This window comes from Pleurodeles waltl, chromosome 9 (assembly GCF_031143425.1).
Source record: "Pleurodeles waltl isolate 20211129_DDA chromosome 9, aPleWal1.hap1.20221129, whole genome shotgun sequence".
Taxonomy (NCBI): Eukaryota; Metazoa; Chordata; class Amphibia; order Caudata; family Salamandridae; genus Pleurodeles; species Pleurodeles waltl.
This window is the reverse complement of record NC_090448.1, coordinates 983,049,602-983,121,690: the sequence shown is the minus strand read 5'-3', so window position 1 is coordinate 983,121,690 and position 72,089 is coordinate 983,049,602. Positions and strand designations below refer to the sequence as shown.

At 44.2% G+C, this 72,089-nt stretch overlaps 1 protein-coding gene across 6 annotated transcripts; it reads left to right on the top strand.

Annotated features, from left to right (window-relative positions):
- The first annotated feature begins 12,523 nt into the window (after positions 1 to 12,523).
- On the top strand, positions 12,524 to 68,796 carry JDP2 (Jun dimerization protein 2). 6 transcript variants are annotated; one of them, XM_069208458.1, is made up of 5 exons: positions 12,524 to 12,783; positions 41,234 to 41,272; positions 44,954 to 45,177; positions 60,545 to 60,649; positions 65,544 to 68,796. In XM_069208458.1, the coding sequence occupies exons 3-5, from the start codon at positions 44,977 to 44,979 to the stop codon at positions 65,721 to 65,723; spliced, it is 486 nt and encodes a 161-aa protein (XP_069064559.1). In that variant the 5' UTR covers positions 12,524 to 12,783; positions 41,234 to 41,272; positions 44,954 to 44,976; the 3' UTR covers positions 65,724 to 68,796. The 6 variants fall into 6 exon arrangements, with proteins under 6 accessions (XP_069064559.1, XP_069064558.1, XP_069064562.1 ...); XM_069208457.1 differs by having other exon boundaries at positions 12,524 to 12,798; XM_069208460.1 differs by lacking the exon at positions 12,524 to 12,783 and adding an exon at positions 38,666 to 39,347.
- The last annotated feature ends 3,293 nt before the right edge of the window (positions 68,797 to 72,089 follow it).

Genomic DNA, 72,089 nt, shown 5'->3' with positions numbered 1-72,089 from the left:
TATATAATATTTTATAGGTGGAATAGTTCAGTCCTCTTCTTTAACGTCTTGTTCTTCTCTTCTGTTTAGGTTGTCTGGGAATCCCCTCCGTCGACACCCTTGATAGAAAGAAGAACTCAGGTAACTTCTTATAGAAGTGATTCTCTATTCAGGTGAGGTTAGTATGAGTGATTTGACTTGAGTTTCCTAGGGCGCGCAGTTATAAAAAAAATAGAAGTGGCAATTCAAAAACAAAACACACGGGGCAAAAACAAAAAGCATAACACTAAAAACCTATGGTTTCATTCACCCATTGATTTGCGGTCAATAAACAGTTCTTACCATAAGGTAATGTTATGAGGAAAACAATTTGTCAAATCCTGTGGTTAACCCCAATTCTGATACATAAGGTGCCAACTTTTTTAAACTGTACTGATCACCCGGTGAGGTAATTTATAAACATGCACCCTATTTGTCTTGTTCTCTTCTCTCCTTCTTGCCTTCTCCAGCTCCCTCCATGGCATTACCTCCCCGTTTACAGGCTCCAGTCATGAGCTGTATACGCACCTGACAAAGCCACTCCTCTCCAGGAGCGTGGCAAGAGAATGCGTCCATCCGGTGTTCTTTGGGATGCTGGGGTTCTCTTGTTTCCCTGCTCTTCTGCACCACGATGGCTCCAGATTGCTCTCTTCTTCCAAATTCTTCTGCAGAGAAACTGACACGCCGCTCCTCTCTCATCCTGTTGTGTGCGTCCTCCATCATTTGGGTGCGACTTTCAGTATAGGCAGGCTCCTCCTTGGGTCAGGCACTGCACGTGTCCTTGACTTCACTTGTCTCCATTCCCCTTGTCTGACTTACGGTATGATCTCTTCCTGATTCAGGGGCCTGAAAGAGGAAAAGAAGGTCTCTGTTGGTGTTGTCAGTCCTGAGAAAACAGTTGGGTAAATCGACAGGCAGCCATGAGAACTCGCTCCAGACTAAGAGTTTCTCTCAGCATTCATCGCCTGAATGAATCTGACAGGCATGCATAAATAACTCTAAGGTGTATTGCTTCTTCATCATTAAACTCATTGAACCTGCAGTGTTTTATGAGTGTAACCAGTCTCCCAACAAATTAATCTATGGTTTCACCAACTCTTTGTCATTCTTGGCTGAAAACGTACCTTTTGTAATCTACATTCGGCACTGGATTGAACTTGAGTTTCAAAGCTTCTTTGATTTGATAGTATGTAACTTCATCAGCTTGCGGCATTTTCTTTATGACTTCTTTCACATCATCACCAGCAAGATTTTTGAGGTACCTGGTAATCTTTTAGTTATCTGTTTTTTCTAGCGCAGCAAAAAAAAATCATCAAATGTCTCTATCCAAGCAGTCAATCTATCGCCAATATTTTGCTTTTTTGAATTACTGAAAGGTGGTGAAGGTTTCAAGAAAAAACCCGCATTGCAAGTGTTCACAGGATTGGCTGACACTGCGACTGGAGTTCTCTGGTTCCACAAGGCGCTCTTGCTGAATTGGTTCATGCATACCATATCTGAGGCCCCGTGACATGCTGGCTTCTGGATCATCCTTGACAATCTGCCTCCTTCTTCGTCTCCTTTGGTGCCCTTCACTTTCTGAAGACTTCTGGTATTGTGCTGAGCTGCCACCCAGCAGTTTTGGTAGTTTTCCGCTTCAGGTACTAGACAGCTTCATAAGCACAACTCTTGTGCTTCTTCTTGGGTATCCTTGCCCCCGCTGAGGTCGTTAAGCTCTTATTTTTTAGGCTCAGGTAAATGGAACTACAATATGCTTTGTTATTGATTGTTCTGTCAGCTAGCACTCTTTTCTGTATCTGTTTGTGGCTTCCTTTCGTGGTATCACTCCATGCACTGTGTAGCATTATATTACGTAGTAGCATGGTACCTTCCTATATGACCTTGTTTATAGTTTCTCGATGAAAAATGCATAGACTTCTCAGTAAAGCTTTTTTTATCTTCAAATGCCTCACATTGGCTGAAGTTGCACTGTGACTCCACATGTGCCATCTGTCGATTCGGGACTTTAACAAAGGCACACGTGGCACTCACTAGCAGTTTGCTTTGGCCACGGCAAACTCTTTGGGAGACCACTGTCGATTTTTGGGTTACTTATCCCCTATCTAGTCGCCAGTTGTAGCGTCCTCCCCAGCCAGGGTACCCACCAATGAATACGCCACACACAGAGCTAAGTATTACACGTCTTTATTCTTCAGCCGGTACGGGCAAACTCATCATTCTAACCATTCATTCACATCAACAACGTACTAACCCCTATGTCGTTATGTTGATGAGTACTTCAGAATCCAAAAAGGCTCCATCTTACATCTCACAAGACACAACACTCCCGACTTGGGAGTAATTGCCTCAAGTTCTTGGATTTCTTGACAACGTGGTGCTTGCGGGTCTTGCATCTCAACTTCTCCAGGTTCCAGGTTAAAGTGCTTCTTGAATCATTGGCTGGACTGGTACCATTGGCTTCTCTTCACTTCTCCTTATATGTCTGGACTCTGGTATGCCAACAAAGACATCAGCAAGAGGTTTGGACGGCACTGCACCCATGGCACTAGATGCAAAGATGATGCCAAATCCAGTAGCACCACCAACTAATGCGTAGTTAGTCCTTCCTCCTACAATACTAGCACATGCATCCGAGTCCTCACCTTCAAAATGTTGTACTTTAGGAGGAAAACAGCCCCCTCGCCCATCTTAAATGAGCTACCAATGATTTCCTGTGGCTGCAAAGACACCAGACAGCACTTCTTGATGGATACAAGAATGCTAAACTCATGTGAAACAGAAATATGGTTCATGATGGTTATTGGCTGACTTAGTAGGCACTCAACAACGATTCCTTTTGGCAATGGTGCACCAGTATTTCTTCCAAATGTAGTAGCTGAGCTAAATTTGGAACCGTTACCCTTGTAAGTGACTTTGAAACAGTCTTCAGGTGAAACATTAAAATGGTTTGTCTTTGATGATGATCTTGCAAGGTGAACCAAATAACCCCCTATTGAGTTGAAGTAATGAATTTGATGATGACCTATAGACAAATTGATGTGAGATTTCCATCTATCTGTATAAATGGTGTGATGGACTGCAAGGACTCCATCTTGAAATGGCAAATTTAAATCCACCTGTTTCATTGATTCAAAGCCAGTCCCAGACTGAAACCACCAACATATAGCTTCCACAAGAAACTGCTCACAGAATTGGTTGAAGACTTTCCCTATACCAGTGTGCTGTGCTTCTGGTCTTTGAATGCCTACTTTACTTTTTCATATGCTTTAAATCTGAAAAAAGCTTATGGGAAAGCATATTCTTTTGGCCTGCATAGGCTTCATATTCCCACAACCAGATATTATAGCGGCCTGCTACTTCTCCTCTTTCTATCAGCGTGGCAACACTGAATAAGTGGCAATTCCACCTGTTATTCCATGCTGTATAAATGTCTGTGTAATTCCCTCCCATCTGTATTCCTACACAAAAGACCTGTCAATCGTTGACAAAGAGGCAAGCGACTTATGCTGTATATACCCTGACATACAGCGAAAGCTCCACCTCACACATGCATTCTGCAGTGTTGAGTACCATCAGGACACAGTCCGGGACGGCACCCTAATTTAGGAACAGAAGACATCGGATGAGTGGCAGAAGCAGGGCCGGAGTGGGAACCCAAAGCAGCCCTGGCAAATTTTGTGAGACCAGCCCCCTTAGAGTACATAGTGAGATAGATTGACCACTACAATGGAGCTTAGGGGGGTTCTCCCCCAAGAAAATGCAGAAACAAATGGCAAAACAGTGCATTCTACAACACATTTTTCTTTATATATTCTATTGCATTCGTTTTTAAAGCATAGTAAATGATGACCTTACAGAACACCGGGATACAGCAATCTTTATTGGGGCTCTCACCTCTCTGCATCCCCTCTCTCACATGTATTTAATTTGTTTTATTTCACCTCTCTTACCAGTGTAGGATGTTGGAGCAATGTACGTCGCACACACACAGACAATTAGTCATACGTGTGTAAATCGGTGTATGGAAAATGTTACATAAGACAAAAGGGAACTACAAGGTGTAGGATTCACGACATCTATACTGGTAGGCATTTTTTACGACTGCATGGTCAGGAGAAGCATAAACTCAGGATTCAGAATGTAACACAGTGGTTAGGGTTGACTTTACTAATAATTTATTTTTACCCAAACTAACCCTTTTCAGCAAAATTGGGATAATCAAAGACTGGGAAAAAACATACCTTTCTAACCCGTACCATGCAGTTTGCATGCAGCTCTTTGACGGAAGTTCACTGTGCTGTATTATGATTGTAACTTATGAACTGCACAGTAACAAAATGATCTCTATGACAAAAACAGTATCCTACTGAGCTATGCATGTAAAATACTGTTCTGTGATCTGCATAGTACACGTTCTTTGCAGCAAGCATATTAACCCTCTGCGCTACATTAGATGAGTGAAAACTGCCACTAGACAAAACTCTGATCTTTCTCCAGCAGGTACATTAATCACAGAGTTATCTTGCCACTTTTATTGTTGCCTGAAAACTGTTGGATATACAAGGAACTCTGCAGTGCTTTTAAAACTGCTGCACAGTTACAAAACCGGCTCCCTAGTAACAAAAGCACCACCCCACCCTTCCAGCTTCCGGGAAAAACACCTGATGCCCAGTATGGCCAGTCCTACCTTAAGCAGAAGCATTATAGTCTCCTGTCAGACTGGGCCTAAGTCTGGGAATCCTTTCGGGCCACCTGCTGCTGTGACATGGAGAGAGGTGTTAACGTATCTACCTCTTGGATCCGCAACTGTGCCTGCCAGGAGGATTGACTGGATCACTGCACAAGCCCCAGCTGACTGTAAGGTCTTCGTCAGCGCAGCTTGACCAACTGAGCCTTTCAAATAGTCACATGTTCACCACAGGCCAGCTGTCCACGTGGTAGTAAGGTGCACCAAGGGCATCATCTGGTTGAAGGGCAGCTCCATGGCTTTCCTGGTCTGTGCCTGACATTCAGTGCACCTAGTCTGCCAGTTGGCCCTTTTCTCCAACATGGATTTAGCTTCTTCTAAAACCACAAGACCCGAGTGCTTCCGAAGTGCCCCAAGGCGATCCAAACGTAACCACTAATATTTACAGAAATCTAGTACGTAGCTATAATGAGCAGTTTAAGACCCTTTGGGGTTTATCTCAGCTCCAAAGGACACTAGTAACTTTTTTATTTTTGTGTCTATCTTCATTTTAACTCGTCCCTTTACTTACCTGTTAGATAAAACCCATTTCTTTTTCTAAAGTATTCATTTGACATTGCTTTTATTGAGTATTATTTACGTTGTCATACTAGACTTGAACTTCCAACACCATTCACTTCCTGGGGTAAGATTTGACTGTTCATGCTCACTACCCTGAGAGGGAGAAGTGCTCAAAAGGGGTAACTTGGCTACTTCCGGTAAAGCGCACCTGTACGCACTGCCTTGTAGCCAGTACTTACCACAGGTCCTTCAAAAATAGCACACATGCATGCTTTTCTTCTTATTGGCATCAACATGATTTTATGCTGCTGAGAAATAATACAGAGCCAGGAGTATTGGTATATATTTTGTAACTTTTTTCAGAACTTTATGTCAAACTGTTTGGCCTTTAATCCCATACTTGAAAAGTGTGCCTCAATAAATCATTTGAACACATCTTTAAAAAGAAATAAAATAAATCCAAGTTGTTCACCACTGGTGTCCTGAAGATTAATGCTACTAGTGGACCCAGAACAGAGCACCAAGTGAACCCCTCAGCATCTGTCCCTCAGGGGAGCGAAGTCAAGCAGTCAAAAGCATAGTTAGGAAAGTAGTGTAACTTATAAAAATGTTTTGTAGAATGTCGTTACCTGGTGCATGTGTATCAACTGTTTTGTTATCTTAGTTGTGAATTCCTTGGACTTGGAGGGGGAATAACTACCACATGAGCAACTCCTTTTTTGATGCTAACCTGCGCTTCTCTTTTCTGGGTCTATTCACTCTTTCTTCAATTTTCTTTCTCTTTTACTTGCCTTACTTGTTCCATCTTCTTCTCATCCTGGACCACTCATCTCGTCTATCCCTTTGCCTTTACTCTTCTTCCTGGCGGCCTAAGCTGAGTTTCTCCCTCTGAAACTCCCTAGCCTTGTCCCTTGGCTCATCTTTAGCTTTCTAGAGCTCTAGTTATATGGTTTAAGCAAGGATGAGATCCCTGAGATATGAGACATAGGCACTTTAGAGATGGGTAAAGGAGACTGTCCAGGGGGAACTCTAGAAAACAATCTAGGGGACACTGTGAGAGACAGTCTGCGAGGACTCTGTATGCAGGCAATCTGAGAACCTACACTCTCCTCTGGTATCTTCCACTGAACACACGCCTGAACTTCCCTCAGCCATCTCTTTTTCTATGTGAGTCTTTTTCTCCCATTGGTCCTTCATGAAATCTAGTATTATCTATCTTGGAAACTCAGAGTCTTCCACCCCCTATCCTATCAAATCTCCTACAACTCATCTAGGGACAGGTTTCTCTTGCTTGCTTCCTCCCATTTGCTGCCAGTCATGATTAGATACAGGCTATATGGGAAGAAAATTGACTTATTAACATCTACTGAAACTGGCACCTAGTGAACCCACTGCTTGCTGCCAATTATGGGAACTTTTTCAGGAGTCCCAGAGCAATCAGTTGTTATTGGATTGAGGTTATGTAATTTCAGGCCTTTCACCACTTCTATACTAAACTTAGTTTTGGACTCAAACCTGATCAAAAAGTACGTCCGTTTAGCACTTGCCCCTCAGGATATTGAAGCCAAGCAGTCTAAGGCTTATTCGGGGAGGTGGTGTGTGGTTAGAGACTCAGGACTCAAAATCAACTTAATAAGTAACAGAATAATAAGAAACAGAATGTCCACCCTGTGCTTAGTTTCGTAAAATAAAGTATTTACTTTAAAGAAATACACGAAGTAAGATTAAATATGAATGGTTCAGACCCCAAAAAATGAAAATTGGACAGTACAAATAATCTTTAGCAATTATTGCCAGAATGGTTTAAACTACTCTAATGGGGACATTTTTGTAGAGTATGTTTGTGCCACTATCTCCCGCTGTTGTCTCTGGGGTACCCATGGGAGTTCCTATGGAGGCTGGGATTCCAAGGGGGATCATGGTATGCTGGTTGTCGGGTTGCCCAGGCCCCTTACTCAAGGACACAAATCAGGCTTGCTCCCTTTGCTCAGGCTCTTTTGAAGTGCCCTGTGCCTTTCTCGTTGTCTGATAGCTAGTTGAGGATCCAGGTGGAACCGTACTGCTCACATAATATGAATGTGCCCCAGTGCCCCGGCATCTGACCAGGGATCGCACCCTGGCCCGACTTGTCGATGGGCGTCTGCCATTCACAGTGTTGACACACGCCTTAGGTGAGTGAATGCAGTGCTAACACCAGTTGCAGAGGCTGTCAGTAGGGAGTGTGGTGTTCGCCTTTTGGTTAATCTTGCAGAATGAGAATCATCCTTGGGCCCCGACACAAAGCCACCACCCAAAGAGTTAGGTGCCTACTGCTGGTCAGTACTTAGCTTCTGAAGTCAAACTCTCTCCTTTGGCGGTTCTTTCCTGAAGCTTTGGCTTGTCTCGGGTATGGAGAGCGTAGGGTGATTCAACTTCAACCCTCTGGATTTTGATGCACGTGGATTTTACAGGAGCTCTCAAACAGACTCAAGCTCTTGATTACCTTTTGTCTATAGAAGAACATGATTTGGCCACACTGTGGAGCACCTCTGGTGACTTATGGGCCTCACCCTCATAAATCGGCACAGATTATGTCTGGTGCATGGCGGACATCTTTGGCTTGTGTCCTACATGTGCTCAATTCTTCTAAGCAGGGCCTTCCTTAAGAACAGTTTGTCCCTCCTGATCAACTGGTCCGCCTCTGTCCCTCTAAGAAGAGACAACGCAACCTCCCCAGGTAGGTTAAAGCAACGTGCCCTGGTTTCTGTTTCAAACTTGGCAAGGGGGGTTGGCTTTTCGGCACAAAAGAAGACAGGTTGTGCCCCTCAGCTACCTGTTACGATGTAGGGTGAAGCCCTTCCAGAGAACAATGAGCCAGGAAAGGGCCTGTGAGAACTCCCTAGCTTCAAAGGAGCTCACTGCCTCCTTCTATTGAAACTCCTCGTCCGATCATCTACAAAGGATTCCTTCAGCATACATCTGTTGCTCTGCCTATACTCTCTCCAACCCTCCTTGTCCTATACCACTCTGCTACAGTGAGGTTAGAAATGGAACCCAATACGGCTATGTCCACATGTACCACACACCCTTCGCACATTCCCTGCATTCATGCTTACTAGTGCACACATACAACATCCCTATCCCACTAGGATGGGTGAAAACCCAGTTGCAGGGGACTGACAATTTAAAAAGCAGGAGAGGTCAGTCGGCAGCTCCCCTGGCTAGAATAGATAAAACAGCCCTTCTTACCACTAGAAGCGGTGTCACTGCCACCACTATCAGTCCTCCACAGCCCAGGGAGCTGACGGTAGTCACGCTGGACCAAAAACACATGGTGTGGGCTTTAAGACCATAGAGCCCGCCTCTGGGTCTCAATGTGAGCTACAAACAGTACCTCCATCGCACCAGGTTGGTTGTCATGTGCGCTGAGGTGGAGGTCAAAATCCTTCTACATGCTTCGTGGAACTCCAGATATGGGGGACGAGCGCCCAGAGCCATGCAGGGGACCTTTACCGCCATAACACACACTGGTAGCAGCTCTGACTCACTGTGGTGCATTATGGGGCTGGTACTGAAATATTTTCCAGCGCTGTTTTTAGCTTCCATTACAGCCCAGCTTTCTCCTACACGCTCTACTTGGGGAGACTTTTGTGGCACTTACTTCCCCATGGAAAAGGAAGTCTGCGTGAGTAATACGAAAAGAATAACTGTGCCTCATCCTAAGAGACAAGCCAGAAATAATGGAAGCAACAGGAAAGCATCCCTACACTTGCTAGTTGACATTGCATCAAAAGACAAACACCCTTGTTTTTTTTGGTTACTGTTGTAAAAGGGCACGAAACAGTCTGCGTAATTTCTGACAGTAAATATATGTTGGCAATTTATTATTCAGCCCAATCATTTATGTACATTACTTGTCTGTGAATGCAATACACTGCTGAGACTGTTTAGACAATGTGAACGTCTATGTTTAAAGCATAATCTGAACATTAATACAAATGTTGCCATTCGTATGGCAAATAACTATATATAAAGAACTGCAGATACTGATTTACATTTGAAACTCACCAAAGTGGTATGAAGGATGACATATCGTCAAAGGCAATAATTTGTGATACATTTAAAATGTTACATGGTATATGAGCTTTGAGGCCATGTTTACAATGTATCACCACTCTGAAGTGGTCTCTGGACCGTATGCAAAAAGAAGAACCGTGGTCACACAGATTGTCAACAGAACATTTTTTATTTGCATCTGACCTTTTTAAAAAAGAAATCACTTACATTTTCTATCTTTTAATATGTAATTATGCGTAAAAATGTTAAACTTTTTTAACGTGTGGTGCTCAGTAATCGCATTGTAAACAGTGTTTCCTTTCATATAAAATAAACCAGCAGATTGCATGTAAGAGTTAATAGTTTGCTGTTATGTATCCTTGTGATGGGCTTTGGCCAGCTACACAGCGCACATTATGTGACACCAGGGGACGCTGGCACGTGCAGACACTGGTACTCTTGTTTTACGTACTGAGGCCCATATTTATACTTTTTAAGCGCCGCATTTGCGTCAGCGGTGCAAACTTACGAAGTACAATTATATTTTGTAAGTTTGCGTCGCTTTTGCGTCAAAAAGCGGCGCAAATGCGGCGCTAAAAAAGTATAAATATGGGCCTCAGTTTTAGGGATGAACGCAAAGACCATTAGTTTAAGTTTTTTGCTCCAGCAATTTATTTCAGACCCTCTATGGAGGTTTATGGATTAAAGGTTTTACCAGGGGGAGGCTGCGCGGGCAAAACAATGCAACGCGTGTAATGCCCTGCACAAAACTGACATAAAATCAATTTGTGCACCTTATGCTCAAAAATGTGCTGCACAAAAACAGACCCAGTATGTGCACAAACAGTATTTCCACTTGGGTGTATCTCAACTATGATTGTACACTTGGCCCATCCCCCTTCATGTGAAGGACATGATAATCCTGTGACATCCAGGGCTTTAAGTGGGCAGGGCCTTCCGGGTCTCAGACCAGGAAGTGATCAAAAACTGACTTTGAAACGAGTCCCTTGACTTTGCAGGCGTCCACACCGATCGATTTCGGAACAATGACTGTAAAACATAAGGTCATCTATGTCAGCAATTTAGTTCTTATTTACATTTCACATGATTATTGAATCTTACATTCCCTGAGAGTTTTTGTTTTTTTGAAGATGTTGTTCTCCTCTAGTTTTCTCATGCAGCCTGTTACTATCCTATAGAGCACACGGTGTACTGATTTGCCTCTAGGTGTCTGTGAGTTCAGGTTGTGTGAGTGTTTACAACCAGCCACGATTGACAGCTCCGGGGTTCAGGCTAAAGGCAGTGCGAGCTTCTCACAGTGCCGGTTAGTGGGTCATACAGGGGCTCAGAATACATGCCCTTCCGTTCCTTGGCCTCTCTGCACAGTGCACATAGCAATGGTCAGGTGCGCTAATTGCGAGTATATGCAAAAGTGTGGGAGGGAGGTCTGCAACAGTTGAAATATGACAGAACAAAATGAAAAGGAAATGCAGTGCTCACAGGTGAGTGTGCTGTGTAAGTTTGTGTGTGGAGAAGTGGAAGTGATGAGGTCCGTGCAGAACTGAGTTAGAAGAAGGTGCTGAAACAGGAAAGAGATGAGATGTGAGATATAGAGATGAAATATTTCAGAAAGATGTAGGGAGAAAAATGACGTAAACGTCTAGCAGAGAGACTGCAGAGGAAAGTGGTGTGAAGGGAAAAATGGGGATGTCTGAGACACTCCAAAGAAAAAGTGCCTAATTTGAGCCAGTTTTTGCAGGTGGGGCCCACTAGCACTCATTTTTGGGAACCAGCATTTATTTTGACTCGTTAGATTTTGACCCAGAGAAGAGAGAGAAAAACACAACAGAAAGAAAGAAGGAGAAAGAGAAAGATGGAAAACTGTGACAAATAAAGAAAGCAAGGACAATAAAATACCTACAAAATCAAGATAAATAGGCAGGAAGAGTAGGACAGTTGATGATAAGTTCTCAACCTCGACCTTTGTCAGCACTGGTGGTGGGCTTCTGAGCAAACCGTTGGGACCTGACACTTATTAATATACATATAAAGCACCGCTATTACCCCTTCCACAGACGCTATGTTTAATTCAGTCTCTTATCTTCAGAATTATAATATTTTCAATTCTAAATGCTGTTGTTACTCATTTATCTTATTGTGTCAACAAGCTTTGGTAAAGCCAATAGGTTTGGCTTGTTTTAGGTGCATTCCCATTACTATGTGGTATGTCTGCATGCATTAACAAAAAGTTCACAAAAAGGCACTAAAATACTTGTTAGGTGATACCTTATGAGAAGCGCAGGATTGTAGTTCACACAATCACCGCCACTGTTATACTGTATGTCAGCATTTTGTATAGCACTTACTACCCCTATGTGGGGCACTGAAGCACTTGCCTACAATCTTAGCATGCTACACTGAGCAAGGTTTGTGGTAGGAAGAATGGTTTTGTTTTGATCCCATGTGAGAAGTGTATCCATGTCCTGGATGATGACCATCGAGGTGCTATGGGCTACAGCGTGTAAGACACAGATATAATGTGTGATGCATCTCTTCAGTAATTTTATGCCTGTTCATTTGATGTTGTTTGTTTTTGGCTGAGCAGAGCTGGTAATGAACAATCCTCACTGCAGATATGGTTTATGTGAAATTAAGACGTGCATGTTACAACTGATTGAATTATTGCAATCTCACCTTTGGGGCCTGCCACCACCTATGTGGCGTGCTTTCTTCAGCATTCTAGGGGTGGGGGGGGGGCTTTAAGACTTCAAAAATACATGTGGACAGATTTAATCGATTATCTACTTTTTTCCATCCTCCCATCTCGCGCCACGCTCAGCATCTCCCCAATTGTACATTGCCTGTCCCTGTCTCCTTCACCGCCTGGTCCACTCCACCTTTCCTCTCCTTCTCTTGTACTTCTGCTCTCCGTTCGGCTTCCTTTCTCACGGCCCTTTCCCTCCCTTCCCCAGCCTTTCCATCACACACACTTCAGCTCCCCTGTCCCTCACCCTGACACGGTACCCAGCCCCTGTGATATCCTGCAGCCCCTGCATTTCTTGCTTCCTCCACCCCCTCACTTTCAACAGTTCTCGTGCATTCCGTGCCTCGTGCGCCCATCTCAGCCCCCCCCCCCTCCTAATGCCTCCGCCTCTCTCCCTCTAGGCGCTGTTCAGTCTCTCCCCTCCCCTCCACTTCCAGGCTCCCCTCACCCTGGCCGCGCTTCTCTCTGCTGCAGGCCACCTCTCCCCTCGCGGTGCGTCTCTCCCCTTCTCCTCTCGCTTCCCCACCGCCCCCTGACGCTGCCCTGGCTCTCGGGCCGGTTCCGCATTCCCGGCCCCTCCCCGCCCAGGGGCCGCTATAAACCGGGGCTGATGCAACCCGCGGCGGCGGGAGCGGAGCGAGGGAGGCCGGGCCGAGCCCGGGGGAGCGGCGGACGTCCGGGGGGACTGGAGCAGAGGCAGCACGGGCGAGGAGTGGAGGTACTGGCACCCCCAGTGAGTGAGGGCAAGGGTCGGGGCGAGGGGAGGCCCGAGGGGCGGAAAGGAGCTTACATAACGCAACAGGGGCGTCCAGGGATCCCGCCGACCCCTTCCCTCCGTGCAAGTTGCAATGCCCCACCGCACTGATTCACCCTCCTGCGAGTATCAGTACTCCAGCCAGACATTCCCACAGGCGTAGACTGCGGGGCCAGGTTCCGGCCCATGGGTGGCCACCGTGTAGCTCCGCCTGCACCCCAATGGTTAAATGCTGTGGGAATCAGTAGCGCCCCTCACTCTTCAAGGGATCTGAGTTGGACCTCTGGAATCCCTAACCCCCCACAGTGGGCATGAGCACCCCCATTGGTGGCCGTTGGGGGAGATCGTTGCCTCACGGACTTCGGGTGCAGGTATATATTCGCCCCCCCCCCCCCCAGCAGCAGTATAATGCAGGCACCTGCACTCAGGCCCCGGGGGCGGGGGGCGTTGGAATAGGGAGCTCTTCAGTGGGCCTCCGCCCAGCTCAAGGCCACAACTATTTGTGAGACTCCAGGGCCCTTCGTCATAATCTGTGTGTGTGTGGTAGGGGGGTCCATCGTTTTCAGAAACGTCACTGCTCTCCGCCCCTTCATTTCAAACCAAAGCCCGGGGTATCATTCCCGCTTAACTTGTATTACTTAAAGTTCCGAATTAACAAAACAAAAAAAAAAAAACACTTACTGACTCAATATTATTTTTGATACTTTTATTACATCATCATGATTTTCTTTTCTTTTTATGAAAACATGAAATTTCAAAATAAATCACAACATACATGTATCATATATTTTTTATGCAATGAAACTACACAATATACACAATTGCCCTGAAATTACTAACCCCACTCACTCCCACTCTTCACATAGGCACACAGCACTCATATTTATTCCAAACAGACTCAGTCATCATCCACCCAGTCCCCAGGCTGTCCTAACCACCCAACACGGGGATAATTGCCAGTCACTGCCAATACCTGCCGCCTGCAGACAGCTTCCACCGTGTGCAGTCATATCCAGGCCACCGTTGTCATCAAGTGCTCTGTGCATGCATAGCATGCAACTTTACTGCCAAATTCGGAAACAGTCATTGTGTGCCATTTACACACAACTCTGTGCTAGCACTGTCACCGTGTGCCAGCTGTGGACACATTCAGAAACATTGGCTTCGCGTGCCCTCTGAAGACGTACACTAACCTACACTCTTTGTGCATAGACAGTCTTACCAGGGTGAGCACTGCTTCCATCTGTAGACGTTTTAGCAATCATGGCTGCAGTGAGACCTGAAACGTACCCTGGCTAGGAATGTGTATGCATGTAGCAAAACAACCGTGGCCACCGTGTGCCACGTGCAAACATTTGGAGGCCACCGGGGCACCAATCATCCAGGACATTTCGAGGGCTGCACAGGAGACACCTTTTGGAGAGATGTAGGCCAAGAGAGACGAGGCAAGCAAGAGGCTGGCAATTTCCCAGCTCCTCTGACAGCCCATGCACCCAGACCTTTCATGCTTTCGCTTTCTTATGAATGCATTTACCTGTGAGCCCACAAGCTCGAGCGGGAGCTACTCGCCACTTTATTTCTCTGAGTCCTGGCTTCTGGGAGGAGAGGTGTCAGGATTTGACCTTGTGCTATCCAGACAGATATTCTTCAGCGTTGCCTCCAAGCACCAAAGGCACATATATATCTAGGTTATTTTTGCCAGTGAATGCCAACTACAAAGACATCTAGGCTAACACTGCCAAAATTTGCCATCTACAGGCATTTCAAACTTAGCAATGTGCTCCATCTGCAGAGGTATCAGGCATGTCTTGCCACCAAGTGCGACCTTACAGTCATATCAGGTCAACAATACCTTTGTTTCTCTTCTGCATAAATATTCAGGCCAGCATTACCACTGAGTGCCGATCGAGGCGCATACTGGCATCTTGTGCCATCTACAGACATATGAAGGCCAGTACTGCCATACTCTGCCAGCGTGTCCAGCCCCACCACCATCTGAAATCTGCAAATCTCACCAAGTAATAACTTGGCTGTTTGCAGATATTGCAAGGCAGTTGCCACTGCCATGAGGCTTTTACAGACATAGCCAGTGCATAGCCAGTGCATAGCAGTGTCAGCAGTCCCTTCTGTACAGTATACTTACCCAAGCAAGCACTGCCAGTCTGTGCCAACTGGAGACATAAGTAGCCCAGCACCCCACAGCTCAGGAAACAGTTACAGGATGAAGGGGTGAGGCCTGGCTCTTTTGTTATACAGTCAGAGCATTGTCAAGGTTCACTTTTGACATCTGAGCATGCATCTAGCTATAGCAGGGCTACTCAAAGTACGACCCAGGGCCACAAGCAGCCCCCTTGATGATTATATGCAGCCAAGTAGCTCTAAAGAAGCAAAGATGGTGATCTGCCAATTTATCTTCAGGAACACCTTCATTTTAAAGCCAGCTTGCACTAAACGTACGAAAATGATACACTGTTTTCACTTTTGAAGAGAGTTTATTTGATTAACATGTAGAAGCGTTTCACCTTAGTACATCAACTGATATCACTGTATTGAGCCATTTATTAGAAGTGATAACTTTCAAACAATACCTAGGAACATTCACGCTTCTCCGTCCAGACTACAGTGCCATTAGTGAACCAAGATGCAAGCTATTTGTCGGATACACTTTTTGTGTGGCCTAGGTTGTCATTATAATTAGAACAACATTGTGGTTTATTAAATCAAACACAAGAGAAGGTTTTGTACAGCCCATATACTGAACTCATATTTCAAGATGCACGCATACTTGGTAACAAAGAAAAAGGTAGCAAAGTGAAATAAAACAGTTGTCTAGGATCACTCAGTTTGGTACAGTTTGGAAGCTGAGATTGATCCCAGGTTTTCTGGCTTCACACTGTGCAATTGAGCCCCTAGATGAGTATCTCCTTCCCTCTCAAGTTTTACATCAAAAGTTAATGCTTTGTCTTTAATTCTTGGAGTAAGAAGTTTGAGCATGTGGGGGTAGTCGGGAGCCACGTAAAGGCTCGGTTTGTTGTCCATACCATGTTCATGCTTCAATTCCCCCTACCCCTATCTTACACTCACCGACCCTCACCCTGCTGGCATCATTACACCCCTCGGGCGTGCCGCAGATCATACTTTTTGGCCCTTGAGACAATGTTTATGAGTACCCGTGAGATAGAGAGGGTCCAAGAGGTGGGAGGCAGGGCTGAGCTGTAAGACACAACTTTGGACCTCCATTACATTTTACAAGAATTTAACGAGTGAAGGAGGAGGATGTAGTGAATGGGAGAAGGTCTCGCTCAGGGTGCTGTGAAAGAGAAGTGTTGGAGGTGGCACTTACCAGGGATGGGGTGGCCGGAGGATGCACTATAGAAACAGCTGATGCGGTCACTGGGTCACTGTTATAACGTTTAAGAATGAGAGGTGACCGGTGCGGATTGCTGATCTTTGAAAGTGTTCAGGTGTAATACTTGCTACACATTGCACTCAGCCAAACAGAGAGCATCATTGTTCTTGACGTATGGTTCGGAAGGTTCTCCCCTGAGGAAAAGTTGAAAATATTGGGTTAAATAATACATGTTATAACACATTGGTCACATTAATTTGTGAAAAGGCACTCATGTAATACTCAAGTACTGCCATGGTGTGCCAACTAAGCCTGATACAAACCTCAAACCCCTCTGGCTTCCCTGAGGGTTGCAGCACAAACATAGCCACATTAAATGAAATGATGATGCCCTTCACATGGACAAGGAAGTACAGTTCTCCTGGCCTTACAGTGGTATTTGATGCAGCAGAATACTTAACACTCTTCAAAACCGAAGAGTAATGGCACTCTCTTAAGCTGGTTTAGATCTTACATATGTAACAGGTCCAATTTTGTTAAGATTGGGACTACCTCCTGCACCCCTTCTCCTTCCCCCATGGGGTCCCCAAGAATCCATACTTGCCCAGACATTTTCGTCCTATACTGGGGACCAGTACATGAAGAGTTAAGAGATGCAGAGCTGTATGCACAATGACACTCCGTTTTAGCCAAAAATATGATTTGAATGGGACATACAGCCACTAAAAAGATCACATGAGTCAAGGCTTCTTTCTAACCACTTCCTCAAACTAAATCCAGACAAAACAGAGTTCCTATTCTCTACAACAAACAACAACACCATTACACATAATCTTATCATTGACTGGAACCTTCTCAGTTACAAGCCAGTGACTGTATGCAAGGCTCAATTACTGGGGTTTCTGCTATAGCCTTAGAACCCGCCGTAGCGGGCTCTACCGGCTATTAAAGGCCCGCTACAGCGGGTTCTAAGGCTATTAGAACATTCTGCCACTCAGGGCAGAATGTTCTATTAAATAAAAGAAATTCCTCACGGAGCCCGAGGGGATTAAAATCCCCTCGGGCTCCGTGAGGCTTTGTTCACAGCTGTTGCTGTGAATAAAGCGAACATTGGAATGTTGGCGCTGCGGGCTTTTACCGGCCAGTAAAAGCCTGCAGCACTCCATTGTTTTCAATGGAGATGCCAACGTTCCAATGTTCTAATAAATGTGAAACTTACTGCACTGCCACTGAAGCTCTGAAACCAAAATGCTCAATGCAAACCACGTACCTTACACAGTAAAGAATTCTGGTGATTACCTGTGAATTTCAGACACTTGTCCAGTCCCTACTCTAATCTAGTCCAGGCTAACGAACTGATCTTCCAAAAGGGTGCCCAATCCAGGCATTCACCCTTAAAACAGTCCTGCCCTCAGTGGCGAGGCCAATCCTGAATATGAAAATGCCACATTTCACCAGTCCAAAAAGCACTAAACTGACCTCTAATACATAATGCATCCTTGGAACTGCATAAATCACTCACAAAACCCTCCATGCAAAACTAAATGACATGGCTGGCATGGACGTTAAACATCCAAGGGGAAAACAGAAATGAATGCAACAAAGACATTCTCAGGAAATCCTGAAATTCACTGAATTAAAAACTTTCAGCTGATCCTTCTCTGGCACAGCACAAGGAATAGGGAACAGCATTCCTCCAACACTCAGAATAACCACCTCTCATTACAGCCTTAAAAGACAAGGGTGAAATAACTCTCTTTCAAACAGCCGTCTCAATTCAGCAAGTTATAAATTGCGAGTTCAAGAACAACTTGGCTTATTGTCTACCTAAGCAATAGCATATGAGAATTCCAAAATCATTTCTTACTGCACGAAACTTAAAGGCAAGCCTGAGATGTAAGGAACTGTGTGCCAGCCAATGTGGCTTTGCTCTGTGATTGTATTCTAGATTATCAAAGCATGTTATGTTTTTAGAAATATGTAGAACGGTCTGACGTTAGTTATCATGGTGTAAAGCAGTGGTTCCCAACCTGGGGGTCCGCAAAGCCTCCTCAGGGGGTCCGTGACTGCTTAGAAAATTTGATAATATTAACAGATTAGGTGCCCAGGTTTCAGTAATGACTCATTGGAGGGGCTAGATCCCAATAATGATTCAGTGGGGGTCCCCGGGTTCCAGTACTGATAAAGAGGGGGTCCACAGACGTCAAAAGGTTGGGAACCACTGGCGTAGAGCACACCATGTAAAACCTCAAATAAATAATCAGTAAGTAACACACATATATCAGAGGCATCCAGGAGTGAGTAAAAAACATTGAACCACAGATTGTGTTGGATTTCCATAGAATGAATGTATGCATGTATGTGGTATTTGTATTGAAGCAACCTAGCCATGTGTCACCAAGTAATAGTTTCAGGGTGCTTCGAGTTCAACGGAGTCAGTGACAAAAGGTCTAGAATGTATAAACCACATACAAAGTGGGCGTGGCCAGAAGCTCTCATGTGTCATATTCAGCCTGGCGCACCCCCCACTACAGTGTCCATTTTACTGCGCCCTTGACTCTGCCACAGCACAGGTCCTGAGTATTTATGGATTTTTGCAGTCGGATACCTACCAATAACTAACTGCCAACCCTAATTCAGGGTTGAAATTTAGTTTTGTGTTCCTACATTTAGGTGTGTGGCTGATAAACGATTCTGGAACTAGTTGTAGCTCATATATTAAGATTTTACCATTTCCATTTTTGACGCAAAAAATTCAAAAGCTGCATTTTTCACCTGAGTTCTCACAATACCTTAATTGACTCTCCTTGTTGAACTACAAATCCGTCAACTTTAAAGTCAAAGCATGTCACCCACTGTAGACTTTTATAAAAAATCAAAACCCTTTATCAATGTGTTAGTGGCAAATTGTTTGTTTTTTATTGTTCCTAGTGACGAGTGGACCACTGAAGTCTTTCCAGGTAGTGAACCCCAAAAGGAAAAATATTTTGACTTAGCCATGTTTGGTAGTCATTATAATACCAAGGAGTAGCCTGGAAAAAATGCCCCTGCTCTGAACCATACCCCAAATAGTTCATAGCGCCTGTATGACGCAAGCAAACCCGGCATTAGTTTGAAGGAGCGCTCCTCCTGTGAAAATTCTCACATTGTTCAATTTCCTTCCTTCTTTACATCGTTCTTTTAGTCTTTTGTCCTTTCTGTCTTGTCCCATCTTTTCTTTCTTTCCTTCTGCCCATCGTTTCTGTACGCATCCATCCACATTCTGTTTTATTCTTCCTTCCTTCTCGCCACCTTCCTATCCATCCTTTTTCCTCTCATCTTTGTCTTTTTCCTTTTCTTTTTCCTCCATCATCCTTTTCCTTTCACATCTGTAATTTTTCTCTCCGTGCTTCCTTCTATCCACTCACCAACCTTTCCACCAATCCATCCACCCGACCTTCTTTCTTTCCATCCATCATCCATCCTTCTCTTCGCTCTTCCTTCTCATAATTCTGCATCTTTTTATCCATCCATCCCTCCATCCATCCTCGTGTCTTCTCCATAAACCTTCTGTCTCACTCACCTAAACTTCCTTCTTGTCATCTTTCTATCCATCCTCCGCTCATCCTGTGTCTTTTTCCTTCTTTCCTTATATATCCATCACCAGTTCATCCCTGCGTTTCACCTTCCTTCTTTCTTTCTGTACATTATTCCACTTTTTCTCTCCACCCATCCTCCACCTTCTTCTATCCTCTTCAATCTATCCTCCTCTTCATACATTCATCGCTGCATTCTTCTGCACACCATATCTCCATCCCTCCTTCTCTACTCCCCTCCATCCCTTCCTTCCCCCGGAGGAGGTCTATTTATGAGCACCCTGGAGACCGGAGTAGCCGGTCAAAGTTAAAGATGCCACAAACAACACATTTAAGCGTTTACGTAGTACAGAACTACCCAGTGGCGCCCACCCCTACTGAAGTGCCTAGAGTGGGAGGTTAGTGCCGCCTCTGCCATACAGTGTATTGTATGAAGTCTCATAACAGTGCATGCTGCTCCCATGTGACCACCAGGCTCTTGCCCGTGTATATGAATTTGTTTTTCACTGCAGCCCTTGCCTTTATATGGCGGGGAGAGTATGGGTGTGCATGGGGGTCATTTTAAAACCGAGCTCTGATTAACAAGACACGATTTTAATACGAAACACCACCCTTGTACTATAAGGTTAAGCTGCCACAGGTGCACCTATAAACATGCACTTCTGGCCTCTGGCAGAACCTTTTATGAATATCATAGAGAGACAGTAAACTTCAAAATCCCTATGCCTGGCTGCTTACAATTCAGTGTAGTTTTAGAGCGTTATTAGGGTGTCTTCATTTTACTACAGGTTGCAGTTTTTGTGCACCAATCAATGGAGTCTGAGTACCAGACACACACAAGGGGATGCATTGCATCTGAAGGGACTCTGATGTGTCTGTACCTTGTCCTAGATTTCTCCACAGTCTACGATTCAAGGAGGATAGCTTTGTGGACCAGAACTAATGCTGCTGCTCCCAGCCACATCAAACAACCCCGCTCCACCCAAAAGTGAAATGCGAAGCCCAAACCCAATGAAATTGGCTACTGGCTAACACAAGAAACTGGACAGTATTTCCTGTTAAAGTTCACAAGACCAGTGGTGAATCTACCTGGTCCAAAAGAAGTTCAGAGTCCCAAGAGGAAACTGAAAAAGGTATAGTACCTTACTGTTGGCATCCCAAAACCTTAGAGCCATGTATCTCGAAACTGACAGATTGTGGTGTCTGGAGGCACCCACAGGACCTACAGCGTACACCTATCGGGATGGCACAGACTGGGTGCAGGGAATCCTCATTTAGGGTTAGGTAACCACAACTTGCTACTCAAAGCTGAAGAACTAAATGTCACAACGCAGTAGTTCCCACAGCTCTGACTTGCGCTCAACCATGCCCGCAAAACGAGGGATCCAATGCGGATCCTTGAGGAAAGGGAGCAATTCATGTTTCTTTTTGATAGCCCACAGTTCAAAGAGCTTGGGAGCAACTTCTTGAAGGTCACACCCCTTACTCCACAACTGGAATATAGGTCAAGTAGGTCTCTAAGGGCCTGTAGGACATGCACGTGGGGGCAGTTCAAGAGAACAGTTCTGCCCTGCCAGGAGTCACAATCTTTCAGTGTCTTCAGCATGTCCTCGAACCTTGCGTGAAGCAGGTAATCATCTTGTCTGTCCGGTTTCATGCAGTACAGGAGGGTTGCTAATACTTGTGGCTCCTGGGCAGGCTTTGTGAAGTAAGTTCTTCACACAGGTCTCAGTCATCTGGCCATTGCTCTACCATAATCAGCCATGGCGGCTTATCACTGCTGTTGCCTATCTGTCTGAATATAGTCCCTTCATAGCAAAGTTGACTATAGTTCCCCTTCCTGAAAGTGGTATCTAATATATAAGTCCTTGGTAATTAATATTCCAAACTCTTTCCTGGCACCAAAACAGAAATGGGAGGGCGATTTTGGGCGACTGGATGATGTTGACTAGGCGATGGTCCTAATGGGACATCAGAAGTTGACAATAGCTGCACAAATCGACCTAATACAATTTAAGTACTTACATTGCATGTATCTAATCCTACTGTGGAGAATGGATAGACTGGAAAATCCTACTTGTTTCTGATGCGGAGTGGCTGTGGGCGACTTTCTGCACACTGTATGGAACTGCACAGCCCTTCATCCCTATTGGGACTCCATTGACACAACAGTTGGCACCGTGATTAGTCGTCCAGTCTGGCTTAGTCCTAAAATGACTCTCAATATTGTATTTGATGACGAGAAGTTTACAAATGCTGAAAGGACACTTGTGAGACTGGGCGTGGTGACAGGGAAAAGAGAGTAGCCTGTGAGTGGAGACAGGCTGCGGCTCCCACAAGGGGGCATGGAGGGGAGAGATGGTCCTATGCTGTTTAAGGGAAACCCTGTGTATGAGGGTTGTGGCTGCCCCAGGAAGCTTGAGAGGGTACGGGGGAACTGGCAACAATTAGGTGCTGAGATTTAATAGCTACGTACATATTAGCAGGTGATAAATTGTTTTCTGGAGGTTGGGTGAGAAACATTACATATATAAGATACTGCCCCTAATGGGCACAATGTAGGAGATGTACGAAGTGAAGATGCTGTAATTTAAAATAAGACCTACCCGTTCCACTCATACCTGGTCAGCTCCTCTCTCCAGTGCAGAGGCAGTAACTTCAGCCTTCTCTTCTGGTCCTAGGCTTTTCTGTGCCCTTGAGGGGAGCAGGGTCCGGGTGACCGGTCTCCGGCACACGGTTCTACGGCCTCATGAGATTACTTCCAAAGCACAAAACAAGTGGAGCGTTCAAGCTGAAGAGTTTCAGCGTTTATAGAACAAAAGGGACAATGGTGGGAAATCAGGACACACTTGCCACTTTGATTTCCAGTGCCACGGCCAGAGACAGCTACACAAGCATTTCTCTGGCTTCATACACTGGAGGTAGGGGAGATACACATGGTCACTGCACTCTATATTAGGGCACAGGCCTTGCAACCTAATCTGTTGCTGAAAAGAGCAGGATTTTGCTCTGCCTTGGACACAATAGTGGTTTAGATTGGGCGGTCTTGCTAGACAGTTCCTTGGGTTCAATGTGTGTTGCAGCACAGAAGCCAGACATGGTGCACTAATTGGTGCCCAAGGCCCGGACCCCAGAAGTTGTTCCAACGGTGGGGAGTCCAGAAAGCCTTGAGCTCTAATGCAGGGCACTCAGGCCGGGGCGGTCGCTACTTGGCCCGGGCATTCTCCTAGTGGGCTGGCACGCATCGGGGCCGGTTTTGTTGCCGAGGCCCAGCCATGTTTCCTGCCTGCAGTGCTTATAAATAAACAGCGCAAAACAAATGGTTTTAAGGGTGTACTTCAAAATGATTTCTTCTTGCATTTGGGTGGTTTCTGTCTCCTGCAGGGTCAACATGAGCTGCGCTGACCTTCGGGGCTTTGGAGGGGGTAAAGGGAGGAGTCTACTGTTGCTTGGCTCAGAGTCCAGTACATACATAATAAAGACTCAACATTCAAAACAGTGTGTGTCTTTATAATGTAATCGTTACAATGCTTTTCAGCATTCCACCACAGCACTGAGTTGCAGTTGGTAGAAGTGAAAGATTCTAATAATGAATATTGAAATATTCATGCCCCACCATCACCCTGACGACAACGCTATTGGTGAACAAGCAGAAAGTATTTTTTGTCCACTGTAGATGGCCTATTATGACGGAGTAAAATTATGGCCTTTTGATTTTGTCCAACACACAACCCAAACTTATGTACTTCAAAGTGCTCGTATGACGATGAAGAAAAAGGAGGCACTGCGAAAAAAGTAATTGCCTAGGATCATACAATGTAGACAAGTGGAAGCGGGATCGATGCAAGGTTTTGGTGCAATTCAACCATTACATGGTTATCTCATTCTCTTTCCTGTTTAATATCAAAGCTTAAACTTTGTGTTCAGTTCTTTCTGGCTGTAAATCAGCGCACTGTACTAAATACATCCAGGTTATGCACGTCTCATAAGAGAATTGATGGTTGTAGTGTTTGGGGAGGGTGATATGTTAATGCAGAAGCTAAAATGAAAACCAGAGCACCCACCTTTGGTCAGTGCACTGCAACCATTTGCTCCACATAGCTAAACATATTTATTCAGTGTCAACCATTCAGTGTCATCCATCACTCCTCACTATTTAACTAATCATTCACTAAGCCATACAGCTGTGTCTCCAGGTTCCATCCATCCACTCAATGATTGTTCAAAGTTCAGTATTGATCAAGCATTTGAAATGCAACGGGTCTCGCATTTCGACGAGTTAGAGCTATTAGCAGTTGTAAACTCCCAACCGGACTTTTCTTGCCTCATTAAATGGAAAAAAAACTAGTGTGATCGCGCTGCTAAACAAGCGAAAAAAGAGAAAAGTAGTCCACAAACCAGATGGAAAACAGCGAACCTCGTATGTTTTCAGTACTTGGTCGCTGCGCTCGAGGAGGGCTAACCACCGGAAAAGGCTTGACGTATGCATGCCTTCCACTAATGAAAGCGAGCAGATTTTAAAAGGCAAGCCCACAAACCAATGAAAGACACTGACGTGACATGGACGGGGCTCCGAGCCCTCTTCTAACTACTACAGCGTCTCGCAAGCGAAATGCATGCTGAAGCGCATGCTACGCAGGCTCGACCCTAAAAATGTGTTCTAAAGTGCACCATAGCTGCAATTTTTCCAAAACATTTCTTGGGGGAGAACCCCTAAACCCACGTTCAGTGGTCAGGCTTGCTCACTATATATAGTATGGAGGCTGGCTTGATAAAATTTGCTAGAGATGCTTTTGGTTCCCAGTCAAGCTCTGAGGGCACCTCCAACGTGTGCTACATGTATTGTGTACTAAAATAATACGTGACTCAAACCACATAGGATCCCGTTCTTTACATGCAGATTAAAAGAACACCTTTTTATTTTTGAGCTAAACTCATAGTTAAGGGGTGTACCTTTTATTCCAGCACAACTCGTTAACTAATTTTCTTCACTTTCCGTCTGCTCTACTGTTCTTTGTCCCTTATGCTCTCGCCTTTGAATGCCGCCCTCTATCATCATCTCACTTCTCCCTCTGCTGTCACGTGTCAATCTTTGTCCCTTTATGTCACCCGCTTTACCCCTCTTTTACTGTTTCCATCTCCTTCTCTCTCTCTCTCCCTCTCCTTTTAGAATGTTCAGTTTTTCCATTTAATCTTTTTCCTGTATTTAAGTCTGGTTTAGCCAAGATCTCTTGAATAAACCCTCCATCAATGGGTCTGTTGTTGAGTCATTCACCGGTTTCTTCCACCCACACCCAATACAGCATGCTGCATGGGGCAGTGGGTTTGTCCACTTCAGCCATTGGCTGACTTTTCTGTAAATTATGACATCCTCCTCTTGTACAATATGCACTTGCATTGAAAAGATAGTCCCCTTTGGTTCCAGAGACTAATGGCCCATTGTGTGCATTTTGATTAAACAAAACTATTGTTTGTAATACAGTTTTACAAAAGCCATTATAAATAAAAATAACATTGGAGACACCAAAAGGTTTGCAGCCAAGACCAGACCTGTTGTCTGTGATAATGCCATCTGTTAATCTGCTGCCTCACACTCTCCCAGTTATCTTTTGCCCTGTCCTTTTTTCCATCTCCCAACTAATTGTCATCTGTACCACGCTCCACCTCTTTTCTTTATTCTATACTCCGGCTTTCAGCTTCACCGTACGTCATCATTTCCTGTTCTTCTCTTTGCTCTATCCCTTTCACTCTCTTGCTTCTTCGACTACATTCTGTCCTTTTCTCACCCACCTGTTTCAGCCTGTCTTTTTCTTTTCTCCAGCTCCTCTTTGCACACCTCCTTTCTTCTCCTGTCATTCTTTAACCATGTTCGCCCTTTTTCTTTGCTGTTTCAGTTTACCCTTAATTTCCTCTGTCCAGCTCTATTTTACCTACCCCCTATTTCACCTCACATCTCTTCTACCTTCCTTTGCTTTTATTTGTTCTCTACCTTATTTTCTCGTGCTTTTTCTAGCCTTTTTTCTGATCATCTACCATCATTTAATATACAATTCTCTGTACTTTTTCTCACATTTCTCTTTACCACACTTCATCTCAGGCCCTTGCTCTTTCCTTCTCACTCCCCACTCCTACTCCCTCATGAAGCTGTACTCTGCCCATGGAATTGTAATTTCTCTCCCACCCCTCCTTCCTAGTTCTCAAACTCCTGCTCTGATGAGCTTCATTGGCAAAGCAAGATGTACAGCTGTTGATAAAAGCAAAAGACATCCTACAGCAGAAGGACACAAATCGGTGCATCTGTGTTCCCTTAAGTGTGCAAACATAGACCCACACACATTGGCAGCTTCAATAAAATGATGCTTAAAAGAAAACATCTGCTGTTCCTTGTACTTGAAATGAAAATGTTCATCAGCATACACCTACTTTTAACTCTGTTTTCAAGCCTGAAATCGACAAACATTAGCATCACTGAACCTAAAACAACTTCTCTTTTTGGGTACGGTAACCTATCACCCCTTTCCCATTTCATTAAATTCGGGGAGTTACAAGGGAAGGTGGTGGTCCCATTACAAATACAGCATGCCAGCCTTACAGTTCTGGGGGCTTTAATATTCACATGGAGGACCTGGAGTGTAAAGGGGCGGCTCTGCTGTCTGAAGCATTGGCAAATCTGAATCTATGACGAGGAGTCAGTGGTCCTAATCATAAATAGCGGCACACGCACCCTTATTTTTTTCCAAGCTTGTTTTCTCTTATTGTAGAAAATCCCTGTCTGGAGCCTCGGTCTTATCATTTCCTGGTATCCTTTTCATGGATCCTACAGGGTCCCCCAAAACCTGGTACTAGAACAGTTCTGGAATCTCAACCTTGGCATAAAATCACAGGAATTAAATAGACTAATTCTCTTAAATCTATGGTCCTCCAATTGGTGCCCTGTTTGGATGCCCATGTTAATTCATTTACCTCCTCTCTTTTGTATACTATAGAACAACTAGCCCCAATACAACGGGCTTCACCCAAACATAAATCCCCTTCTGCAACTTGGTTTTCTCTGCTCCTACAGGCTGAAAAACACCACTCCAAAAATGTAAAAAGAAAATGGAGAAATAGATACAACCTTACAGATAAGGCAATTTTTAGAGCTGCTCTCAGTGCTTCCTGTAAAATGATTAAGAAAGTCCATGCGGATGCCTTTGCCAAACAAGCCTTAGCAAAGCCAATAGGTCTCAGCACAGCAAAGATTGGCTTTGTCAATGTCTTTTAGTCATTCGTGTTGTTTGGGGAGAGGGGTCCATGTAATGGAAAATAAACCTTTGTGAATGACCCTTGAATTATTTGATGGACAGTTCTAATATGCCTAATTTGGTTATATAACCAGTCACCATTATTTAGTATGTTTTTTTTTGTCTTATTTTTACAGCTTATCATGCTTGCTCATTGCTGGTAAAATTGCTGAACACGCATGTGCAAGTCTGTGGTCAATTACCAGTTTGGCGGTCCCAAAATGGGACTGCTAAACTTGCGGGGAGGACACCACCGCCATGGCGGTGGTACCCCCACCCTATTACAAGATTTTCCACCGGTCTGACGAGGCTGACAGGCGGAAACCTTGAAATAGAGCATTTCTGCCAATCAGACCGGCGGGGACAGTGGTACAAGATAGCACTCGGCCCCCTTAATGGGGCCGAGTGCTATCTTGGCCCCCTTAAGGGGGCCGAGTGCTATCTTGTAGCACAGAGGGTGCTGACCACCGTCTACCAAAACAATATTTCAGCTAGTTAGACCTTTTTTCCCGAGGTGGGATGAAACAAACCATGACGGCTTCTCAAACTTAATGCAACAACCTTTCTAATTATTTTCAGGATAAAGTTGCAAGTATTTTTTTGAAGCTAGTTCACAATAAAAAAAAAATCTGTCAAGTGCCTTAGTACTGGAGAATGATTGAAAACGGGGGGGTGAGGAGTTTGCAAATTTTGAAGAGATCTCTCCTGCAGTCTCAGAAGAGTCCATTCTTTCAGCCAGATCAGGCTCCCCAGTTGTCCCTTGCAGTGGCATAATGAAACTTGAGGGGGACCCCCTGCAAAGTACCTAGTGGGGGCCCCCGGGCCAAGTCAGGGACCTACCACCCATGCACAGTGTACAATGCTGAGGGGGGCCCCTGAAGCTCAGGCCCCCCACACTGAAGGGGCTATGGGGGCCTTTGTTACACCACTAGACCCTTGTCGGCCCAGAATTCTCGAATGTGCAGTTCCAATTTTATTTGAACAGATAAACTATTCATTTAATTAATCCTTGAACTAAGGCATTGTTGATGTGATTTGGAAAATAATAATTAGTGCTCCCTTTACTAAAAATAAAAACAATGCCGATCCTAGATGTCTAAATAACTACAGACCCATTTCCCTTGTTTCCGCTTAGGGGAAAATGCTGGAGCCACTGGTTAATAAACAGGTATCCCGGCTTATTCAGAGAAGAGGGATTTGCACTTTACTCAGTCCAGCTTCAGGCAAGGCTTTAGCATGAATATTGCGCTTCTAGAGGTCGTAGACTTTGTGAAAACCACCTAGCTATCGGGGAAAAAAGCAGAGGTCATTATCTTTGGTCTCTCATCTGCTTTTGATGGGGTCTCTCATGAAATCTTATTAAACCATCTGGAAGAGGCTGAGATAACTTTAACGGCATGCTGCTGTTTTAACCCCGTCTTACCCTTCTTATCTGAGTGGGAGCAAGCTGTACACCTTCAACCTTAATTTTTGTATTTTTTTTTTAATGGTCCTCATTTGTGACAAATGGCAGGATGTACCAAGCTTGTGTCCGTGCCCCGGCCTAAACCCCACCATGGGATTAGCCTCTTACAACTGACCTCCACCAACAAATAGAGAGAAAAAGAGGCAAGAGCAATCCCTTGCCCTTACTTCCTCCTTGTTGAACCTTGTCTCTTAATCATAGGACTGTCACACATTCATTTGTCGGAGCAGGTTGACTTTCCCCCAGGATAGGAAGAGGGGAGCTAGCTGAATAGAAGGAGAAGAAACATTCCCACATTTTAAGGCGTTTCTCTGAACCATTAATACAATCTAGACTAGCAATTCTTTTTACAGAAAATAACCGATCTATATAGGTAGGGGGAGACTTAGATAGCCAGTTAGTACAGAGTACGCTATTAATACCAAATAGAAAATAAGATGCGCCCTGAAGCTTCCCTACTTTGCATCTAGACTCCTCCCAGCCCCCTCCTGCACACCAAATAAACCAATGGTAGGCTTACCTCTATTTCTCTTTTCATTATGACTGAGACAATCTTACCCACATCTTGCCAGAATATATGGATGTCTGGACACTGCCACAACAGATGTACATCGTCTGCATCTTCAAAAGCGCACTTCGGGCAGGAGCTCTTCCTCAGGGGTCTTAATTTCCCCAATTTTCTCAGCGTCCAGTAGGCCCTGTACACAGTGAACAGATGGTTCCGTCTGAGAGGTACAGACTTCAAAACAACCCAAAGTGTACGCATTGATACTTTCCAAAAAATGCAAGAGATTCGAGGCAGGCAGGTCCGTTATACAAACATCTTCGGGCAATGGAAGAGAGGCATCCTCTGCTTGAACCAGGGACCAGTACCATCTTGACACCTCCCTCTTTAACTCTAGTGTACCTATTATATATTTTTCCCATTCCGTACTGAGCCCTACCTTCAATTCTGCTTGTTGCCAGATTTTTATTTGTAAATATTTAAACCTGGATAATCTGTCAATGGTCCAGCTGGCTAAGGAGACCCATGAAATCAAGGAACCCTCCGTGACCAGCTGTTCCCATCGTGTGACGCCCACATCCATTAATGGAATAACCAGTGCTTCATGAAGGCATGCCGGAGTACCTGGAGAGTTCCAGATCAGGTAATCTCTCGGTAATATGGGATTCCTAACTTTCTCCTCACCTGAAAACATACCCTACATTTAGCACTTTCAACCTAACTTTTATGTAGTACTTTGGATGGCCAAATTTAAAGAGGAAGTAGGTGCCCTTCTCCTGAAAGTCTTCTGTTAATGCCAGCAGTCATGGGGGATGTGTAGTCCTTGGATAATAACAATCTAACATTTTTCAGTTGAAAGGCCCAGCAATACAATTGGAAGTCTGGAAGTGCTATTCCCCCGCCAATTTTTTCCAAGTGATTGTTGTGTGCCCAAAAAAAACTAAATATTCCCCCCTGGAGTTTTTGGAGACACTCAGCCTTAAAGTATAAGGGCAAAGCGTTAAAAATAAAAGTGAATGTGCCTATTCCCAAGCCTAACATCTCACAAAAAGAAATTGATTCTAGAAGTGTGTCCGTATTTTTTGTTTTGATAAGTGAACTCCTTAGCTTGCCCTGCCTTACTTCACTAAGGATCTATCAAACCCAAGTTCTTCATTATATGATGCAGACACTTTCATTTTAGTTGTATTAGCTGTTGGTCTGGAGGTGGATCTGTCTAGAGCAAGATTTGACATAACATTAAAATACCCTCCTATTATTATAAAGTTCCTGCTCTCGGCTAAATGATTATAGAGCTCCATAATTGGGGCTGGGTCATCCATATTTGGATCTGCTCTTTTAGGGAATAAGAGCTAAAATTAACAAGGATTTTCCTAGATCTATCTCTGTTAGGATTTCTCCTAAAGGGGTCAAGATGGACTCTCTGTATCTCCAGGACCAAATTTGTGAGGACTACTGAGGGGAGATGTTTTTTTGATTAAGGTTATAATATACTCCTTAATCTTATCTCCTTCTGCTCCTTCTGCAATATTCAAGAATCTTAGGTTAATCTGCCTACAGTTATTTTCCAGGAACTCTAATTTTCCTCACAATTCTTTTTCACTTTGCTTTAGTGCCTGAATTTGGGTACTATTGGTCTCAACATCTACCTGTAATGCTCCCATAGAGGCTTCCATAGCCCCTAACCTTTCCGTTAAACAAGCTATTTTGCATCTCGTTTATACAGTTCCCCTGGATTTTAGCTTGACTAGACTCAGATATTATGAATCTGTTTCTCATCTCCTCTATCAGTGACCATAGCAAAGTTTCAGTATTCTCCTGGCTTATAGAGTACTGTATACTATCTACCTTGTGTGTTGGTGCAGGTGCCTCTTCTGGGGCAGTAGTCCTCTGAAAGCGCCCTCGAGCCTGATCTATATGCAAGGACTCTATTTCTTCCAGTTCGCTTGACGGGAGTGACAAGGAAGAGTCCATATTTAATGGTGGGTTGACATAACCTGCGAGTTAGACAACTTAGGATGTTCTTGGGTCTTTGTACCTTAAAAAAAAAAAATATCTAAGCGAGGGGGTCATTTTTATTTTCTCAGTAGATGATCCCACTGTGGCCCATGTTTCTCCCCTGCTCTTTTGTATTGTTGAAGTAGCTTGCCTGCTTTGATTGAGATCCCCTTCCTTGTGCCGCTATAATAACAAATTTGAGTTTCTACCTTTGGTGGCATGTCTGCTCCTCACGCCAGGGCCTTTTAAAGGCTGATCTCGGGAGGTTCTGGGGCCAAGGTCGTCCAATATTTTACTTAGGGCAAACCTAGTCGTTGGCAATTTCCCTGGCCTTTCTCTTTGCCGTCTTGTCCTGGACCTGGCCCGGGCCCCGGTAACATTTTGGGGTCATACAGGTATATTCCAGCGCATCCTGTGTGTCCTTTGCTGCAAAAGTAAAGCAACCAGTGGAGCACCCGATGGGAGGATTTCTTGAGTATCTCAGGCAGTTTGTGCTGACTGTGCCCGAAATCCCCCAGAAGCCTATCCTGGCAGAAGCGTTCCTGCCATGTCAAAGCCACTGAGCTGTCTGTGACTACGGCAGCAAAAACAGCGAGGTTTCTGCCCTCGTAAAAGGAGGCTCTGCTATGTCCGATGTTAGGGAGCCCATCTACCCGACGCCAAGCCGGCCTAGCTGCTGCCGGAACACTCCTGGAGGATCCACACAGGTAAGGGCACACTAAATGCCCGACCTGTATTCTGCTTCGGAGAGGCGGAGAGCTCGTGGCCACCCTGTTTCCCCGGGCCTAGCAACTTTGTGTGAACCTCAGTGAAATCCCTTCAACTTATTACCTCAAGCTTCAAAAAGTTGAGATATGGTGTTCCTCACGGCTTGTTGTATAGTCCACTTTGTTTAATATTTACATGCTCCGTTGGGAAAGGGCATTGAACAATGGGAATTCAACTTGATTTTGTACGCTGTTGACACCAAGGTGATGTCATTTCAGAAAATAATGACTTTGGTGGTAGAGAGTTCCCAAGACTGCCTGACCATGGCCAACTGGATGAAACATAGTTGTCTGAAACTTAATTCTGATAAATCAAAAATTCTGTTTTTCGGTGAATCTACTCCCCTGAACATTAGAATCCCATGGCCCAAATATCTTGGTGCACCTTCCACTCCCAAATATAAAACAAGAAATATGGGTATTAAATTAGACAAAGAAATACCTTTTAAACCATAAACAAGGGCTATCCAAGCCAGCCACCTGCTTTGTGATGCTCAGATTACTAAAAAGATATTGAAACTACTCTCTGAACACACCCGGAAAGTGGTAGTGCATACCCTCATGACTTCCAGTTTGGATTATGCTAGTGTGCTTTATTTAAGTCTTCCCGCTGGGCTTTTGAACAAAAATCAGCTTGTACAAAATGCGTCAGCCAGGTTGATTCTGAGCTGCCCCGAGAGGCATACTACTAATGTAGAACCTCAAGCAGTTGCATTGGCTTCCAATCAACCAAATAATCCAGGCCTTGCTAATTGCTTTTAGATCACTGCACCATAAAGGGCCTCAGTTCCTTCAGAGAAGATGTAAGATGTACACCTGTAAGGTCTCTTCAATCTTCAAATCAAGGAAAGTTGCGCATCCCAAGTATCTGTAATGAAAGATGCGGTAGCAGATATTTCTCCTTTTACCAGTAAAATTGTGGAATTCACTGTCGAAAGCTCTGAGACTACTTGATCCTGAGCAGGCTTTTCAAATCTGGTTTGAAGACTCATCTTTTTAGGAATGACTACTTATAACTGCAGCCCCATTTGGCCACTGATACACATGCCGGGATGCTTCTCTGTAAAACACCTGGGCAATTTACAAATGGCTCTTCATTCACTCATTCAAGTGATTCAAAGTTTAAGTATCCTAAGTGAAAATTAAGTTTATTGTGGCCAGTAGGGACATAAAAGTACACATAAAACACACACACACACAAATATGAAAGTAGATAAAATCTAACAGGGTCATATAAAACAACAATAAAATCATGACACAGATTCTATAACTAGCCATATCTCCCAGATCATAAAAAGCAGCACGATGCAAGCAGAACTAAAGAATCAAACAAGAGCAATCCTAACTCTATTGGGAAAGAAGACACTTTCTTCTTAACAACCACATGCCCACTAAAAACCTGGCTACCACACATGCAAATGAGGGACTACAGTCAGATTTAAAAATACACAAAGCAATGGAGTGACAATGTGTGCCAAGCTGAAAAAACAGGGGTGTGCATAAGCCGGACATGCAAAAAACACATGAGGAACTGCTTTCTCCAGATGGTTGCACCCAGGACAAGTAGAGGGTAATATGGCAGACCACTTGGGGGGGGAAGTTCGTTAGTGGCAATACTCCAACTCTAAACCGGAAATATAATTAATCAATAAATGTATTTTCCTAGTAAATAGCATGGGAACACAGTTTATGAAACAACTGACAATTAGTCATTATGTCAGCCCTAAGTTTACAACATTTAATTTGTCACATTAGTGCTCCAGTGATTGCACAGTGCAGAAATAAGGGGGAGAACATACATTGACATGTGTGTGACAAAAAAAATGAAACAATAGACAAGGCAAGGAAGGTTTGTTTGTCCAGAAAAACAGTATCAAAATGTAAATGAATGAATGAAAATATTTCCAGAGTGCGCAGCTACTCCTAAGAGTGTCCTGGCCAGGGGAAACTGAAATCTAGCAGACCCTGATTGACCCCGCTTAGGGAAAAAAAGACAGGTTTTGAGTAGCTAGCAAAACTGTTGATTATTAATGATTCTGTGAAGATTGAGTGAAAGATGATCCCAAGGTTGTGCTTCCAGTAAAGAGAAGGAAGACCCTTCTTTTCTTTGTTCGTCTCATTTTAGGAATGAGGGTTTTTGAACAAAATGTTGAGTTATAAATATCGAGTGACCCTGATATTGAGTTTTTAATATTGTGTCACAGAAATATCATGATGTAGCAATATTGTTGACAAAAATAACAATTTTATTTTTTTAAGGTAATTAATATCGTTTTCAAGAATATCTTTGTTGTTAATATTGTTTACAATAATTTTGTTGTCAAAATATCATTTTTAAATTCTTTATGTTTTAAATAATATTTTAATTATATATGTTGTATATGTTTGTATAATTCTTAATGTTTTTAAATATAGTGTGTAATTTTAAGTTATTTATAATTTAAATGTAATTGTTAATAGTAATTTAGCTGGTTGTGTGGTTTGTAGGGGCATAGGGTAAGAAGTTAACTAAGTAATGTATTAATTAATTATTCATGTATTATTAATTACTTGATAATTATGTAAATTGTGTAAATATTTTTTAAAGTTATAATTTAGGTATGGGTTGTTGGTAGGGGTACAGAGTGGGAAGTTAATTACGTAATCATTCATTAATTAATATTTATTATTTTAATTAATTAGTTGATTGATAATTAGCAATGTAAAATGTGTAATTATATTTTTTAAAGTTATATTTTAATTGTAGGTTGTTGGGTTTGTGGGGGTACACGGAAGGAAGTTAAGTAATGACTGATAATGATTTATTAATTAGTAATTATTTAATTGATAATTATGTAAATTGTGTAATTAGTATATTCAAAGTTATATTTTAGGTGTGAGTTGTTGGGTATGTAGGGATATACGGTGGGAAGTTAAGTAAATATTAAATTTTAATTATTTATCTTAAAATATGTAATTTATTTATACTTAAGTAAATTATTTCATACATATATATTTTACCATATATATTAGATGTATGGTGTGTTTTTGGGGGATAGGGTGGGAAGTTATTTAAGTAATAATTAATTAACAATTCATTATTCCTTTATTATTGTTTTACTTATTACTTAATTTGTTAAATTTGGGCTGTTATGTATGTGGGAGTATAGTGTGGGAATTTAATTAACTGAAAGGAGTTTGATTTTATAATTAATAAGAAATATAACTATGTAAATTGTTTGTTTTTAAAATGTGTGTGTATATATATTTTTATATTAATGGTTTATATATTTGTATTCAATTAATACATGTATTAAAATATGGTATGTGTTTGAAGTGAAGTACTTTCCCTACTGCTGCATAGACTGGAGTGGAATAGTAATTTTACCCCTCTTGACTCCAATGTGTTCCCTACTGTTGCACTAACTGGAGTGGGAACAGTAAATTTTACCCCTCCGCAGTCCAACATATTCCATACTGTTGCACAGACTGGCGTGAGAATAGTCAATTTTACCCCTCCTGAGTCCAACACTTTCCTTACTGTTGCACCAACTGGAATGGGAATAGTAAATTGTACCCCTCTTGAGTCTAGCACTTTCCCTACTGTTGCGCCGACTAGATTGGGAATAGTAAATTATACCCCTCCTGAGTCCAACGCTTTCCCTACTGTTGAGCCAACTGGAGTGGGAATATTACATTTTCCCCCTCTTGAGTACAGCCCTTTCCTTACTGTTGCAAAGATTGGAGTGTGAATAGTAAATTTGACCTCTCCGCAGTCTAACTCTTTTTCTACTGGTGCACCGACTGGAATAGAAATAGTATATTTATTATTTCTAAAATTGAATAATTTTGTTGGTAGTGTTTAAATATATTATTATTATGTGTGTGTATTTAATTTTATATTTTTTTATAAATAGAAATGTATATTATTTTTAAGATATTTTTAAAAAATGTATTTTTTTCTATTATTTACTATTCATGTATATAAATTGGCAATCTTTTTAAAGTTCTTTAAAGTTTATTTGTTATAGTTTTAGATCTGTGCATGTGTATATATATAAATATATGTGTATATATATACACATACATAGAACAGCACAAGGATAACTTGGACTCTCCTGGATTGCAATGCAAATATGTTTATTAAGACAAGTAAGTCCTGACCCAACGCATTTCGCCCATAGCCGTGATCACAGTAGCACCCTCAGAATGCGCACTGTCTGTTGCATTCCAACAGTGCAGGGGGTCCCCCTGTGCCCCCGGCACTAGCTTTCCACCAGACTTTTCATGCCATGGTCCCCGTCATGAAAAGGCTGGCGGAAAGTTGGGTTGTAATCAACCAGAAAAGGCTGGCGGAAAGTTGGGTTGTAATCAGCGCCGCCATGGCTGATTACAAGCCTGACCACTGTCACCCCATCGGGATCTATGATCCTGGTGGGGACAGCGGTCTTCAGGTGGATCTGCCCACCAAAGTCATAATTTGGCAGTCGGACCGCCACTGCTGTGGCGGTCTGACTGCCACCGCTAGTTTGGGGTCTCATGACAGCCAAACTCATAGTGAGGCCCTAGGTTTCCACAGAAAAAGCATTTTTTGACTTGCCTATATCTCTGGCAACATTTGATGAATCTCTACAAAATTTTCTAAAACAAAGTGTGCTGGAGAATCTTTTTGTGAAACAGAAGTTTCGGGGTGATTCATCAATCCGGGGCTGAGAAAAATGGGGGGGTCAAAAAAGTGTATTTCCCATTTTAATTCCGGTTGGGATTTTAGACACAACTACAGCCCAAACTGCTGGACGGAATTACACCAAATTTGGCAGAAAAGTGGTTCTTGGTCCAGAAAGAGTGCTTTTTGTTATTTGGTGTAAATCCGTTGAGTAGTTTTTAAAATATTACAAGAAAACCAAATGTGTATATCCAGAGGCACGAAGCCTTCGTGAATACCCCCTATCTTGTGCAGAGATCTGATTGGCTACCAACACTTCAACCAGGATAAGTTGGCAGCCATTTTGAGACTCAACGCAACGTGGGGTTGGGTGATTATATAGGGATTCCCTAAAGTAACTATAACTCGTGCCCTTGCCGTGCACTGCTAATTACCTCACAAATTACTGCACTCATGACATCTTTGATAACATAATTCATAATATCAATGTAATATGGATTTGAACTGCATGAGCTTGCATGTCACTGTCTGAACTGGGCCAACACGCATAATCTCAGATACAGAAGTTTTTATATTTTTCTTCAAAAAAATCCGACCGCTGGTTGCACACTTTGGGTGAGGTTGTAATCGGCTGTATACAGGCCCTACTGTGCAGGAAATTCTCAATAATTTGAAAAATTGTGGAGGGTTTATTGAGGTAGCAGAGATTTTACTATCGGAGTGAGAAGCCTGTGGTGACTTAATCGTAGAATATTTTCTAACAGCCCCTTTGTAGCTGGCCTTATTGGCTGGCAAACAATGCCTTTTCCAGACTCTGCTATGCTTTTTATCAGCAGCTACAGAAGAAAACAACCAAGGCCTTGAAGGGCTGCATTTATGATTTGCAGCCAATTTCAAGGGTGCTAATTTGTCAGAAGCTGACTGAAGCCACCTCTGCATCCCTCACTATATCGTTGCAAAGCTCTGGGACAGATGCATGTTCTCCAAACCCAAAGGCTTCATTTTGCTCCAGGTGCAAAAAGTAGGCAATTCATTAGAGGTTTCCTTCTTAGAGTTGCCGTCGAAGCACCAAGCAAAAGGAATTAGTGAGTGGTCAGACCAGGTAACTGTGATTAGGTGCTCTATCCATAAACTGCTGTTGGAGTATTCTATTCCAAATGAGTCCAATTGCCACAATGTCAACAGTGTTTCAGCCCATCATTATTAAATGGCATCACTGGGATGGAGAAGCAATAATAGGGGCCAATTGTCACATACGGCCAGATGTACAGAAGGTTTTAGCATTCTCTAACCTGACAATTTGGAAAATCAAAAGGTTTGCGAATGCTGAAACCCTTTTGCTTATGTACTAAACAAATCTAGTGATTTTTATAGATTCGGTATCTGGAAGGTGCGTGTTGTAGGCGTCGCTGACAAATACTGAATTAGTATCATATGTATCAATGTTTTTCAACTGCAATCCAGTTGCAAAACTTGATATTATACCGACTTCCAAGTTGGCGCTTTAACCTGTTCATAAAAGAGAAAGGGTGCTTTTGGGACCCCTTTATGAATGTACAAATAAAAAGTTTGTTTAACAGGAGGCTGTGCATACTCTTAAACAAACAAATAAAGGAACATTTTCATTTAAAACGTAGTCCTGTATCCTTTAAGGAAGATGGGCTGCATTAAAAAAAAAAAAAAAAAAAATGTTTGCTTTATTAAAAAGCAATTACAGACATGGTGGTCTGCTGACCCCAGAAGGCCACCACCCTTGCAATGACAATGAGTCATAGAGGGTGGCGATTTTCACCCTATCTCATTAATATTCATGAAGTAGGTCGAATTGCGATCCACTGCGATTCAGTGTTTTGTGAAACAATTGATTACTTCATAGATCAGTTTGAAAAATACCGCACTGGTTGCAAAAATACTGATTGTAATCAGTATTTTACGACCAATGCTTTGTACATTTGGCCCAAAGATGGTACAGGTGTTCGGGTGCAATTATTTCAGTGGGAGAGTACCATGCTTTTCTGTGATGAAGTGGTACTCTGGGTTAGCGAATATTTTTGCACTTCTCTGCTTCTAAAGCCTTTCTCTCCGTGTTCCCCTCTTCTTTATTACCCCATCCCATTCCACCAGAGTCGTCTTTGTACACATTGGGTTCCTATGCTAAGTGCAAGCTGAGGAATTAATGCCCTCCAAAACCCATGGCATGATTGGACTTGTGAACAGTCTCTTTATCCCTTTTATCCCTCTTATTACCCCATGGCCTCGGACATATATACAGCTCCCTGGCAGTGTTGTACCCTCCCCTCTATCGCTTCGTGGTATTCCCTCTCCCGTTGCCCCCGGCCCTCACAGACGCCTGTACGCCCCGGTGCAGGCGGAGACCGCGCGGTGACCCTCCTCTCCGGGAGTGTTGCACGCCCCCTTCGTGGCACTTTCTCGCGTTGCTCCAGGCCCTCACAGACGCCTGTACGCCCCGGTGCAGGCCGAGGCCACGCTGTGGCTCCGCCCGCCCGGCCTGCGCAGGGTGTCCGATGGCGCAGGCCTGGCGCTCTTGTGCTTGTCTTGGCACGGCTCTCGGCGCGGCTTACGTTACTCGCTGCTGTCGACTGCGCCCGCGCCCTCAGCCAAACTCCGTCCGGCTGTCTGTCCTCCCACCCTGCGAAGCTGAGGCCCAGCACTCAGGTGGCGCATCCCACCGCCGCCACAGCGGATGAGTCTCCGGGGGAGCGCAGCCTACCATGGGGACCAAGTGGGCGGGCGTCTGGGTGTGTGAGGCAGCACGGGTCTGAGGAGGTATGCTGGAGCCCGCCAGGGCCGTGCGGGAACGAGGCCTGTGGAGACTCCCCAGGGCCTTGTGTTGGCAGAGAGCAGAGACCCGCCCTCCCGACACAGAGTCCCCCACCATCTCTCCATCCCGAAACCAGGGCTCCATCCTTTACTGTATGAGGTAAATACGAGTTTCTAATCTCTATTCGCCCTTCTCTCCTATTATCTTTCTTGTGCTGTTTCGTTCTCCCTTCCTCCACCCCTGTCTATACTTGATTCTTCCTCCCTCTCCTTAGTTCTACTTATTCTCGGTACCCCTTCTTTTCCTTATCCCTTTCTTTCATTTTCTCTGTCTCATTCGTTCATTGTGCCTTCTGGTAGGCAGTGCACCCGTGCAGTATGCATTGGTGGCTAGTTTCAAAGCTTACACCTATGGGCAGTGTGATAAGTTGGCAGTGCGAGAATGTGGTATTGGCGGACAGTTGCATGGGGACAGTGTAGGAAGTGCTCTGGTGGGAACTGTAAGAATCCCACACACGCAAGGAATGTTCGAAGCTAGAATTTGTAGCCAGTGTTAGAAGTAAGCATTACAGGGCTAGGAGCACACACTGAAATACTGTGAAAAAATGTCTCTGGTGGGTAGTTTGAGAACTGGTAGTGGTGGGATGCTGGAGATGCACCTGCTAGTGAAGAGCGAGAGAAACTGGCCCTGGTGAACTCTGTGAACTGATTGCACTGGTGGGCGATGTAAGAACGTGATCATAGTAGGAAATGTGACTACAATCTTCAGGCAGGGCAGTGAAACACAAGCACAGGTTTAGCAAGGATCGGTGCCTCGCTCAACGCTCCGTTAAATGCTGGTGTAACAAGCATTAGTAAAGCCAATAGGTCTCGTCTCGTAGTGTGGCAAAAACTAACAATAAAAAAAGCACTATGATGCAGCCAGGGCTAATGTTTTTTTAACAAGTATATTAGCTTTGGATGCGTCGTCCTAGTCCTGTTTTATTATCATTTTTTAGCCACGCTGCTATACAGCATGGCTACAAATCATTTCCAAAGTTGTCAATGCCAACGCTGTACAGTGTGAACAAAAGGCTATGGCAGGGCTGATAGTCTCAAAGGCAATTCCTATTGGCTTTGCAAATGCTTGTTATGTGTCGGCACTCTGATTCTTAGAAAATCAGTTAATCTCCCCATATATGAAAAAGAAAAGAATACGACATTTGGCAAAACATCCTATCACATCAATAAAGCAACTGTTCTCATGTCCATGTCTTGGTGAAAATACATTTGAAAGCAACTAGCATCTTTTGTCACAATAAAGACATTTAGGATCTGTTGTCACAATAAATATCAACTTCAGAAGAGAAAAGGGCTTCTTTGAAGTGTGTGTGGCATAGTAACACATAGCTATAAATGGCAAGAGGTTCAACAAGAACGACAGGGAATAATATAAAATAAGTCGTACCTCAATCACAGCACGATCAGCAATCAAGTTAAAAGAACCAGTACTTGGTCAGGGCACCTTCCAAAAGAAGTGGAAGTCAAACCAGTAGGTGTTAGCCAATTAGAAGACAGCAAATAAGAGTGACAAGCCAATTGTTAAGCAATGGGTGGGTTGCAAGGCCCTTGTACGTAATACCTCCTGCAGGTGAGTCTGCATGTAGAGCATGAGCTGTTGCAGACGAGACCTAAAAATGCCCTGCTAATAAAGTGGCTTTGTCTCTGTTCTCACAACAGTGAAAGGTTTAATTTATTATTATTTCTGATGAGCTGAGGATAGGTGGCCAAACGTCGGTCTTTCAGTTTCTCTGATTATCTCTGAATAAGAGCGTCAGCAAAAACAATTTGTTTTATTGCCCTCTAAGGTTGGGAATCATCTTTCGATTTTTAGACAGCAGGAACGCAGCAATGTTAGTACGTTAAATATACAGACATCGACCTCCCAATCTGAAGAGTTTCAGAAATATTAACAACTTTTTTAAAATAATAAAGTATCCAAATATGCGGCATCCAAGCACTTTAGTAAAATTGTTAATATTAAATCCAAATATCTTTCTTTTGTAGGACTTGGAGTGATAAAAGGCTGAGTCACAGTTTGCATCGGTGAGTTAGTAGGGCTGTACCGAGCTTTGCAGTGGTTCCCAGGCCTCTGCGCTGACTTACTAGGGTTAAAACATGTGATCCATAGGGTGCTCACCTCAACAAGCAGTGGATTAATCTAACCCCCCATTCTAATAGGTCTCAGAACATGTGCTTTTCATGTACACATGGGTTGCTGCAACAGGCACATACACCATGAAGCTATCCTACAGGGATTGCACGTGGTGACAAGGAGGTACCATGTAGTGCTCTGTTGCATTTAACCCAACAGAGCCGCCTGACAGTGATTTGATTCTGTGACTTGCTCTTTACTCACAGCTCTTTGCAACAGGCATGTTTCCCTCCTCAGTGAATTCCAGGTTCTCACAGACCCCCACAGTATGCACATTCAGTCCGATAAACTATTGCACTGTGATTAGAACACTTGGCTTGTAGTTGACACACAGGTCTCTGCAGCATTCACATCTCTGTTTTATCTTCTAGGTTTATTATAGTTTATTTTCATACAGCACATCAAAACATGGAGATTTGCAAGAGCTTTACTCATCAATTACATGTAAACTGAATAAATTTGCGATCATAAATCAGATGCTGTTGTTGCCCAGCTAAATACCAAATGCAATTGACCCGTTGAAAAGCATATGTGAAATTGGATTTAATAGAGTGGAAAAAAAGTAGATTGCAAAAATCTAGAGGTAAAAAAGTTGAAGCTAACATGTATGTCTATAAAAAATACTTAAAGCTGAAGATAAAAAAGTTTTGTTTTTTTCCAGTGCATTTGCGACTTGGACATAGATATGCCTTAATCCTTGAATTATTGTCTGTTACACTGTCCTTAGCCTTTACTCATTTACCCCTTACATAATGTTGTCCCTGCCCTTGTACCAGCCTTCTCCTGTACTACCCTATTGCACCATCACTTACATGTTCCATCACTGTAACCCTTCGCAAACCCCTTAGCCTAACCTTAACCCCACCTATTACTCAAGCCCTACACCTTAACCATCAGCTTAACACTAACCCCCACCCTAACACATTTTCTTGTACCATTCCTTGTTCTGACCTTAACCTAGCGCCTAAAGTTAACCTATTTCAAACACAGTTTTTTGTACCAATCCTAACACTTTTAACTTTTTTGTATATTCTGCTTTTTTGTAATGTAATATTTTACTTTTCTGGTTTTTCGTCTCTATAAATTTTGTTATTTTACCCTTTTCCTCCTTTTTATTTTTACTCCAAATCAAGGGGCAGCTCTGTCGGTAAACTTCCATCCTGGTCTGCTGCACTCTTGGTAGACTTGTTGTAAGATCCTATGCTAGGCACTTAAGCCTTATCCTGCACTAGTCCAGCTATTTCAGAACAGAGATTTTGACAAACCTGGCTCTGCCATTCCCATACACTATTCTGACGATACCCTTACTCGAGATGAGAAGCACGCTAGAGTTCTTTAATCAATCTGCTCACACCATACATTTTCGCTTTACCTCTAGACTGCCGGTCTATTATTGTGGACCCGTGCAGTCCCATAAACCCCAGTCTTCACAACACTGCTGTCAGCGAGTCATGAATGAAGCTCAGGGACTTTAGGACACCAGCAGCCCTATACACCATTCATACCACCTTCTCCTACTTGTCCGTCATGTCTCATATATAGGGAACATAACGGGCTCCTCCTATACACAAATCAAACCGCTATTCCTGTCACACTTTCTGACACCTCAGCACCGTAAGAATTGCATATCCTGGCATCTATGGCCCCTAGACTCTATCAAGTCATGCTTCGATCGCCTCAGTGTCATTCTCAACCAACTTTGCCCCTACACACGTACAAATAAACAAGAATGATGCAGCAATATAAACATAGAACTAGAAACCATACTCAAAACACTCTTTTCTTCTAAATCCTCATTGATCACTCACTCAGCATACCTCTCCCTATCACTCAAACTGCAATCTAACTGCAGTCTAATCTGCTTCTTCATCATCCAACTCAATCATGCCTAACCTACTTTTGAGCCTTCATTCTTGTCTTCACTCTTTCAGCCATTTGTCCATTGACAAGCTCACTATCCCCACCACTTAGTCTCCCATTTCTAAACAAAAAATGTAATCCCAGCTCCATCCCTGCATAGCACATCCTGGATCTAAAATGACCTTGCTGTTCCCACAGGCTAAAATCCCTTCAGATCAGTGGCCTAGTCATAATGACCTTCTTCTTCCCTCAAGCTGGCATCCCTGCATAGCTTGTGCAGGTATAGAACGCCTTTGCCGTACCCACACCCTAAGTCAGGTTATTATGTTTGACTATTTCTTAGCTAGAGGCCAATTCAAGCTCTTCATCCTTGGCTTCAGGGCAATTCATGACTTTCCCTCGCAGCCCTTCAGTGTCTTGAGTATCCCTTTCCTGTGGTAAATTATGTATACGCCAGTAAACGTAATCAGCACACTGCAGTAGTGTAGAAAATAATAGAATACCACCGTACAAGGTAAAATGCAACTTCTACTTGTCATTAATGATTTGTATTTATTTTTAAAGAGTTATTTGTGAAGTTAAAATAGTGTGAGAAAACATTTTGTGATTGGAGCCACATAAGGGTACACTTACCGAAGTTCAGTGAGTGACGCCACCGGCTTTTGCCAATGCCTGTGGCCATGTTAAAAACAGAAATCAATGGAAACATTGCTTTTTGTACTTTCTAGATGACCACCACACTGTGTGTCACAAGGTTCTTTACATGCATTGGCACAGTCTGATGATGCATGTTGCATCACCCAATGTGGCGGCCACCTTGAAAAAATAGAAAGCAATGTGTGATTGTTTTCCAGGCTTTTAACAGAACAGGTCACAGTTGCGGGGCATCAGGAGGGTGCGAGGGCACATCCAAGGGATCACTAACCCCACTATCTGGCACAATGATGAAGGGCATAGAGCGGGTAGGATTAATGGGCAGAGAGGAGATGGGAAAACTAAAGTGTAAAAAGACACTCCTTTGATGGAGCCATAAAAAAAACATAAAAGGGTTCCATTATGTCAACAGTGGAAGACTACTCCATAGCAACCTGTCACAAAATTGGCGAGAGTAGTGCTCCAGGGGAGGGACAACACAGTAGAGACAGAGAAGCAACAAATCACAAGCACAGGATTGCAAATTACACAAGACAGCCATCCAATAGGAAAGAAGAAAGTGACTGGCAAAGTATGGAATACAATACTGCTTGCAACAGACAGTAAAAGCTGCCCGTGATACTGCAAAAAATGAAATACTTACAAACAACAAAAACATCCTTTAGACAGTATGTCCAGCCCCCCCCACCCCCCTTGGCTTGGACAGCACAGGTTATTTTAAATATGGTATGTGTCTGCAAATTGTTTCTTGTTCCTCTGAAAAAATATCAGCCAATGCATTCCTATGGCAGATGAAAACACCTTTCTTAGCTTTTCATCCGGGTCAAGGCCTCAATTAAGACACTTCCGTTGCTAATAGTAGGATCAGATACCGTGTGATGTCAGTTCCTGTAATATCTTGATAGAGGTATAAATGGATGCATGAGGCCTCTTGGTAATCTTTGCATTTGATTACATTTAGTTACTGCTGGCTCTAAAAAGGTTATGCCAAGTTAAGATCACCTTTGAGTTTTCAGTCTTACCTGGTAACATTGTACTTTTTTCCTTTTGCTTTCCAGAGTCATAGAGCTGGACTCATGAAATGATGCCTGGACAGATTCCAGAACCTTCATTGACGGCTGGCGCCCTGCCAGGGCTGGGATTCCTCAGCAGGATCCCTGGCACCACCATGTCCGTCAAGGACCTGAAGTACCCTGGCATCTGTGGCATCGGCCGCATGATCTCCCCGCTACACTTCTTGGAGGTGAAACTAGGCAAGAGGCCGCAGCCCATCAAGAGTGAGGTAAAGTCCTAGCAGGAGCGCCTTCTAAAGCTGCTGATAGTATGATTGCTTCACCTTACCCCAACTATTTGTGCATCATTCCTGCAGATCCTTTCTCCAGAAATAAAGGCTAATAAGTGAATGGATTGATTAGAACCTTTATAAAGTACGCTTCGCAGAATCGCCTATCTCTAGGGATACTGTGGTATTATCCATGTCCTTCCTTAGGGTCTCGGAATGGAGTCCCCTTAGTCTGGATTATCATCACTCTAGGGACCCTGCTATTTCAAAAATAATTTCCCACAACCTTGGAATTACCCATCCCGCACAACACTAGCCTTTTTATTTTTAAATATTATGTACAGTTATTTAGTTTTGCAAGGGTATAAGATATGTTTGCAAGGTTCTATATCCTTTATTAGCAATATTTTGAAACCCATTGTGTGCCAAAATATCATGTCCTTTCTCTTCAGTCCACTACTATAACCTGACATCATCGAACATACAAATATTCTAGGATGCTTATTATTGGTGAATGTTAGAGATAGAGGATATGTCAAAGAGAACTGTTTTTTTTTGTACTCGGGAATGCCCTTTTAAGCTTTTGTTTTGTTTTTAATTTGTTTTCTTGGTCACTTTAATCTTTGGGGTCTTGGTAGTTATTGTAACTGGACTTTTGAACTTTTTTTTTTCTTTTCATTTTTTGCTATTTTGATGATCGAGGTCTTGAACGCAAGGGTTTACACACTTGTTTTGGTTTTTGAGCTCTTTGCCTTCTTCATCGCAAACTCCTGTTGTCCTCAGCACCAATCTCTGGTATTTTGATGCTTTTGGTAACTGTAAAGATAACAATAACAAAACACTTAATACCTCACTTCTACTGTTTCTAAGGGCTGCAAATAGCATTAATGGTACTAATTTTTCCACCCTCTGGTTTATAGCAGGCCGAGACAGCATTGCCAGGATTTCAACTTGTATACATGTGTAAGCAAAACTGCAACCAACTTTAATGAGTGCACACTATAGGGATTAGAAGCATATTATTCACAGAGTCTTCACTGCAATTATTTCTGTGTGTTAAATGCCAAAAGCACCCTATTGGTACAAGTCTGGTTCATAAAACACGGCTGTGCTCTTATGCAAGAAATGTGTAAAATTCTGGAGCGTTCTTTATTTTGAACTGCAGGATAGCCCAGTTCGAAAATGGAATTCATCTACAAATCTAGTATTACAAAGGTCAGTAAAGTTCATTGATCTCCTTATTAGAAAATAACTGTGTCGTCACTTCGTCATTTTATGGATTCCTTGCATGAACACTTTTCTCGACTTTGCCTTGTGAGTTTCTATGTGGCGAGACAGGTCACAGTTCACACTTGCCTTTGTTTCAAGCCAACTGGCTTCCTTGTGGGCGAAGTCCAGTCTACTTGCTTTGTCCCAGATGTGGTTTCTGTGTTTCTTGGTGGACCATATTTCATTTACTACCGATATTTTTTATTCTACGAAGGCCCAGCCAAGTAGCTATTTTACCTGTGTTTTCCTTCCTTACACCTCACCTGCCAGAAGCAACACCCTATTCTATATTTGTGTCATCACGAGAATCTGCTTTCTTGCCCCTGAGGCCAGCATTTCCAAAGGTTTATGCCATATTAGTGGTAGGATTTTGCTTAATCTGTGTTATATGCTAGCCACATGTAAGGTATAACATGTCCAGGTGGTTTGCTGTGTAGTCCTCCTAGCTTGTGTTAGGTGTGAAGCTGTACCTACAGTGTCAGGCTGCACTCTGCACATGCAGGTTTGGGATGGGTTTTGGGTAGGGTAAGCAATAGGTGGCGGCGTTGGCAGGTGACAAACTGTGTATACAATAATCAGGCTGGACTTGCAGATATAGGGGGTTATTACAACTTTGGAGGAGGTGTTAATCCGTCCCAAAAGTGACGCTAAAGTGACGGATATACCACCAGCGGTATTTCGAGTCCATTATATCCTATAGAACTCGTAATACGGCTGGTGGTATATCTGTCACTTTTGGGACGGATTAACACCTCCTCCAAAGATATAATAACCCCCATAGTGTTACAGATAGAGGCAGCTTGTGCCAGTGTCGGGCTGTACTTTGAGGCGTGCCTACAGGTGCTGGGCTGCATGGCAGGTGTCTGGATATACAAGTAGAAGGCAAGTAGGACATGCAGTTTCATGGTGCTGTATGCCGTTACGCAACAGCACATGTAGGTGTCAGGCTGTGCATGCAGGGGTGTGTGCTACATATGTAGATACAGCCACATGGGCAGTTGTCATGCTGAGTTTTCATGCATGGGTGTTTTGCAACAAATGCAGTTGTAGGCAACACACGTGACTGTTCAGAGGGACATGTTGCCTCCAGACTGTACATTCAGAAACTGGGCTGTGCATGCAGGTACGAGCTGTCTGTGCGGGTGTCTGACCACACAAGCAGGTGCTCTGCAACTTATGGAGCTGCATGGTACTCATGCAGCTATTCGGCAGAACACTGAGTTGTCAGACTGGACACGCAGGGATTTGTGCTACACATGCAGGTACAGCTGTCGTGCTGTATTTGCATGCACAGGTGTTTGGCAGTAGATGCAGTTGAATAGGAAAACCTGCAGTTGTTGAGAAGGGCATGCTGCTGTCAGGCTGCTTGTGCAGAAATCGGGTTGCTTGTGCAGGTACAACTGTCTTTGAAGGTGTCTGTGTGCATTTGCAGGTCTCTAAATCATGTGCAGTAGTTCAATCAATCAAAGCGCACTTCTCACCCGTGAGGGTATCAAGGTGCTTGGGGGGGGGCAGGGGGGGGGGGGGCGCTGCTACTGCCTGAACAGCCAAGTCTTGAGAAGTCATCTGAAAGTAAGGAGGTCCTTGGTCTGACACAGGTGGGTGGGAAGAGTGTTCCACGTCTTGGCGGCGAGGTGTGAGAATGATCTGCCGCCGGTTGTAGTTCTGCGGATGCCTGGGACGGTTGGTTTGGCAACAATTGCAGTTGCCTGGCAACCTATGCGATATATAAGAAGGATATTCAGCTGTCAAGCTGCACATGCAGAGGTTGGGCTGCATATGAAAGCAGCAGGCTCTCTGTGGAGGTGTGTAGTGTTTTTTGTAGATGTCAGCTTGGTGTCAGGGTCGAAGTCATTCAGGAAATGTGTGAGTTCACCTGTTTTAGCCAGCCTCGGATGATGTCTTCCCTCAAATTAAGGTAAAGTGATCATACACTAATGGTGGAACAATGGTTATAAAACTTACTCATGCTCTCTGTTTGGTAGCAAGCCAGTCATAATAAACCTATTCTCGGGATGAGTTGGAGGTATATCTAAGTAAGCAGCATAGTTGTACACAACATAGAAAAACAAGCGAACAATTACTTTAAAAAAGAAACATTTAGAAGGTTCGAAGAATAAACCCGGCTTGTTGAAAACATATACTACAGATATATGTTTAATTACCCAACAAGGATACTTTGGAGTTGAGTTCAAGACTAGGAAGACCCAACTGGGATACCTCCCTCAAAATCCATACAATCACAGTCAGTCAATAGTGAATAAGTGCAGGACGCTGGCTCTTTATATAGTGGACCAAAAGGAGGCACAGTATGTAAAGAGTCCAAGCAGGCACAAATGACATCCCAAATGCTCTCTTTTGTGGTAGTGTGGGCGAACATATCAGAGGGTAGTGCTAAGCATGTTTTGCATACAAAAAGGCAGGACATGAGACACACACACCCAATAAAGAAATCCAACACCAATTAAAAAAATAAAACACATACTTTTATATAAATTTTGATACCAAGATCATCAGAATCAGGTGAGTACTTTTCGAGCTATGAATTTTTACAGTTTTCAAAAGTTGACACTAATTTATGGAGCGGTAATATCCTAAGGGGGAAAATATATACTGCTTGCAGGTCCTTAGCAGCAACTTACAGGATCCATCTCCTTGAGTTAAGGTAAGTATGGGGCAAGGTCCAAGACAGCACCAACAGGTCTCTTCGGAAGGCACTGGGGTGTCCGGGTGCTTAGGGGTGTTTCAGCGTTGTGTGCCCTACTGTTATCCTATGGGAAAAGAAACATATATTGCATTTGGGCACTTAGCACTGACCTACAGGACTGTTCTTCTGGAGTTAAGGTATGTATGGGGCAAGGTCCAAAGCAGTACCAATAGGTCACTTCGGGAGGTACTGAGGCATCCGGAAGCAGAGATGCCTTTCAGCCTCAGATGCCCTAATGTTATCCTATGGAAAGAAACGGACACTGCACACGGGTACTTAGCAATAATTTATAGGATTGTTCTTCTGTGCTTGGGTGAGTATGGGGCAAGGTCCAAGGCCACACCACCATTCACCTCAGGGAGCTCTGTGGCATCTGGGTGCAGAAGTGTGTTACAGCGTCTGATGTCACATTAATTTAAATGGAGTTCAGTCGGGTCTGAAAGAGGCTGCAAGCAGGGACTGCGCAGTCAGTCTGGGAGAAACCACAGAGGGGATCAACACTTGAGATTCTCGGGGACGTAGGGGCACTGTTGTCTGACCTCTCCTTGGGCTATGGGGCTCAAGTGCAGTGGTCTCTTTTGGTGTTGGGTTCCGGTGCAGGGATATTCGCGGTTGAATGGGACCTGCATAATGAGGCTGCAGGCCACGGGAAGTCTACTGTTGGCAAACTCAAGGTGAGCTTTGGCTCTGGAGGGCCTGGGGACCACACTGCCACTGTTGGTCCACTTCAACTCAGGCTAGGGGCCACTGGTCCAGTGGTGCTGTCAGGTGTCAAGTTTTGGAGGCCCTCGTGAGTTTTCTTTAGTGCCTACAGGATGCAGGGAAGCAGCTCCACTACCCCATGGGAGATCCTGGTTACTTCACGAAGTGCTGTCAGTTTTCCCAAGCGTTTGGAGGTAGAACAGCTGCTGGATGAGTGGCCTTTGGTGCAATTGTCGAGGGCAGAAGGCAGGCCGACGGGGTTGGGGGCCAAGTCAGTTGCTGATCCTCAGTTCTTGTTTATTGCTTTTCGGATCCTTCTTCCTCTGTAATCTAGCGAATCCGAAGTCCTGATATCACGGGGGTCTCCTAAATACTTAATTTATGGGCATTAAGGGAAGTGAAGGGTAGTAGCCAATGGGCTGCCTACTCCTGGGGTCACTACACCCCCTGGATGACCACTTACTTTGGAAAGTGGGCATCAGCCTGTCCCAGAATTCACACAAGATGGTGGAATTCCTAAGGCTCTGTTCATTTCAGGCTGGTCACCCTAAAGGTGTGTTCCCCCCCCCCCCTGCAAATGCAACATCCCACATGCATAGCTACTTTTCCCACCTGTCCAGGTGCCAAATGGGCCCTGGGGTAGGGGAGTCAGCATCTCCCTTCTGAGGAAAGCCAGATCTGCATAACAAGGGCGGTGGGCTTCTTTGAAGCTCCCCTGCCTGGGAATGCAGATTTGCAGGACAACCTGTTAAGAGGGGTGTGTTAACACCCCTGCCAGAACAGGTTTTGTTCCTGACTCCTAGAGATCAAAGGCTGTCATTCTTCGGGGGTCAGATACTTGTCTGTTGGTCGCAGACTGGTGGAAACTAGTTAGTCAGCCCTCCAGCAGTTGGTAAGTTTTCAGGGGGCACCTCTAAGGTGCCCTCTGGGATCATGTATTATTAAATCCATCATTGGAATCAGTGAAGGTTTATTAATAGAAGATGTTTGATACCAAACATCCCTATTTTTAGTGAAGTCATCATGTAGCTGGGGAACTCGTATTGACCAGTGTCCAGCACATGAATTTAAAAGGGTTCCTCTTTTCACTTAATATGTTTAAGGATCGACAAAGACATAGTGGGGGCATATTTGCTCATGCAGATATACCCTAACCTGTAATATAATGCACCCTGCATTAGGGCTGCAAGGCCTTCTATAGGGGTGACTTAAAAGTATTACAGGCAGTGTTAGGGGACATGGCACACAAGTGTGTGCCATGTTGTTTTCTCACTTTTTGGAGCACCTTGTCACTTAGCCTGCAGTGGCAGTCTGTATGAGTTTGGCGCTGGGTCCCTTAGAGTGGCACAAGCTGTGTTGCAGCTGTTGCGGGATCCTCTTTAGAACCCCTGCCCTAGGTACCACAGGTGCCATTTACTAGGGAATTACAGAGGTGCTAAAGGGCCTGGCCACTTGCAGATCAAGTGACCAGGTGTCTTGTTTGGGGGATGGAACACTGGCACTGGAGACCTGGTTAGCAGGAACCCAGTACACTTCAGTCAACGTTGCATCAAAAACCAGGCTAAATGTGGGGGGTTTCTGCAACCACAACCCAGTTTCTTACAGTAAGCACAATATGGTATGTGGCAGTTGAAGGTCATTGCAAATGTTAAGTCTGAATGTTTTGGGAGCAACGAGGCCTTACTAAAATGTTCAGGTGAATCGGGGAGGCATGCAGGCCAGCTAGACTTACTCCAGGATAAAGATTTCTGTGTGTTCGACTTAATCTCCTTTTAGCATTAGGGCAAGTGGAAGACTGGGACAAATATCTGTTTGCATAACTTGCTCCAGATAAAATGTAAGGGATTTTATACTTAGGGAGATGTTAGTTCTGCATAGGTCTTTACCATACTGACATCTTGAAGATTTGTTTTTGTGGAGGCTTTTCGAGATTTCTTTATAGGACTTAGCATTTTTCGCAAAAGACGTTCTTGCACACATTACCACAGTACGCCGTTCCCTCATGGGATCTTGTTTGATGGTTCTTCTAGGATCCCAGGTGTCACACATTTAGAAGGAAGGGACTATAGTCTTCTTTTATAAGGAGCTAGCAGAGCCCCTGAAAGCCAAACTGTGGATTACCAGTAATAGTTGTACAACAATTTCTAGCCAACTGGCCTCCTTTCCATGACATCTTTTCCAGCATTGCGGAAATCCGCCATCATCTGAGCAGACTTTTTTTCTGTAAAGATGGAAACGGAGATGAGCAGAGTACCATTTCAGGGGTACCACGTGCTGTTGATCCGACCTCGTCTAAGCCACAGATATTACCAGGGAGTGCACCAGTCAGAACATTTATCTCTTTGTTAGGATTCACATGCGGGTCTTCCTAAAAATGTGATTATCTCTATACCTGACTGAACTATTGTACAGGACATTTCCCTAGGGACAATTTGATCAAGTTGTCTAGATTAAATCTCTGATTTAAGTGTGAAATTAGTAGGGAAAAACAGGTTTGACTGTACCATCCAAACAGTCCAGTTGGGGATGCCCCCTACTTCCAGGATCAGAGTAGTAAGCAAAGAGCTTGCGGAAACCCACAAACAAAAGTAACCATGGAATATGACACGCCTCCTCGTTCTGATTTACTCACACTCCATGAAATATGACATGCTTCCGCGTTCTGATTTACACACACTAGACAAACGCAGAAAGTGCACCACTGGCTTTAGATGAACGTAAGGAGCAAATTCAACAGGCTTTGGAGCATACAAATCTCTTTATAAACAAGTAAAAACAAATAGCTTGCTTCAAAGTACCCTTAAAGTACAGAAATCAAGCATATGCCTCAGTTGAGCACCTGCAGTGATTTGAGGATGATGTCTTGCAACCCAGTCCAAGCTATGTCAGTTGTCCCTGTATGATTAAAACCTGGAGTTGTCATCCCCTCTATAAACTATGCAGCGTCAGGATCACCGGTGCAGCACTAAGAAGGGCAGTGTGAGGACAAACATGTACTCTGCCCTGAACTACAAAATATCCCTGTTGCTATCAAGGATCGAAAGCCAGGGCATGTTTTTAGGTCACGCGCACAAGCGCTTTGACCTGTTGTACGTATTGTGGGCTTTTAACCATGCCCACCTCACACCCATCACTTTCACTCATTCGTGGGCTTGCCTTTAAAAAATCCCTTTATGTCATTGGTAATTGCTTTACATTTGTCCTGCCTTAGGATGGTTTTGTTACCGCCTTGCAGGCTGACCCTGTTACATGGATAATTGCACGATTACCGATATACTTCAGAATGGGTAAACTATTTTTTTCTTTTGTCTCTCCCCTTCGTGCTCCATGGTAGCCATTGCCCTCACAGCGCCAACAACACAAACTCCATTAGCATTATTGGAGTGCTGGTCACATTGTTCACACTGTTACCCAATCAGAGTAATTTCTCTTGGCTCTCCCTTTACACTCCATAGCTTTCCCAAAAATATGTATAATTGACAAATGCTTTATGTAAAAAACACATAAATCCACAACGCAGCTCTCCCGGCACAGTGGGAGAGCTGATACTACAATATTCACTGCACTTGGGAAAAGTAACCCCAAAATGATTTGCAAGCATTCTTTTTCAAAACATTTTTGACCTTAACTCAGCCTGTGGTGGTCCTAGGACAATGGGACCACCATCAAAACGTTCACCACAACCTGCTCTTTCTGTCTAGTTCACACATGGGACCCCACACTAGGTAAATGGGCACCCCAAAATAATAACCCCTCCATCCATTCAGTGTTTTCTAAACTTCTCATGGCTGGAACTTTTGTTTTACAGCTGTGAGTAGTTTGTGTTTAAAGGGTCTTGTTTGTAATATCATTGCAATAGGGCTGCTAGCTCAAAAAATGTGTAATGCACTATGTTCGCTAGGGGCTAAATATGTGTTTACACTGCAGTACTTTCAGTTGTTTTCTTTTCATGTGGTTATGCCCTCTAGGGGTTATCTATATGTAACTTGACCGTGTTTTTTTACAAATGCTATTTTCTTAGTGGTGTTCTCTAGGGGTGTTCTGAGCATTACAGTCAAATGCCAAATGTTTATTTCTGATAAAGGTTTTTATTGGGGTTATATGATAATTATTTAGCCAGCCAGCCATTCTGATGGTTGGTTGGTGAAAGTAGTATTCTATTGGAATTAGCATGGCAGATTTAAATTAGGATGTTAAATGGCAACATTTTTCGTTTTTGACTGCAGGTAGAGGAAGAAGGTAAATGGAAGTGCTTTAGTTATAAGAAGGGCCACTGGAATTATGTGGCAGGAAAATACCAAATTATGAGGCAGGGTGGTCCAATTTATGTGGCAAGAAAAGTCCAGTTATGATTTTAAAACACCAATAGTTCTAACTCAACAAATGTAAGACCCATTGCATTGCAAATGCATGTTTTTATTGTTCAGTGCCTCAAAATACCATAAGAGAAAAGTTTTCCTATATCCAGCATATAGATCCTTGGAGAATTGTCAGGTTGTGCTCATTGCAGTCAGATGCTCAGTAAAGTGTTGGTAGCTTTTTATAGGGTTCACAAACTTCTCCAACAGTATTTTTTTATTGACCCTCCATAGTAATGCGGACAACCACCACAACCTCATCAGGGATATTGGAGACCCCTCTCAGTCTTCCACAGTGCCAAATGAGTTTGGGTATTAAGTGCACCTCAAAGCAACAAGGACTAAACAGAGAAACAGGGCTCTTGATCAGATAATTTGGTGATGTACTCATCGTTCTAAGCCATCTTCAGGTTCTTACTGAAGTTTTCTACTCTGTCTTGGAATACATCTGGGGGAAACGTCACCCCACCCGAGTATTATGTGATTTAAATTGAAGTTAGCTGCCCTTTCCCGAGGAATCATCTTTTTTCAGTGGCCCTGGGTGTAGGTCTAGTGATATATACGTGACATGTTAGGCAGAAGATGGCCGTGTCGGGCTGACATGCTGGTGATGGCTCTGGTTGTCCGGCAGTGGGTGCTTACAGATGTGGAATGTGGTTCCTCAAGCTGCCTAGTCTGCAATGCTTTTAAAATCACCAGTTCCTGAATACCTGCATTGCCTAAATTTGAAAGGGAGAGCACCATCACGTCTCAGCAGGAGTGCAGCACGTTCAGTTGCAAACAGGAATTTTGAGATAGTCCCTGCACTTCCATAGTTCAGTTTCAAGCATCGCTTGATGAGATGCTCCTCGTGCAGCTCCTCACGCTCTGAACATGAGCCGTATAGAAGTGCCTGTGAGGGCCCAGACAGCGTTTGTGTACAAGGTGACTGAGAAGAAGGAGCTGGAGCACGGGTGGTCTCCGCAGCGTAAGAAACATGTTTGTCTGGAGAGATGCTAATAAGGAGCTATGTGAACACTTGCAGTGGGACCTGTCACTTACTCGCTATGGGACTGTGCAGCCGGCCAGACAGGCATTAACCAGATTGCTCATTCTTCCCCTGACAGCTTACTCTGACATTAAGTGAACAGTTTGACACGGGGAGCACCGAGGCTGCCATTCAGTGCACAATCTTTGTATGTACTGTGTGCATGGGTGCTAAGTTCAGTGTGCCACCTAGAGCACGTGTAATTCCTTAAGTGCACTGTGTTCCACGCAGTGCCGTTTTCCATGGATGGCACAATCTTCCATGCAGTGCACTGCCTGCCAAAGAATGTACAGTTCCCTTCCATGCAGTGCAGCGTCTAGCATATGGTGCATTGTCTGCCGTAGAGTACACAGTGTTAGGCAGTGTTTAGTCTGCCATGGAGTGCTTCTCTGCCCATCTTAACGAAGAAGCAACTGCAAGTGTTGCCGGCATATGCTTCAGTTTGCTATGACCCACATAAAAAACCAGGACTCCTATACCTTTCCCCCAGGAGTCCTTCAAACTAGCTTTGTGATTGATTTAAGGCAGTGATTCTTTACCTTTTCACCTCTGTGGAGCCCCTCTTAATCATTACTGGAATTCGTGGGACCGTCCCCCCCCCCCCCTCCTTCCCACCCCTGAATCATTTACTAGAATCCAGGGACACCGACTGAGTCGTTACTGGAAGCAGGGGACCCCAGCCTAAACACTTTTAATGATTTTAACCCTAAAACCATACACAGAAATACAGAAACAAGCATTCAGTAAAAACTACACATGAACATTTTTATTTAATTGAGAAATTCACTGGACTGCTTCTATGAATCATGTTCAGTTTTGCCTTTGCATTTATATGCACTTTATTAATCTTTTAAGATTATTCAATTTTCTTAGTAGGTGCGGCCCCTCTGAGGAGATGTTGCGGACCCCTCAGGTTCCCTTGGCCACAGGTTAAGAACCTCTGGTTAAAGAGATAGCTCGGTGGGTGTAAAACAGGCGCCTGTACCCCTTGTGACGCAGGTGGTCCCCCCACCCCGCAGGAAGCTCCCTACTTATCTTAAGGACAATGAATATCTGTGAGATAGGGGGCTGTCCGGGCCCTGCTGCATTTTCTGCAGGGGGGGGGGCCTCATCATTTTGCGTTACGCCACCACACAGTCAGGGTATAATCCCACCACCTCCATGAATAACATAACAGGCTTCTTTGTAAAACTCACACCCACACAGTCAGGGTATAATCCCACCACCTCCATGAATAACATAACAGGCTTCTTTGTAAAACTCACCCCCCCGCACCCATCGGTCGAACCCACGCACCTCGCCGCCATCCTCCAGACATGGACCGAGGTGACTCCCGAAGACACAACACGCATGATGAACACCATCCACTCCGGATCGCCGACAGACCCGTGCCCCCACCATGTCTTCAACAAGGCCGCCTCTACCATCGCACCCCACCTCCGAGACATCATCAACACCTCCTTCGACACAGCCACCTTCCCGAAGAGCTGGAAGCACGCCGAGCTCAGCGCACTGCTGAAGAAACCAACAGCGGACCCGACCGACCTCAAGAACTTCCGCCCCATCTCGCTCCTTCCCTTCCCTGCCAAAGTCATCGAGAAGGTCGTCAACAAGCAACTGGCCGCCTTCCTCGAGACGAACGGATCCCTCGACCCATCGCAGTCCGGATTCAGAGCCAACCACAGCACCGAGACCGCCCTCATCGCAGCCACCGACGACATCCGAGCCCTGCTCGACAACGGTGAAACAGCGGCACTCATCCTCCTAGACCTCTCCGCAGCATTTGACACTGTCTGCCACCGCACCCTAGTCCAACGACACCGGCATCCAAGGGAAGGCCCTGGAATGGATCATCTCATACCTCTCCGGCAGAACACAGAGAGTACGCCTCCCTCCATTCCTCTCGGAGGCCACCGAAGTCATCTGCGGCGTCCCGCAAGGATCATCGCTCAGCCCCACTCTCTTCAACATCTACATGAAACCCCTCGCTGCCATTGCACGCCAACACAACCTCAACATCATCTCCTACGCCGATGACACCCAGCTGATCCTCTCCCTCACCAGAGACCCCGACACCGCCAAAACCAGCCTACACGAAGGGATGAAAGACGTCGCCAAATGGATGGACATCAGCCGCCTGAAATTGAACACGGACAAGACAGAAGTTCTCATCCTGGGACCGTCGCCCTCCGCATGGGACGACTCTTGGTGGCCCCCGGCCCTAGGCACCGCTCCCAAGCCAACGGACCACGCACGCAACTTGGGCGTCATCCTGGACTCCTCCCTCTCGATGACCAGACAAGTCAACGCCGTCTCCTCAGCTTGCTTCCACAACCTCCGCATGCTCCGTAAGATCTTCCGATTGATCCCGACCGAGACCAGGAAGACGGTCACCCAGGCCCTCGTCACCAGCAAACTAGACTACGGAAACACCCTCTACGCCGGTACAACAGCCAAGCTTCAGAAAAGACTTCAGCGTATTCAGAACGCCTCCGCCCGACTCGTCCTGGACGTCCCCCGACGCAGCCACATCTCAAGCCACCTGAGAGACCTGCACTGGCTCCCTGTCAACAAGAGGATCACGTTCAGACTCCTCACCCACGCACACAAATCCTTCCACGACCTGGGCCCAAGGTACCTCAACGACCGCCTGACCTTCTACTCGCCCACCCGCCAGCTACGTTCCGCGAACCTCGCCCTCGCCGTCGTCCCTCGCATCAAAAGAGCCACCGCCGGAGGAAGATCCTTCTCCTACCTGGCGGCTAAGACATGGAACTCCCTGCCCGCCCACCTACGGCTGACCCAGGACCACCTCGCCTTCAGGAAACAGCTCAAGACCTGGCTGTTCGAGCAGTAGCAGACCCCCTCCCCCAAGCGCCTTGAGACCCTTCCGGGTGAGCAGTGCGTGATATAAATTCCTTGATTGATTGATTGATTGATTGACATTCTCTTCTGCGGTGGTCCATCAAAAGCTGCAGCCAATGCCATCCTCAGATCACTGGTTATCACTGCAGAGGCAATGGCTGTCTGGCTTCCAGCTCCCTCCAGTACATCTGCAAGTGTCAAACTGTGTGTCCCTGCTGCATCACTATCTCTCTTCTCTCTCCAGGACCACTGGTAACGTCATGCCTTAGTGGCCAATGGAAGCAGTGGAGTAGCAGGGTTTGTCAGCTTACCGCGTGACCTCAGGCAGTGCTGTTATCAGCACCCAGTCAAACATGATTCCACCAGAGCACGCCCGATGCCTGACTGATTGGTGGGCCCTTTGTCTAGCAGATATATTTACATTCGTTTCCATCCAAGCATGTTTCCCATAATGATTGAAAATTAACCTGATTGTACCCCTTTACAAAAAAAGTAAAATATCTGCACCAGGCTCATACATACTAGGTTATATATTCCGCTATCCTAGCTGCCCTTATAAGAAGATGGGTGGGGCTAGCCCTTAAAAAAATTATCATCAGCATATACGTGGGTTCTATAGCACAAGTCGTGGTAGGCCTAAATGAAGCCCTAAGTACACAGTGCACTGCTAACAAAGTGGTAAAGTACGGCTGCATTCTGTCTATTTGATCTCTATATGAATGGCATGTACAACGCAATACATGCAGCTTTGACCCTTGTTCGTAGAATTAATAACAATACAGACGCCCCTATTTCTGTACAATGACGTTCCTATCCGCCAAGCAAAAGCTAAAAATGCTGGAAACGTACTGGGACTGTGCCAAAAACACTTAAATAATCAACCATTTAAAGACTACGGTCTGATCTGTGGCCCAAAATAAAAAAATAGTAAGCAAATTGCTAACAATGGGAAACAAGACAGTTGAAACAACAAGCACATCTAAATACCTTGGTCTGATGTTACCTAACTGGCTTTCCTGGAGGCCCTTACAAGATCACAGGGAGCTGCAAAAGGCATCATAAGATTCACCAAAAGGCATGGCAATATGAAACCAAAGAGCCTTGAAGCAGAACTCCCTGTCAAAGTAGGCGGCATCTTAAGTTGTGACACTGAGATCAGGGGTGCCTAGATCGATCGATCTGCCATAGGCAGATGGAGGGAAGTGCGCGGAAAAAAGCTCCCAGGCCTCCTCAGTCAACAACCACAACTTAATTGGAAATAGATCTGGGATTTGCCCCCATAAAACATAGGGCAGCAGGCGACCCGCTACAGTATGTCATCAAAAGTAAGTTAAGCATCCTAACCACCCTAACGACATCACGTGGAAGGAAGCCCTTGAATCTAAGAATCCCAGTATAGTCCAATTATGCAAGGTGTTGGTAGGCAGAAGCATGGAATATTTGTTCGATCTATCGAAGATCTATCTGTCGAAGAAAATCCAACAAAATTCCTTCTCAAACAGCAACAATAGAAATCAAATAATTGCTGAGTCAAAGAAAAGCATTGCCTGACTACACGTTTTCAGGCTTGACACACTGAAGGCCAGCTACCTCAGTGCAGATATGAACTTATCTCACAATAAGCTGCTATTCCTGGTATGAAGAAATACTCAACTCCTCAACAATCTTCCAGGAAGGAGATGGCAATCGGTATCACCAGATTTCCATCGCTTTGTTTATCCGTTCGAATCACTAATTTGTTTTCTGCTTGTATGCTGAACCTACTATCAAGCCCATTGAATGGCTACTGTGAAGAACTTCAACTTTGGAATACAAAAAACAATAATGGTGTAACTTCTGATGAGGCTTCTGAGAAAGTCACCCAATGCACTGGCTGCTTCCTAGGGGAGGCAGGGCACCCAAGAGTTAAAAAAGGAAAGCAGCTCAAAGCATCTAACAAAACTTAAGTACTGCACTGTATTGGTCTTTTTACTAATACACCCTTCGAGATACGACGATCTTTGCACGGTCCCGAGAAATTACTGGTGAGTAAATAAAGAACAGTCACTGACTGCAACTCATTTAATGGTTCATGTTTGCCCTCACCTTCTTGGTACAGCACGATACACCACAAGGCCCATGCATGACTGTGCACTGTACAAGCACCAGAAACACTGTAGGGTTCTGTGGTGTTTGGTACAGTTGAGCAAGCGGTAAAAGGTACTTTTAGACTGGTGTGGTGTCAGCGCGAAGTGAAACTCCAGAAGGTCTTTGTGCGAGCTTAGGGCCATATGTACGAACACATTTTCCCATAGACACAAAATGGGTAAAACCCTTTGCTACATCTGGCCCTTAGTGTATGGACAGACCGATTCCTCTGTTTATCAGGCTCTTGTGTGTCCACCACAGCTGCATCTCCAATTCTTTACAAAGTCTTATTAAATGGTTTTCTCATTGCAGTTGGATGAAGAAGAAGAGCGGAGGAAACGACGTCGAGAGAAGAACAAAGTGGCTGCTGCTCGGTGTCGAAACAAAAAGAAAGAGAGGACGGAATATCTGCAGAAGGTGAGTGCGTGCAGGTACTGGAACACATGAGTGACAAGGAAGGGTGAATGTGTGAAGGCTCCTCACACATGGGCTGGCAAGAACGAGCCCCTAAGGACTCCTGTCAGACAAAGAAGGCTGGGTGGCCAAGGGCAGCTGTACCTACAAGGAGGCAAGGATAAGCAAGAAATTACTCATGTCCTTTTGAGCGAATGTGTGAAGGCACAAGTTCCATGGGGGACAAGATTGAGTTTTAAAGGACTTATGCTTCATGAGGTGCTACAGTTGGAGTGTGAAAGCACTCCTGCCACAGGGGAAAAACATGAGAGTATGAGGGTTGTTTCTGAAAGGGAGTCCAGGACTAGTGCGGTGGGACACCTGCCCCAGTGAAGGTAATCATGAGTGTACCAGGACTCCTGTCTCATTGAGGGGACAAGGGCGCAGGAATGAGAGTGAGAGGGTGTATCACCACAGTAGGGATGCCTGCATGAGCTCTCATGACCACTAAGGTGTGCATTGGATTGACACTGTAACCTTCATGTCTGATTCTGCAAACAAACTTAAGAGCTTTCTGGATATCTTAGCACTATGGGCACTACAGTGAGACTGGCCCTCTGGCTAACACAAGACTGGCCTAATATACAATCCCGTGAGAGCAGCATAGTCTGTTCACAGAGCCACCTTCTTCACCATGCAACTCGTGCAGTGCCTACCTTAAATATTTTTATTGAATGCCTTTAAGTGTGATCCTGGATATGCCATGTGGCCACCCATATTAACACCAAATGCCCCATCCTCTAACATTCATTTTATTCCACAGAAAATAAGTGGAGGTTGGTATGGCTCCCACTATCCCCTACTCGCCTTGGTCTGGTGGTGAAACTTTTGATTTCTCTAAAAGTTTCAAAGTAATCATCTACCAAGGCATGGTCAATTTTTACAGACAGGAAGAAGTAGGAGACAGGGAACACCAAACCTCAGGCCTGGTTGCCATCACTGAACCCGCTACTAGAACAGAGGAGTGATAAAGATATGTACCACGGAGACCACCAGTCTCTGAAGACATTTTGTTCTGATCTGTCTGGTCAGACTACATGCTTGTTTGAGATGCAGCTTGTGGTGTGGTTGGAGCTCGAAAAACCTTAATATTGCATTGGTCAGGTCTGGCGTGAACAAAAGGTGGCAACCCAGGGGTGAATATGGTGCAAAAGCTCTGATCACATGAAGGCACAAGAGCTCAGTGTATACACGCCGCTAACAAGTTATGAAGCATGGAGTAACAAGCAAGGTCGGTCTGGTAAATAGGGCAACCAGTCAGTTCCTGATGGGCTGATCTGACTGCTGTGTGGGCCGAGATTTTGGTTCGCCGTGATCCTGTTTTATAGTGCTCCAGGCCAGATGTTTACTGTTGATTTCCCTGATATTTAATCAAACATTGCCTGCAGTAAGCTCAAATCCATGCAGTCTTTCATACCTTGCAAAACACTTATGCAGTGTGTCTCTACAACACCAAAACTGCTCCAATTAGCTAACATATGTCACATTTTTAGTTTTTTGATACACTAACGGAGGCCACTTGTATTTGGTGCCCAGGCCTATTTCCAGTCTGACCTTGGTAACAAGGCAAAAGCTAGCTCTATGATAACAAATAGGTGAGGTTTTGCAAGGACCTCCTGCCACATGAGGTAGATTAAGTGTTGAAGAGCTCCTGCCATGAAGGAGTACAGGGTAGTTGCACACAGGCCTGTTACACAATGGAGTATACAGTAAGTCTGAAAGAGATCCTGCCATTGAGGGTTCCTAAGGTTAGCAGGCACACGCTCCAGCCATTTTACGGACCATGGGGTCAGAGCGCCTCAGCTTCTGACACTCTGTGGAGCACAGAAGTAGGCAAGGATACCTGCTGCATGAATGAACGTAAGTTTAATATGCAAAGGCCTCTGCAACAAGAACATAGGTTACAGGCAGAAGGGATATTGATACACAAAGGAACATTAGGTGAGTCAGCAACATCTTTTGCCATGAAGGAGGACAATCCTTCTAATTAGATGTTAGGGGCTTCCTCTGCACCAACTATGATGTTGAGTTTCAGCAAAAAAATTACCTTCCAATATCCACTTTTGTTATATTCACTAATATCCTTGTTCACACGCCTGCATCAAAATAATTAGTGAGAATTTTTAAGATGTCTTTGTCCATCTGTTGCAAGCAGTGATGCTTTTTCAGATTTTATGAAAACCTCTCTTCCAGTTCCCTGACAACATCAAAGAAACATTGACCTTTCCCTTTCTGTACTCCCATTTCCTACCTTATCCTAGTTTAGTAAGGAGCTGGGAGGAAGAGTCACTCTGCATATGCCAATGTATAATAAAACTTTCCTAATGACTGAACATAGCAGGAACACAAGAGGAATGGGGAAGAAGAAAACAAACCCCCCACATTTCCCTTATTATCCACCTCCATAAATTTAGCAGCCGCATCAGCAGGACTGCCCTAACCATCTAGATTCACTCCCCTGCCCATCACACAACCAGGCACTAGTCTTTTAAACACCATCTCTTTCTTATGGTGTCACATTTTCCATGGCCGTTTGATCTGGGTCATGAGAGGTAGTTTCTGAATATGAGTTTCCTTAACCCTGCAATAGCAAGTATCTGTAGAATGAAAGCTCATCACGTACTTTGACAGACCCAGTATCGCCTCAGATAGATCCCATGTGGAGATGCAGATCTTCTGAAGAAGATAGTTGTCTTCTTGCCCACTCAGCAGCTCCAGGTGGCACCTGCCAGCTAATCATGTAGGGCATGAACACCTGAACGCATGCCGAAGGGTCTTCTCCAGAACACTTTATCCCCTGGCATTCAGGAGCCAATTAACATTACTGCTCAAGTGTGTGTGAAGTACTTAACTTATGTACACTCACTGCATGTCTAGGTCACATCACCGTTTGCATGGGCCTGGTTTCTAACTTCTTTACGTGTGCGTGCGGTGTAACATTACTAAGGATACGACAAGCAAGGAACCAACAGCATGGAACTGTCACTTCCTTGCTGTCAGAAAATGAAAAATGAATTGTGGTGTTCCATCTAACTCTAGATAGAAGCCTTCATCTAGGACAAATGAATCAGCAAGGAGGTTAACTCCTTAAGGTGATGGGCGCCTGTCTCCTTGAGGTGCCTGGTAGATAAAAACACTGGATTACTGACTATTTGCTTAGAAATGCAGGATGTCCAAATGGTGAGCTGGCTGAGCAAGTTATGTGCTACATGCTGATTTCTGTGTAATCCGCAAGTCACAGGTTTGAATCTTTGTACGGCCGAATCAGCCCTTTATTGTTCAGAACTCTAAAAAAAGGGTGCGGTTGAACTGGATAAAAGTGAAACTAGTTTCGGGACTACATAATGACAAAACTGCAGCAGCAAGAGCTGTATTACAAACAAATGATTTATATTATGGCCTTTTGTCAGTTTGCTAAAGGTCCTGATGTCTCTAGAATAAAGACCTCAAAATCAAAGTTGATGATGTCCTTTCTGTCGCGACTCTTCTAAGTAGCTCTCAGCTCAAACAACAGGAATTCATGACATGAAATCATCGGAACCAAAGGAGGGCACAGCGTTTCAGAATTGAGTCAGGAGCCATGATGCTCGGCTCCCTTGTGATAGTGTTTTTAACTTGGAACTGATTTCACCAGAGACGTGTGGTACAAACACAAGTATGTGTATGTGTGTATGTGTATATATATATAATAATATGATTCGATTCAGCTCCTCACAGAGTGATCGAGCTCCAAGCACACCTTCAAAAGAAACAAAGCAGTAATTTTGCTAGTGCCACAAGAACATTCAGATATGGCACGCCTTTTGTCTAGTCATGCACTTATGAACCCTGCAGCATTTTCCAAGAGAATAGTGACACAACTTCTCTCTTCACAAGAGGACCTCAGAAGATGCACGCACAAGCCTATCATGCTAGTGACACACCAACAGATATGCTATGTACTATCTCGTAAAGTCCACAGATGATAAATGAGCCTTACTCTTTATAGGCCTCATCGCCAACTGCTATTACTCTAAACTTTAGGGTCAGGGAGGTGTCTTGCGCTATTTTCTGTCTTGTCAGACCCGTGACACCCTTATCAGCCCTACGGAGTCATGTAATATGACAACTTATGACCAAGTCCCTGCACCCTAACCATGCCAGCTTCTCCCCTGTAGGCGTAACCTGGAGGAGCTGTTGCTGTTGTCTCCATCTCCATCATGGGCAGAGTTGAAGAGACATCCAGTGGGCAATTTATACTTTACTCACTAAGAAAAGTATGTGGCATCTGGTTAAACCAGAGTCCTGGCCCCGGTCGTGTATCTGATCATCAGCTGTGACTTAAGGGTATCCTTTAATCTTCACTGAGCACAACCACCCTGTCCAGCCTTAGCACCACAATACCAAATTATTATTGTTTGGAGTGTTCACTTCACCTCTCTATAGTACAATCCTCATCGTCGCTGTAATGCTGGATGCAGATCCATTGAACTTCCAAATATATTAGTTATTAAACCCTACCCAAGAGAAACCCCAACAGCATCCCGGATACAACAATTGTCAGATCCAGTCCACCGTGTATATTTCCAAAGTTCTGATTTAGATTTTGACCAATCATGCTCATCATTCTTAGGCTGTTTCCATGTGACAACCAGTACCATCTGAGTGACCCACACATTCTGTGAAGTTGATCCCTGTAACTCACAGTCATAATTCCTTGCTGCAAGTCACAGTGGTGGGCTCCCGGGGGTGTATCAGCATGAGGTTAGGCCTGTGGTAACTTGACATTGTTATGAGAGATGTTCGAGGCTTCAGTGCATTTGTGAGGACAACTTTAAGTTAACTTCTCAGCTTTAGTGAAGTTTTGTTTGTCCCCCAGGAGTCGGAGAGGCTGGAGCTCATGAACTCGGAGCTGAAGGCGCAGATTGAGGGGCTGAAGCTGGAGCGGCAACAGCTCATGGTGATGTTGAACCTGCACCGGCCCACCTGCATTGTGCGGACTGACAGCATCACCACCCCTGAAGCCGAAGCAAACCCTCCTTTAGAACCCCAGAAGTGACTGGAATCAGGAAGGCTGTGGGTGGGGAGCAGGGCGTAGCTCCATGCTCTAGACCTCATGCAACACCTTGCAGTCAGGACGGTTGAGGACTCCTCCTGGACTTTGAGAACAAATGTGGGCCTGCGAGGTGGGCCCAGATTGGCATGGCGGGTGATGAAGGGAATGAACAATGTGAGCTGAACCGAAGGAAGTTAGGGGAGGGGTGAAGGACATTACTTTCTCTGTGTACAGTCTCCCAAAGGAAAGAGGTCTCATGCACACCCCCCTGACACTTGCCTCTGCTTGCCTTTAGCTTCACCCTTAAATATTCAGCTGTCTCCGGGATGTAACCTGTTGCAGCCTGCCAATCACTAATGCCATTTACAGTCACTCATCTATCACAAGACGTTCTGGGCATTTCAGACACACACAGTCACATGATCCCCACTCCACTCCTACTCACTCCTTCAGTCGCTATCCTATAGTAAATTATCCTAGCACACCTGCTCTGCACCATCACTCATCACAAGCTGATCCCTGAATTTCTGCTTCTCTGTATCACTTCCCATTCTACATGATACAACATGTCTAGCGCTTGAGTGGACTAATGCATTAATTGCAGGGATCTGTATTTGACCACATGGTCACAGGTTCAAATCCTGCTAGGTTCACTCAGCCTCTCATACTTTTATGGTTGATAAAATGAGTACCATTGAGTTGGGTAACTGTAACCACGTTTTTCAGCACCACAATACCTGTCTGGGTGAATGTGCGCTTTAGAATTAGACTTTGTGATGGTATACATTCCTTACTTCTTGCACTCTTTAGCTCCCTCTCTTGTTTCCTGCATGCCATAGCCTTCACTCGTCTGCTGACTCCAGCAGTCCACTCATGATATCGGCACTATACTCTGGAGCATACCAGACACCACTCCTTTCCCAACCCTTCATGCCACTCTAAGCCATGGACTCTTATTTCCACAACTTTACTGCAATACTGACATTTGCAATCCACTTGTGGCGCTGCACTCCAACCATGACCAGATCTAGTCTCACTATTGATTCACACACTGCATTCCTGAGTCACGATTGTCTGTTTCCAACGCCTACACTCCACCAGTCTCAAGCCACGCACTTCATTCCTCACCAGCCGGAGCCCTCTGATCCTTTCCTCCAAGCCTGACCTCCTTGGGAGCTGCTGCTTCACTCCTCCCGCTTCAGTACTCCACGCATGAACCCTCCATGGTCACTCTCCGCTCTTGAAGGTCAAGAGAATAATGCTCGGTTGGAAGTTCCCCCGCTCTGGCGAGAAGGCGTGCGGGCACAGCTTCTCCCGCTCTGGGGGGGCTTTCTGAACTGCCCTTATAATCATTTTAGTATTGTTATTTTTTATATACATATCTATATTTTTTACCAAATGTTTTATACAGCAATTTTATATATATGAAATGATTTATGTAATCACTAGACGTGATATATTGTATGTATTGCTCAAAGGTACAAATGAATATGCTGCAGTTAAAACCTGTTGTATGTAAGTGTTCAGACTTGAGGCTTATGGCGTGGTGCAGTCAGCGGGAGAGCTGCAGAAATCTGGGTTGCAACCATCTTGGAATCATCTAAACGTTTGGGGCAACACAAGTATTGATGGTTGGGAAGCGCTTGAGAAGTGGGTATGCTAATAACTGGGCATCCGGGGGAACCTATGGTGCAAAAGCGGTATTTATGTCATAGAGAAGTGGGAATCCGAGGAACTTTAGCTGGGAACTTAAGGTACGAAGAACAGTGAGGGTAGCTAAACATTTGAAGGAACCCAGCATTATTCAGTGTCGCCACTCATTTAACAGAAGGAGTTTTCTAAGATGATTGTGGTGCCAGGCGAGACGGGGCAAATGAACAGTTGAGGGGTTTAGTGGTTTGACATAAGGAGGTCTGAGTAATCTGGGGTGCATGGGCGCCATTACCAGTTGGAAGGCTTGTGTGCCATGCTTGGGTGCCTATCATTGGTGTGGACCCCTGCAGACCCGTTTGGTCTGTCCTTTGGAGGATGTGCATGTTGGTTTTTGGACAGGTGAGCACTGCCTTCTTCGACTGACCAAGCGTGCACCCATCATTTCCAATGAGGATTTCTAAGTAACGTCTTGGGATTGCCAGACTCTGGATACAGATTTTGGCAACAAGTTGAAGAAAACTTCCAAATACCTTCATCAGAACCATGATTGTGTGCACCATGCTCCCTCGAGCCTGCTGCCTTGCAGCACAAAGCAACCTATTTTGTTACAGTACACACTTCGAAAACCACAAGCCTCTTTCTTGAACCCACTGTGAAATGAATCTGCCTTTGTATTCCATTTTTTAACCACAGTTTATTTCCATAGCATCACATTACTTCCACCAGATGGTACAATATCAAATCATTATAACTTTTACAGGAAGTGATAATTTCTGGCTGCTGCCGAAACCTATAAAAGCAAGCAATGGAACAACAATTCTGATCACCAACAATAACCCTCTATAAGGGAACAGTATTTCCCGCATGTATGACGTTGTCAGAAAGATGAGTAGTCTTCTACGCATAAGTGCTTACACCGAAATATATAGACATTTTCTCCATGAGGCGTTGAGAGTCATGCATCTATCTGCAAGAGGCAGTTTAAATTCTGTTCCCGGAAGTGACGCAATTCAAACTACGATCTTAAATATAAACTGGACCTAAGAGTGAGAGCGTGTAGGAAAGAAGTTGGGCAGGGAGAATTGCAGAAGGAAGTCGCAAAGCAAGCTTATGCATTTGGCACTGTAGCTGTGTAATGAAGGATCCCCAAATATAGTCAAATAATGTGACCTGATCACCTTGTCTGTATATGATACGTTCATATTCCACTGGGCGTAAGAATACTGAGCAGGGTTGACCTGTAGAAACAAAGCAGTCCAGAAAAAATACTCTCTTTGCCTCAGTGCTTAATTTGTAAATAAAAATGTGCCAGTGCCCAAAGCCCTCTTCTTAAACACGTGGCTGCTGCAATTAAATGTGTGAACACGGAATACTGAGGAAGCGTAATCCTGAAGCCATCTCAGGCCTCTTTAATCTATTTACAGCCACTTCCTGCCCCCCCCTCCCAGCTCACTCTTGCAGCTTTCTCCCTTTGTGATGCTTTTTCATTTTTTTCTTCCACTGTCTTTCCCATACGTGTCTTTTGCTCGCAGGAAATGCTTGAGGCAGAAAAATAAGTGCCAGCCCTCAAAAAATAAGTGCCGGGGCCCCGCACCGGAAACAACAAGCACAAATTAGGCACTGCTTTGCCTTGTCGCACAATCTTTCCATTTTCTATCCATTCGTTCTTTCCTTTCTCTCATCACCTTCTCTGATCACTTTCTCTCACCCTCGCATCATGAGCGATGTCCAGTGTCTAGTTATACATATTTTAGCTACTGACAGTTTGAAAAGTCATCAGCTGCCACCAGAGTGAGGTTGTGACGTCTGTGTCCCATGTATTGTGTAGGATGGCTAGTTTGTCAGAGGGTTAAAAAGCACAGTCCCTGGTGTTGGCTGGAATAGGCTACACTTCTGGCCAGCACCGTGTTAAAATACGCCATGATTAGAGTAGGTCACATCTCAGGGTCTGCCATCTCCAGCGTAGATTGTCAAGGACTAGCTTTGCAATGTGCAGCTACATGAAACCTAAAGGGAGATGGGCTTTTCTGTCCATTGCATTCTAAAATGTATATATTGTGCAGGAACTTATAGCATTTATCAGGTATGTACTGACAATATATGAAAGCCTTAGCAGAGTAAGTCCCCAGGCAATTGATAAAAATGTCTTTCACAGAGGGGGTGAATCAAGACTATCCATTGGTTACTGCAGGCCATCAGACAGGTAAAACTTAACTTAAATGGAACATCACTAGCTTGAATATAGGGAAACTTGAAATATATGGTCAGGATTTGTGTGAGAAGAGAGAGATACAGCTAAAAATGAAATGGACAATTCAGTTCACAGATCAACATTTCCACATCACTTGATCTCCTAACTGCGCAAATGGATACCTTCACGTGGTCTACATATGTCTGCTTCATGAGTAAGGCAGCCACCATTCAACCAGTGCTCAAAATTAAAAACAATGTACTCTGGGAGCCCAGAGGTGGAGCTACAGGGCCAGTTAGAGCCAAAAAAGAGTTGGAGTTAATGGGGCAGTTTCATCGGAGGCCAGAGTAATGATGACAAGCAACACCACGATAAGGAACAGAGGCACTGGAAGTCAGCCTATGGAATATCATTACAGATGCATCATTTTTTAAAAACAATCTGCCTTCACAGAAATGTACACAGAAAGATAAAGCTGCTGTGGCTTCCTTCATTGGTCATAAAGAGAATACATTTTAAGACAGTCTGCGCGCCTAAAGTACTGGCTGCAGAGATCTATATGTACCAATAAGATTCAGGATATGAACAAATAATTAAGCTGGGTACTGCACATGCTAGACGGGATTCTGTGGGGGTCAGCTAGGGTCTGGTTCTGACTAAAGAACAGCTGCTGGAACCAGAACCACGTTTTCCCACTCTGTTCCAAAACTAGTAGTGATTTAGGCCCAAGCACCGATAAAGGCATCAGAGGCAGATGGAACAGGGCTGAAATAAACACCAGGGGCCGGAGAAAAGCAGGAGAATCTGCCTGGAGTGCCAGGCTTGCAAGGCTTATCTGAACTGTGGCACAAGCAAATGAGAGCTGGGTCTGAAAAAAGCAACCCCGCAATAACTCTTTTTTTTGTTTTGATCTACAGACAGTTTAATGTGTATGTTATTGGAGACCTATACAACCTACATATATACATAGACTGGGCTTTGGGTTGGCCCCTTATTAGTAACTAGATGTGTTTCTTGTATATCTTAGCTCCTTATTTCATGGCTTTCATCCCTTATTTTTGTTCTATCCTTTAATCATAGCTTCTTGACTACCACTTTGATTGGCTGATTTGCAACCTTACACTCCTTTCGTGTGGGGTCTATATTTTCACTCTCTGTTAAGGATTTCACCTCTCCCCCATGCTCTACCCATCTTTTCCTCATATGTCAGCATCTGCAGCCACCTCACTCAAAGACTACAAACCATTTATAACACCGCCACCAGATTCATCCTAGACATCCCTCACCTCAGGTAACAAAAAGGACCAAGCCCTCGACCCCTTGGTTCTCTTCTGCATTAAGGGAAGAGAAGTGCTGCTGTAAAAATCTGGAGCAATCTTGGAGAAAATCCTATTGCCTGAAGGCTAAGGCCTGATATAAAGAAAAATTAAGACCTTTTCTCAAATCTTCTTGGAAAGCGCAGATAGAGAACTTCTCTCAAATTTTGGCAGCTTCAAAGACTTCACGTGAAGTATTGAACATTGCTTATTTTTTTCTCTCTCTTGAGGCAGCCAATAGTAAATTCAGTCCTTCCCAGGAACTCTGTGACAACTTATCATTTTTTCATGAGCAAAATTCAGAAAATGTATGCGACCTTTCCTACACACATTGCACGTGAGGTGATGATAGATAATGTGGCAGATCAAAGTCAACTACTTTCTAATTTAATTATGATTTCTAAGGAGGTTTCTATGAAAGAATCTGAGAAATGTAAATCGGAATAAAATCCCCAGCAGATTCATGCCCACCTCAAATCTTGGAGTTGATGGCCTCTACCATGAACCCAGTGCTCAATACAATTCTGAACACTTCCCTAGAGGCAGGCCATTTTCCCTCTGATTGGAAACAAGCTTTTTTTCGGCCCCTAAGAGACCTACTGCAGATCTGGCCATACTGAGTAATTTTAGGTCCATCTCTCCTTTGCTGGCAGCAGCCACAATCTTGGAAAAACTAGTAAATGGTCTGCTCTTTTTCTTTCTGAAATCTAATGGTCTGATTCACGACTCACAATCTGGCTTTCGACAAAGTGTTAGCACTGAAACTGCCTTATTGGAGGTGTCTGACCCTGACTGCGGACGCTCTGGTGATCCTGTTGGACCTATCTGCAGCATTCAATTCAATTTTACTGGCCACCCTGTTAGATAGACTTAGATTGGGAAGCATCCAAGTCAGGGCCTTCTGTTGGCTAAAGTCTTTTTTGAAGGGTAGATGTAGGAAGTTGGCTCTGTATGTGCTATTTCAAAGTAAGGAATAGCATGCACAGAGTCCAAGGGTTCCCCTTAGAGGTAAGATAGTGGCAAAAAGAGATAATACTAATGCTCTATTTTGTGGTAGTGTGGTCGAGCAGTAGGCTTATCCAAGGAGTAGTGTTAAGCATTTGTTGCACATACACATAGACAATAAATGAGGTACACACACTCAGAGACAAATCCAGCCAATAGGTTTTTGTATAGAAAAATATCTTTTCTTAGTTTATTTTAAGAACC

Coding starts and splice junctions, on each gene's coding strand:
- JDP2 (XM_069208458.1), top strand. CDS start 44,977: ATGATGCCTGGACAGATTCCAGAACCTTCATTGACGGCTGGCGCCCTG. Junction 45,178..60,544: donor CGCAGCCCATCAAGAGTGAG/GTAAAGTCCTAG, acceptor TTCTCATTGCAG/TTGGATGAAGAAGAAGAGCG. Junction 60,650..65,543: donor GGACGGAATATCTGCAGAAG/GTGAGTGCGTGC, acceptor TTTGTCCCCCAG/GAGTCGGAGAGGCTGGAGCT.